Raw genomic sequence first — 67,535 nt, forward strand, 5'->3', positions numbered from 1 at the left:
TTAGTGCAACGATGGTGTGTTCCATGAACTAGCACTTTGGTACGGCACATGGTTTGCTCTTCGTGTTTAGTTGGATATTTGTTTGCGTAAAGTTTTAAACCTTGTTTAGGGTTTTGTCATTGAATGGCCAAAAGGAGCGATTGTTAGGTTGTTAGTTTGGCATAGTTCAATGATATTTCTTGTAATTCTGTTGTGTTTAAAACTTTGGGAAATAACACTTAGGTTTTCAGGGGTTTTGGAAGAGCTTTATGTTTTCCTCGTCAAGAGTTCCGTAATGACCGGACATGTAATGGGAAGTTACTATTTCCTCGCCAGGAGTTGCGTCAGGACAGGGATGTAACGAGATTGAAGCTAAAGCTACTGTTTCCTCGTCAGCAGTTGCGTCAGGACGGGGATGTAATGGGATTGAAGATGAAGCTATTGTTTCCTCCTCAGGAACCTCATCAGGACGGGACATATAACAGGACCAATGTTGGACTCCCTATTTTCTCTTTAGATGGAGCATTAGGACGGGACATGTGATGAGAAGGTGTCATTTGTTCTTCCTATTATGATAGAATTGCTTAAGACCTGGATTTTTTAGATCTATTACTTTGTTCATCCCGTATTAGGGAGAAATGAATCCCGTTAGGACGTGAGTAGTAAAATGTCTTTCCAATAAAAGGATTTTACTGTCACTATTCACTGCAAACTTTTTGAGAGGATTTTTCTCTGTGCATTCTCAATAGTCCTCTTCGAGCACTGTGTCTCAAGAGTATTTATTCAAGAGAGGACGTGATAAAGCTTCGGGCTGTCCTTTGCTCTTGTTTGGCGGTTTGCCTATTCATTTTTCTACACAAAGATCACTGAGTTGTTTACTTGAAGAAAGAAATCTACCAAAGGGTTGGTGAGGAAATGCACTTCGTTAAGATGGTCAGGATGGAGACAAGCTGGGAAGCTTGTTGTTCTTACTGAGTCTAGAGGTCCTCCAAGTAGTGAATATCGTCTAGTCTGTAACTCTGAATCTTCATTTAGTGATTTTTCAGGTTTGGCTGTCCTAGAGTGGTTTTTACCTTTGATTAATTCAAAGGGTTTTCCACTTCGTAAAAGAAACTTTGTATTGTGGTTGTGTTGTTGTTTTAATTCAGCTATGCATGATTTACTTTATTAAATGGCTTAATTTTATGTTTTGATTATTTGGTGATTAGAGGTAAAACAAGATCCTAGTACATTTTCAACTTTGTATGAGTGGCAAAATGACTAAATGGAACATGAATCCCATTAAATCCATCAAATTCAAATTGAAACTAAGAAATGTCCAGATTGTTGGGATCGTTTACGTAAATTTCCAAAAAATTTCTTTTTATGCAGCAAAATAAAACACGATCCCCAAGACCTTTTACCATTGAGGCAAACATGTTTAGATATAAGGCAAACACATAAGTTAGATTACTTACATTTAGTTTCGACCTCTCCTAGGCATTGGGGCGTAGGAGTGTACATCCGTTCTTCCCATGGTGTTGGACTGAGTAGTTAAAGTTCTAACAAACTTGAAAACTTCAAACATGTGTCCATACTCATCTCATCTTCATCGTGTTCATTGCATTCTTCGTGTTCTTCATGAACTTCAAGAACATCTTTATGTTCTTCATTGTATTCATAAAGAACCTCTTGAAAACTTGGGAGTTTATCAAGGTCTTCAAGATCTTCAAACAATTAGGGAGAAGATTGCTCCATTAGATATTCTCTTTGATGACTGAATATAGCTGCGTAATTTATATAATCATATGATCTCATTAAATTGAGTAATTCTAGAAGTCACTCTTGTGTCATTGTAAGAATGGGGTGGCTTTTCCCCTGAGATTGGGGGAGAATCTTGGAAATTAACTGGATTCTATGGGCATCCGCAGGCTAGTAAAAGAAAGGAGGCTTGGAATTTGCTATGTCACTTAAAATCCTTTTCACCAAAGCCATGGCTTTGTGTGGGAGATTTTAATGAAATAGTGGGGGATTCCCAAAAAGTTGGAGGATCAAGGCGAGCTCCAGGATTGATGGAGGACTTTAAAGAGTCCCTATTTTTCTGTGAGCTAGTAGACCTGGGAGCTAATGGCCCTTTCTTTACATGGAATAACGGTCAAGAAAGGCAGTTTTTCACTCAAGAACGGTTGGACAGGGCTGTCGCCTCCTCGGAATGGTGCATTTTATTTCCTGATGCAGAAGTGTCCATTGAAGCTTCTCTGTCGTCAGACCATGCCCCTGTTTTGGTGAGTTCTAAACGAAGTCTCAATAGAAGGAGCAAGAGAGTGAGTTTTAAATATGAAGCCAAATGGGCGCTGGAAGAGGAAAGCAAAAATATCATCAAACGGGTATGGAAACAAAAATCAGCTTCAGGAGATAAATGGGTGGGCCTAACCCATAAGCTGGAACGGTGCAAAGGTCATCTCTTGAGGTGGAATCGTGGCAAGCAGGGAAGAATAGAAGAGGAAATAAAAGGCAAAACAGAAAAAATTGCTGAGTTGCAGTCAGTAGAGGGCCTCCCAGAGGCAGCCTTGGTTCGTAATTTACAAGCTGAAATTCATTCACTTCTAGCCCAAGAGGAACTTCAATGGAGACAGAGATCGAAGGAGTTATGGCTTAAAAATGGCGACAGAAACACACGGTATTTCCACGAAAGTGCAAAACAGAAGAGGAAGAGAAACACTATAGAAAGAATTCAAGATGCTGATGGCGTGTTGAGAACCAGCCAAGTCGAAGTGGAAGAAGCTTTTGTTAATTACTTTGACTCTCTGTTCAGGTCAGAAAATGGGGATGCAAGTGCAATAAATCTACAAGGAATAGAAGGAAAGGTGACAGCAGAGATGAATTCAGAGTTAATTAAGGAATTCTCCAGAGAAGAAATAAACGTAGCAATAAATCAAATGTCACCCCTTAAAGCTCCCGGCCCGGATGGCTTGTCGGCGGGTTTTTTCCTAGACAATTGGGAGACGGTGGGAGAGGAGGTTTGTCAAGCTGTACTTTATTCTTTAAACTCTGGATTTATCAATGAGGATTTGAATTTTTCTTATATTGCTTTAATTCCGAAAATTGCCCAACCATCTAGTGTATCGGAATTTCGCCCAATTAGTCTATGCAACGTTATATATAAGATCATATCTAAGGTCCTTGCTAATAGACTAAAGATAATTCTGCCCCATATAATATCCCCTTATCAGAGTGCTTTCATTCCTGGGAGACTCATAACTGACAATGTTCTAGCCACTTATGAAACCCTTCACACCATGCATTCTCGGATGTACGGTAAGAAGGGTTATATGGCAGTGAAATTAGATATGAGCAAAGCCTATGACCGGGTGGAATGGAATTTTTTGGAGGATGTCATGAGGAGGATGGGGTTTGCGGATCAATGGGTGAATCTTATCATGATGTGTGTGCGTACGGTGAAGTATGCGGTGCTTGTGAATGGGAACCCGGTGGGTAGTATTTCCCCCTCAAGGGGGATCCGTCAAGGGGACCCCATCTCTCCTTATCTGTTCTTGATCTGTGCGGAGGTTCTCAGTTCTCTATTGATACAGGCAGATCGGGATGGCACTATGGAAGGAGTCCCCACTTCAAGAAGGGGACCTCGATTAAATCACTTATTTTTCGCAGATGACAGTTTACTTTTTTGCAGGGCCAGTCTAGAGCATTGGAAAAGGCTATCTGATATATTGCAAATCTATGAAACAGCCTCAGGCCAACGTCTCAACCGTTCCAAAACGGCCATATTTTTCAGCCGCAACACATCTAGAGAAATAAAGGAGCAAATTTTGGCGGTTTCGGGACTACCCTCATCACAGCGATATGACACCTATCTTGGATTGCCTGCTCTCATTGGAAAATCAAGGATCGGTTCTTTTCAAAATATAAAGGAGAGGGTATGGAGAAGGCTTCAAGACTGGAAATTAAAGTTTCTTTCCCAAGCAGGAAAAGAGATACTACTGAAGGCTGTCATCCAGGCAATACCGACCTATAGTATGGGAGTATTTCTTCTCCCCAAAGCACTTTGCTCAGAGATTAATTCTTTAATGCTCAAATTTTGGTGGGGCCAACATAACAAGGATTCCGGGATCCCTTGGATGAGCTGGAGTCGAATGGGTTTTCCAAAGGGAAAAGGAGGTATGGGCTTCCGTGATCTCCATTGCTTCAATTTGGCTCTTCTTGCCAAACAGGTATGGCGATTGTGGAAAATGGAAGATAACCTAACATCGAGAATCTTGAAGGCTAAATATTTCCCTGGTGTTTCAATTTTTGATGCAAAGGTGGGAAATAAACCATCCTACGCTTGGCGAAGCATATCCAAAGCAAGAGAGTTGGTGTTGGAGGGACTGTTGTGGAGAATTGGTAATGGAGAAAGTACTCCTATCTGGGGGGCTAAGTGGATTCCCTGTCCATCTACTTATTGTGTGCAATCTCCCCAAGGAGTTTTGGCGGAAAATGCTGTGGTTAGAGATCTCATTGACCAAGACTCTATGTGGTGGAATCAACCTCTTCTAGAGGAAATATTCACTAGGGATGAAATCCAGGCAATCAATTCAATACCAATTAGTGCAACCAATCAGCCGGATACTCAGATTTGGAGGGGAACCTCGCAAGGAATTTTTTCGGTTCGCAGCGCTTATCACTTGGCTAAAGAAATTGAGTCTCGCGGCCAAGCTGAAAGCTCTAAAAGGGAAGCAGAAAGCAACATTTGGGCAGGGATATGGAAGTCAGCTCTTCCTAATACAGTGAAGAATTTTCTGTGGAGGGCCTGTCAAAATATACTTCCCACAAAGGAAAATTTATGCAGGAGAAAGATTTCGAAGGATCCTTGGTGTCCTATATGCAACTTAGAAGTGGAGACCATAACCCATATTCTGTGGAGCTGTAATTCTGCCCAAGATGTTTGGGGAGTCAGTGACCGCATATTCCAGAAGAAATGTAGTATGGAAGGGGATTTTCGTGATCTGGCCGAATATTTCTTGCAAAGTAAAGTGGACAATGCTTTTGAAACTTTTGCGTTGATAGCCAGGAACATCTGGTTCAGGCGCAATGAGTGGGTTCACGAGGGCCTCTTCACCCACCCAACTGATCTGGTAAGCCGTGCATCACGTTTTCTGCAGGAGTTCAAAGATGCGAATGTTAGAGACGGCTGTGGTGAATTGCGTGGTCAAGAACAAGGTCTGCAATGGGAGAAACCGAATGAAGGCTTTTTGAAAGTCAATTGCGATGCTTCAGTGGACAGAATTAATGGGAGACTGGGGTTGGGTGTCATCATCAGAGATCACACGGGGTCTGTAATAGCTGCAAGGAGTATTACCAAGAGAGGATTTTTGGACCCCACATCAGCTGAAATTTTAGCCATGCTTCAAGGAGCAATGCTGTGCAAGGAGCTGGGTTTACAACAAGTTATAATGGAAGGAGATGCCTAAGTGGTTGTTACGGCTTTACAGAATGAAGATACGTCGAACTGCAGATGGGGTCACCTTATTGCAGATGTGCGTTCTACACTCCAATACGCCCAGAGTTGGAGCGTCCGGCATGTACGTAGGCAACGAAACGAAGCGGCACACGGTCTAGCTAAAACAGCTACCCACGATGTTATAGATAAAATTTGGATGAGAACCATTCCAGAATGTATTTGTAACATTGTTTTGACAGAGCTTAGCCTCTAGTCTTGTTATCATTCTATAAGATAATCTCAGATTTTTGCCAAAAAAAAAAAGAATGGGGTGGCTTTTAAATTCACTATTTAATTAAAAATCAATAATAATCAAGCACAAGATCAATTGTGATTTTAGAAGCCACATCATTCTTGAAGTGACACAAGAGGGACACAAAAGTGACTTGTAGCATTACTCCATTAATTTAGATAATATGATTAATGATTTAAATTATTATCATATTAACTTTTTCTTTTTTTTGAATTGAACTTATTATTTAGGGTAATGTTCTCTTAACCCCCTCAAACTACCAACCCAATGACAATATGCCCCCCAAACTATCAATTGTGACAATTTACCCCCTAAACTACCAAAACAATGACAATGTACTCCTCAATGTTAGTAAAATGACTAAATTGCCCATATAAAATTTTCAATAAGACAAAAATACCCCTAAAGTTTTGAAAAAAAAATATATATATATATTTAAAAATTAAAAAGGTTTGGGGGTGGCTTGACCACCCCCACTTGGGCCAAGCATGACTTCATCAGCAACTAAAAATGCCTACTTGGTAGGGGAAGAAGTCTGGCAAGAGCAAAGAACAAAACCCACTTTGTGCGCCCACCTCTATCCTTCCGAATCCTCAGTCAAGAATGACAGGGTTAAGGCCAAGGACAAGGAAAAGGCTAGCAGCTTTGACGAGGCATTCTCCCGGAATTTGCCATGTACCAGCAAGGATTTTAGCGACTCCTCTGGCTTTTCAAGTTTCGATTCCGATGGTGGCGACAATGCCAACAAGGTAGGCCATCCACTACCTCGGTCGTTGATTTTCTCCGGGAACGATCATATCCACGAAGTCGTGGCCGGCCACCCCTGGTGGGTGGCCAGACCATCCCCAGTTACCTAGGTGTGGTCCGGCACCCCTGTTTTAAATAAATTAAATTTTTATTATTATTTTTTTTATAAGTTTTAGTATTTTTGTTTTTATTTTAATAAGGGTTTGTCATTTTATTAACAAATGGGTTACATTGTCATTGTTTTGGTAGTTTGGGGGGTAAATTGTCACAATTGATAGTTTGGATGAGAGATTGTCATTAGAGTGGCAATTTGAGGGGTTAAGAGGACTTTACCCTATTATCTAATAGTATTTTTTTCTAATATTTTGGACAGCAATAAATTTATTGCCAATTGGATTGCATAAGCATGGGTTCTTCAACATTCAACCCTAATTATGTTACACATGTTCAAATGTAAAAAAAATCTAGAATTTATTCCAGCTTTCAAAATATAGGAATTATGTTACACTAAAGATTGTGTTCAACGTTTAAAATAATGCTAGAATTAAAAAATAAATGCTAGAAGATGGAAAGTTTTAAAAATATTTTATTCAATTACAAACTCATGTCTTTATAAATTTCCATTTTTCTCTCTATATCCCTATTCAAGCCTTATTCAAATTTGAATTCTTCTCCATAATTTCGTAACTTCGTTATATGCCAGCAACTCAGTATTTAAGTTATTAAAATCCTTCTATAGATTAGTAATTTAGTATCATTAGTTAATAACTGATAGGCGATAAAAAAGGTTAGTTACCAAAAACTCAACCAATCACTTTCATTATTAGTTTTTGTTTGACATTTTAAAAATATTTTATATCGAGCCAGCACTCCATGATTTATATAATCATATAATCTCATTAAATTAGATCATATGATTAATGATTTAAATTAATATCATATTAACTTATTAGCTTTTTTTTTTTTGAATTGAACTTATTATCTAATAGTATTAGGTTTTATCTAAAATTTTGGGCAGCAATAAATTTATTGCCAAATGAATGGTTTGCGTGAGCATGGGTTGCTTCAACATTCTACCCTAATTATCTTACACATGTCCAAATGTAGAAAAAAATTAGAATTTATTCTAACTTTTAAAATATAGGAATTTTGTTATACTAAAGATTGTGTTCAACATTTAAAATAAAATGGAAAAAATAAATAAACAAATGCTAGAAGATGGAAAGTTATTAAAATATTGTATTCAATTACAAACTCATGTATTTAAAAAATTCCATTTTTCTCTCTATATCATATTCAAGCCTTACTCAAATTTGAATTCTTCTCCATAATTTCGTAACTTCGTTATATGCCAGCAACTCAGTCTGTAAGTTATTAAAATCCTTCCATAGATTAGTAATTTAGTATCATTAGATGATAACTGATAAGCGATAGAAAAGGTTAGTTACCAAAAACTAAACCAATCACTTTCATTATTAGTTTTTATTTGACTTTTTGTCAATATTTTATATCGACCTGGCGCTCCGTGATTTATATAATCATATGATCTCATTAAATTAGATCGTATGATTAATGATTTAAATTATTATCATATTAACATATTATCTTCTTCTTCTTCTTCTTTTTGAATTGAACTTATTATCTAATAGTACTAGTTTTTATTTGATTTTTGAAAATATTTTATATCGAGCCGGCCGTATATAATCATATGATCTCATTAAATTATATTATATGATTAATGATTTAAATTTATTATCATATTAAATTATTATCTTTTTTTTTAATTGAACTTATTATCTGATGGTAATGCTCAAACTCCTAAGTTCTAAATTCTTAATGGTCTAATGGTCATACACTCATACTTCAATTATATGATCATATTAGCTCACAATTTATATTAACATTATCTTAGATCTAAGATCATGTGATATACGTTTTCTTAGTATAAAGTATCTAATAATGCTTTGATTAAATGGCACAATAACATATATAGTTATACCATATGATTATATCATATAATATAATGATTGGTGATTATATCAAATATTTCTTATTATTTACTATATATATATTTTATATTTCTTATATGTGTTTATATATATATACACACACACAAATGACAGATATATAAATAACAAAATAAAAATAAGTTATATAGTATATTAGTATATTTGTTATTATTGAGTAATATATTGACTATATATTGTTATTTGTTACTTAATAAAAATATACGAGTCGAGCCTAATCGACTCAAGCTGAGCTTATTTCATTTAATATTCGAGTCAGTATTTGTGTTCACGAAACCACTTATTTAATAATCAAGTCGAGCTTATACGAGCTTACCCGAGTTCACTTGCTTACACCCCTACCTGCTACATAAACTAAAATTTTTCGAATTTTACATAATCGATCCCAACACCCTAAACCTTCTCCTCAATTCTTAGGTTTTTCCACTTTATTTTTCTAATATATTTCTAACATTTATAAGAATATAGCAATGGTTTTTTGCTCAATAGGTTCAAGGACATGATATGGTATATTTGTTAATGTGTTTTGTTAGTGTTTTTTTTTTTTAAAGAAAAAAAAAATTGTGTTTTGATGTTACGTAAATGTGAAAATATGCTTTTGTTTTTACTTTAAATTAATGAGATCATTGTTTTATGATCAAGCTACAATATGGCATGAGAAAATTTTCAGGATGTAGACATGATAAGAAGAAATTTGTATTTATTTAATTGGAGAAACTTTTAGAGAAGAAATTTGTATTTATTTAATTGGAGAAACTTTTAGTCTCCTTGTCTGTTGACATAGGATATAGTTTGATCAACAAAGACAATGACAAAAATGATTTGGTGCTGGCCTGTTGAAAACCTTGCATTGACCTCCTTTGGAACAATCATTCTGCAGGCAAAGTTCGTCGCACCGTGAATCACCCTGCCCAGGTACGCAACTGCCAATGTGGTTGTCTTTGCAACATTTTATTGCCTCTTCACTCACCGCTTGCTTACATCCTAAGAATAATATTATGGCGACCACGATAAAGAAAAGTGGCTGAAATCTCACTTTCGCCATCATTCAACTTTAGGAATGTGCTTAGGGTAATATTTTGTTGGAACTATCCATTGATGCTATGCCATATAAATAATATCAATTTTAGATCATAATTAATTGCTTGATTTGTTATGATTTTATTATTTAATGTTATATATGGTTGCAACTATAATTGTGTGAATTGCTTGATTTGGTATTATTTATTATTCTTAGATAATAATTATATATATGGTTGAAACTGTAATTTCAAAAATTAAGCGGAGTGCCTCCACCCATTTTAAATGGTCTAGTTTTCTTTTGTTTCTATATGTTAGAGAGTTATCAACTGATAACTCTCTCCATGTTATCAAGAATTCAAACAACCATTCAATTGAAGATAAGGATAGAATTAGTTGAGATAAACCATTTGTAATTTGAATTTGTATTTGTAATCTCTATGTTATCTCTTGTAACAGTTCTATTTATATATACAAAGCCTTAACCACAATTGATGGTAAGGCAGTACAACCCAAACACTAGAGTTACCAAATTATCACATGGTATCAGAGCTTTCCTAGACTAACGTCGTTTTTAAGTTTTTTTTTCTGTTTCTATGGCTGCCTCATCCTCTTCCGCAAATCCCATCACCTACACTGTTCCCTCTTCTTTTCCTCACAAACTCATTGATACCAACTCTCTAGTTTGGAAACTTGCAATCTTGCCCATCATCAAAAGCCAAGATCTTCAAGGCCATATTCATGGTTCCATTAAAAGTCCTCCTTCAACCCTCAAGTCCAAAACAGATGACGTTGACATTGTGTCCACAAATCCAGATTGGCTTAAATGGCACATGCGTGATCAGCTGGTGCTTAGCATTTTGGTCTCATCTCTCACCGTCGACGTTGTAGTTCATGTCGTTAAATGTGTCACTGCACGAGACTTCTGGCTCACGTTGGAAACTATATTTGTTTCCAAAGCCCGTGCTCGCTCAATGCAACTTCGCCTTCAACTTACCATTCTCAAGACGGGAAGCATGTCAATTTCGGAATATTTTCAGAAATTCACCAAGTTGGTTGATACCTTGGCTGCCATTGATAAGCCATTGGATAAAGATGATATTCAGTCCTTTCTCCTTGGAGGACTCAACAGTGAATATGACTCATTTGTCACCTCAGTTACAACCCGAGTGGATCCAATCTCCATTGATGACCTTTATAGTCATCTCCTTGCTCATGAAGCTCGTCTTGAGCATAATCATGCCTCTAATGATCTCTCTGTTTCAGGTGTTCACTTTGCATCCAGAGGCTCTTCTATCCGTGGGGGACGTGGTGGACGTCACTCCTACTCTAGCCGTGGTTCTTACTCCACTGACAATGGCAACCAGATCACCAACAATGGTGGCTCTTTCTCACACAGCCCCAACTATCGTGGTCGTGGACGTGGCCGTGGCGCCTCTTCTTTCAATCGAGCCCCTCGCCCAATCTCTCAGATTTGCAACCGTATTGGGCACCTTGCAACCACCTGTTATCAACGTTTTGAGCACTCCCGCCCACAAGAGTCTTCCCCTACGATGCAAGCCTATCATGCGGCTTCTCAGACTCAATCTGATTCCACTTGGCATCCGGATTCTGGAGCCACACATCACCTAACGTCTGAGCTTGCCAATCTCAACGTCCATGCCAACAACTACACAGGCACAGATGAAATTAAAATTGGTAATGGGTCTGGGCTTTCCGTTAAGCACATTGGCACCTCACAACTTCATACTCCTTCCCTTGCTTTTAAATTGTTTAATGTCCTTCATGTGCCTAATATATGCAAAAATCTGATTTCTGTTTAGAAATTTACACAAGACACTAACACATTTTTTGAATTCCATCCCACTTACTTTCTTTTGAAGGACAGTGCTACGGGGAAGCTTCTACATCGAGGCCCGAGTAATCATGGTTTATATTCTTTTTTTTCTGTTTCCAATAATTCCCCCGCTCCCTCTGCACTTATGGGTGAACGTGCGTCCGTGTCTGCATGGCATTCTCGGCTTGGTCATCCTGCCTTGAAGGTCGTTCGTCAAGTCCTTAGTTCATTTCAGCTCCCTATCACCACAAATAAAAGTTATTCTCCATGCTCAGCTTGCTTAGGATCCAAGAGTACCCAATTGCCTTTTACAACTTCTACAACACGTGTAACAGCTCCTCTTCATTTGATATTTTCTAATGTTTGGGGACCTGCTCCGGTGTATTCTAGAAATGGTTTTAGGTATTATGTATCTTTTCTTGATGCCTTTAGTCGCTATACATGGGTTTATCCCATCTCTTGTAAAAGTGATGTATTTCCAGTTTTTAAAAAATTTCAGATCTACGTTGAGCGTTATTTTGAGTCCAAAATTAAAATTGTGCAATCTGATTGGGGTGGGGAGTATCGCTCTCTAAATAAATATTTAACTGAACAAGGCATCAATCACCGTCTTTCATGCCCCCATACTCATCAACAAAACGGTGCTATTGAATGTAAGCATCGCCATATTGTCGAAACAGGACTTGCACTTCTTTCTCATGCTCATCTTCCCAATTTATTTTGGGATGATGCTTTTATCACTGCTGCTTATTTAATCAATCGCTTGCCTACAAAAGTACTTAAAAGCAAAACTCCATTTGAAGTCCTTTTTCAGTCTCTCCCTGACTATTCCTCTTTACGTGTATTTGGATGTGCTTGTTGGCCAAATCTTCGTCCATACAATTCAAATAAACTCATGCCACGTTCTAAGGAGTGTATATTTCTTGGTTACAGTCCTTCTCATAAAGGATACAAATGCCTTCATGTCTCTTCCTCTCACATATATATTTCAAGAGACGTTATTTTCAATAAACGTCACTTTCCTTATGCTGTAGTGTCTCAGTCTTCCTTTCACCCTACACATCCTACATCTGATACAATCACGTGTCCTCCTATCATGATTGCCAAGTCTCTTTCTGAAGCTTCAACGTTGGCACCATCCACATCACAAGTAAGTACTCATTTATCTTCTACTACTTTATCTTCTCCTACTTTATCTTCTCCTACTTTATCTTCAACTACTTTGGCTTTTCCTACTTTATCACAAAACCATACATTTGAAAATCATGCACCCCCCACCTTCTCTCCTACTTTATCTCCAACACCCACGCCTAACCCAACCCTCTGTCCTACTTTATCTCCAACACCCACACCTAACCCCACCTTTTCTCCTACTTTATCTCAAATACCTACAAACCATACATCTGCCAACCTAGAAGCCCCATCCTCTTTTGAATCCGTAGAAGACCAAGAAACCCAACCTGCAGCAACCCATGTGGACCCCCCAGTAACATCTCATCACCCCATGATAACTAGATCCAAAAATAATATATCCACCCCCAAAATTTCAAATAATGGCACAGTCAAACACCCAATATCCCACGCCCTTCTTGCCACTGTGCTTCCGGAAATTTCAGAACCCACATGCTACACCATGGCTGTCAAGGATGAAAACTGGAGAAAAGCTATGAATCTTGAGTTTGATGCTTTGCTCAAAAACCAGACATGGCGTTTGGTACCTTCTACTTCAGCTCAGAATGTTATAGGTTGTAAATGGGTCTTTCGATTAAAAAGGAAAGCAGATGGTTCTATTGAAAGATACAAAGCTCGATTAGTTGCAAAGGGGTTTCACCAACAGCCCGGCATTGATTTTGGAGAGACTTATAGCCCTGTTATCAAGCCTACTACGGTACGCTTAGTTCTATCTATTGCTATATCTGCTAATTGGCCTGTACATCAGATTGATATCCATAATGCATTCCTCCATGGCCACTTATCTGAGGAGGTTTTCATGTCACAACCTCCTGGTTTTGCACATCCTCAACATCCAAATCATGTCTGCAAGCTCCTAAAGGCCTTATACGGATTAAAACAAGCCCCAAGAGCTTGGTTTTCAAGGCTAAGCACGAAACTTATCACTCTTGGTTTTCATGGCTCCTTATCAGATATGTCATTATTTATTCTCAAAACTGCTGCATTTACTATGTATATTTTGATATATGTTGATGACATTCTCATAACATGTTCAAGACCATCAGAGATACCCAAATTGATAAATGAGTTAAATGCCGAGTTTGCTGTGAAAGATCTCGGCCCTCTTAATTTTTTTCTCGGGATTCAAGTACTAAAATGCTCCACGGGTGTGTTTCTCTCTCAACAACGTTACATGATTGATATTCTTAAACGTGCTAATATGCTTGATGCCAAGCCAGTAGGCACTCCTATGGCCTCCTCAACTCAGTTATCAGCATATGAGGGTGAATTATTTTTAGATCCAACATTATTTCGTAGCACTTTGGGTGCCTTGCAGTATTTATGTATTACAAGACCTGATATCTCATTCTCAGTAAATAAGTTATCTCAATTTATGCATCAGCCACGTCTCTCACATTGGCAGGGGGTCAAACGCTTACTTCGGTATCTCAAATAGACACTTCACTATGGGTTACATATTCATAAATCTTTAAACCTTCATCTTCAAGCATTTTCTGATGCTGACTGGGCAGGTGACAGGGATGATCGTCGCTCCATTAGTGGTTATTGTATTTTTTTGGGTAATAATTTAATTTCTTGGAGTTGTCGCAAACAACCTACTGTAGCTCGTTCTAGTACAGAAGCCGAATACAAAGCACTTGCAAATGCAGCAGCTGAAATTATCTAGATTAAATCAGTGCTCACTGAACTTGGATTGCAACCCTCCAAACCTCCCATTCTTTGGTGTGACAACATTGGGGCCACTTATTTGTCTTCTAATCCTGTTTATCATGCTAGGACAAAACATGTTGAAATTGATTTCAATTTTGTTCGTGACATGGTACGCCACAAGACACTTGACATTCGCTTTATTTCAAGTAAAGATCAAGTTGCAGATATATTCACCAAACCCCTCTCATCTTCACGGTTTGCCTTTTTACGTGACAAGCTCACCATCGATCCTCTACCGTTGAGCTTGCGGGGGCGTGTTAGAGAGTTATCAACTGATAACTCTCTCCATGTTATCAAGAATTCAAACAACCATTCAATTGAAGATAAGGATAGAATTAGTTGAGATAAACCATTTGTAATTTGAATTTGTATTTGTAATCTCTATGTTATCTCTTGTAACAGTTCTATTTATATATACAAAGCCTTAACCATAATTGATGGTAAGGCAGTACAACCCAAACACTAGAGTTACCAAATTATCACACTATACATGAAAGAAAGTGTATTTGTGAGAATCCAAATGTACAATTTTTTACTACTCTTTATTAGTAAAGCAAAAAACCCTATTAATAACATTATATTGGTACAACCTTGAAAAGAAATACCAAAGTGATATATATGTCTCTGATGCCCTGCCAACTAGTTGATGAAATTGTTATAACAAACCTCCTCTCATAGAATAACATTGGATCTACCTCTTTATCTAGTTTGGCACCCAAGCTTGATTCACCAAGTCAACACAAAGGCAATACCAAAAAATGCTATAACAATCTATACGACCACTTTGGAGCCATAAAGATTGATAAAACATGAGGATCATATTCTACCCTCAACCACCAACTAAAACAAAAGATAATACAAACACAGAATAATCATGCATAACAGAAATTAAAACATCACAAGAAGAACACCAAAACTTATTGATGAAGTGGAAAACCCGTTGAACCAATCAAAGGAAAAAACCACTCTGGGGCAGCCATACCCGGGAAATCATTATACGAAGATTCAAATTACAGATAGTAGAAAATACTCACAAACCCTTGTGAATCTCTAGACTTTTTAAGAACAACAAGCTCACTTGCTTGTTTCCTACAATGAGTTTTGTTAGGACGTGAAGAGTAGACTGTCTTCTCTATAAAAGGTTTTACTGTAACTTTTCACTGTAGACTTTTTGGGAGGATTTTTGTCTGTGCAGTCTCAATAGTTCTCTTCGAGCACTATGTCTCGGGAGTGTTTATTCAAGAGAGGATGTGATAAAGCTTCAGGCTCTCCTTTGCTCTTGTTTTGGCATGTTGCTTGTTTGTTCACTTACACAAAGATTATTGCCTTGGTTGTTTGAAGAAAGAAGTCTACCGAAGGGTCGGTGAGGAAATGCACTCCGTGAAGATGGTTAGGATGGAGACAAGCTAGGAAGCTTGTTGTTCTTACTATGTCTAAAGGTCCTCCAGGTTGTGAGTATCGTCTTCTCTGTAACTCTGAATCTTCATTTAATGATTTCCCTGATTTGGTTGCCCCAGAGTGGTTTTTACCTTTGATTGGTTCAAAAGGTTTTCCACTTTGCAAACAAACTTGTGTTGTGTTTGTGATGTTGTTTTAATCTCACTGTGCATGTTTTATTTTGTTCTATGGCTTAGTTTCATACTTTGATTGTTTGGCGATTAGAAGTAGAACACGTTCCTAGTACGTTTTCAATAATACAAACACAGAATAATCAAGCACAGCAGAAATTAAAACATCACAACCACAACACCAAAACTTATTGATGAAGTGGAAAACCCTTTGAACCAATCAAAGGGAAAAACCACTCTATGGCAGCCAAACTCGGGAAATCACTATACGAAGATTCAAATTACAAATAGTAAAAAATACTCGCAAACGCTTGTGAATCTCTAGACTTTGTAAAAACAACAACCTCACTTGCTTGTTTCCTAACCGACCATCTTCGTGGATCGCAATTCCTTACCGACCCTTCGGTAGACTCCTACACAGTTGTAGAACAAGCACAGTTGCAGATTGTGAAATGATGATCAACAAATCAAGAGGGAGTAGAACTCGAAGTTTTCACCACGTCCTCTCTTAGAAACCAACTCACGAGAACTCATTGCTCGGAGGAAAACTTTTAAGACTATTGAGAGAACAAAAAAAAAAAACAATTACCATAGTCACACACAAAACAAAAACCAACACATGGCAAACTAAGGCCATATCTTATGAAAACCACACGATAACCAACATCAGTCACAAATGGTATACCAAAACCACATGGTGTTTAGTGTTGTGCAAATTTATATTAACTCGCAAGTGCACGAATCGTTTATAGTTTAATGGGTTGCAAGTGCAAGGTCGATCCCACAGAGAATTGTGTTTTTGAAAAGCAAATTTAAATCTAAACTAATTAAATCCTAACCTAGTTCCTAAAGAGATTTGAATTTAAGGTTTTTAAAATAAAAGACAAAACATAAAATAAAATAAACTAAACAATAGATAAAGGTACTAAGGATGTGGAATCCACACTCGCTAAATTATACAACATACTTCATGTTCATCAATATTAATCCGAAGTTCTCACAATTAAAATCATATGTATGTTTTACTATGTTTCAAAAAATTAATCAAAACCATCCCATGTATCCATTCATTGCACAAATCACAAAAGGAATCCAAATTTAATTGAAACACCAAATGTATCCGAAGAACAAATTACAAGGAATATCCAATTTTTAGGCATATAAAACTAAGCAATCAATTATGTGAAGTTATCTTAAATCATCAAGTGTATCTTTGAATCACAACAAGATATCCAAGAATTATCTCACACATTGAAAAGAAGTAAAACAATAGAAATCAAGCTCAATAAAATCGGAATAATAAAAACTTACATAAAAGCAACGTTGTTCTTCATCGGTGAGGCTTCATCCCCAACTTTAGTTGGGAATTTAGCTTCACATAAAATTAAAACCTAAACCTAAACCTAAACTAAACTAAAGAGAAAAACTGTGGAATTTTGTTCTCTGAGATTGTATATCTTTCTTGACTGGAAAAAGGTCTATTTATAGGCTTAAGAAAGTCCTAGAAGCCCATAGATAATTCGGAGGTCTGTCTTCCAGTCAAAATAGAAGTCTGAAATTGGAATAGGATTCATCCAGATTTGTGTTCTTTTATTGCGGAACAATTTTGGCATAGTAAACGTCCGAATTAGGAAAATCATATTTCACAATGAATTGTATTATTTTGAGCTAGCTTTCCAATGCGCTAGTTTTACCTCAATCTGATATTTGAGAAAAAAAAGTTATGGTCAAAATACTAAGACATATTCAAAATCTGAATTTGAATTTAATCCGATTTTGACTCCAATTAAAGAAATTTCACTTTAATCCTTTTCTTGATTGGGTTAAACTTAACCACATCATCTAGATCTTCTCAAAGTGTGCTTTCTTCCAAACTTTGCATTTTTTTCCTTTAAAGATGCAGTTTCTCTTTAAAAACCTACAAAACACTAAAAACACAAAACAAAAACAAAACATTAGATAACGACACAACTAAAGAATTAACTAATGTAAATTAAGAGGTCAAAATATGCAATATTTGGCACTTATCATTTAGACACGTCATAAACATTGTCCTGTTTCTGAAACACTCATACAAGAAACATTACTTCCATCACATCCAAAACTCAAAAAGTAATGTAAGAGATTGAATCAATTTATCAAAAATCAAGATAAATAGGATGTCAAAATACAATACAGAAATGCATAATAAATAGGATGTCACAATACATAATAAAGATTGATTGTTTTGGAATATCTCCTCCTTTTTTGTCACAATGGACAAAGAGGTAAAAAAAAAAAATCACTTGGATTCCAAGGAATTCTCATCATCATTGTTGTGCAAATTTATTTAACTAGCAAGTGCACGAATCATTTGTAATTTAATGAATTGCAAGTGCGAGGTCGAACTCACAAAGAATTGTATTTTTGAATGATCAACTTATATCTAAACTAATTTTACCCTAACCTAGTTCCAAAAGGGTTTTGATTTTGATTTTGAAAATTAAAAGACTAAACATAAACTAAATAAACTAAGTAAATCAATAGATAAAGGCACTAAGGATGCGGAATCTACACTCACCAAATCATAACAACATATTTTATATTCATCAATATTAAACCGAAGCTCTCACAATTTAAATCTTATGTATGTTTTACTATTTTCAAAGAATTAATCAAAAATCATCACATGTATCCATTCATTGACCAAATCACAAAAGGAATCCAAATTTAATTGAAACACCAGATGCATCCGTAGAACAAATCAAAAGGGATATCCAATTTTTATGAGTTAAAAACCAAGCAATCAATTATGTAAAATTATTCTAAATCATCAAGTGTATCCTTAAATCACAACAAGATATCCAAGAATCATGCCACATATTGAAAAGAAGTAAAACAATTGAAATAATAAACCAATAAAATCAGAATAATAAAAACTTACAATAAAGCGATGTTGTTCTTCATCGGTGAGGCTTTATCCCCAACCTTAGTTGAGAATTTAGCTCCACATGACTATGAAACTAAAATTTAAACCTAAACCTAAATCTAAAGAAAACCTAAACTAAAAAGAGAAAAACTGTAGAATTTTGCTCTCTGGAATTCTATATATTTTCTTGAAGGAAAGAAGTCTATTTATAGGCTAAGGGAAGTCCTAGAAGCCCTATTAAACCTAGATAATTCGGAGGTTTGTCTCCCAGTCAAAATAGAAGTGTGAAATCAGAATAGGATTCGTCCAGATTTGTGATATTTTATTGCGGGGCAATTTTGGCAAATTAGGAAAATTATATTTCACAACGAATTGTAGTATTTTGAGTTTGCTTTCCAATTCCGCTTGAATCATTTTAATATAATATTTGAGCAGAAAGTTATGGTCAAAATACTAAGATGTGTACATAATCTAAATTTGAATCCAATCCGAAATCTTATCCAATCTGGTCTTTAATCCGATTTAATCTTTTTCTTGGATTTGGTTAAACTTAACCACATCATCTAGGTCTTCTCAAAGTATGCCTTCTTCCAAACTTTGCATTTTTCCCTTTAAAACTATAGTTTTTCTTCAATGACCTACAAAACACTAAAAACACAAAATATTAAATAACGACACAACTAAAGGATTAACTAATGTAAATAAAATGGTCCAAATATGCAATATTTGGCACTTATCAATCATCATCATATCTGACAGGATCAATTGGGTCAGCCAAAGGAACTGGATCAATAGGACCAGTAGGAGCAGCTGCACTCACTAGTGGATTCTAAACATCTCTGAAAAGGTCAGTGAAAATGAGGTCGCTCTCAGGATCTAGGTACTCCATGTGGATCATCCCAAAAGTGCTGGTGTTCTCAAAAGGTACGTCATCCTCTAGCTCTACCTTATCACCATCATCATCCAGAGCTGCATCTCCTTCAACATTTGCCTCAACTTCATTTATCTCAATGCTCTTATCCTTTATTCTCTTGAGAAGAGTGGTCAAGGCCGCTTCTACTTTGGAAACAGAACCCTTTAGCTTAGCAACTTCCATCTTTAGGTCCCTGACTTGACTAAGGACAATTTCCCTGGTTTCCTCAAACAATTTCTCTAAACGATTTAAAACATCAAAGGGTAGGGGAATAGGAAGAGAAGAAACAGTGCAAGAGGAAGGAGTATTAAAAGAAGAATTGACCTCTTTCTTTTAAGAGACTCTAATTTAGCAATAGTGGTTTGATCACAGGGACCAAACTGCGAAGCTAAGTGATCAAAGGAAAGACTGAGAAGTGGGTCAACACTTTGCTAATAACACCACCAAACGTAAGGGCAAACTTTTTAGATTTAAAAAGCTTAATTGAGGCAATAAGATCAATAATGCAGGATTCTAGGTCAATGCGATGATTTCTAAGCATAGAGAAATTGAGCCATATTAAAACGCCCCAAGTTCTAACGGTAGAGCGATTGGGAGCAACATATTCTTATTAAAATTGTTATTATTCTACCACATGTTCACCACAGTAACATAAAATCACCAGAGCGCTATAAACTTCTTTGATTATGAAATCACAAGCTCCTAATGTGCTAGTATTCAATAACCTCATAGCAATAAAGTTACTAAAACAAACTTCAGAATCATACAACCTTAAAACGTTAAAACAATACATACTATAATTCTTTCCTTACAACTCAAGAACTACAAGATCTTAATCCTTAAGTTATAGTAAATGTCCTATTACCCTTGTTGAAAATATGAGCCACAAATCAAATGGGTGAAAGCTTTACACATAAGAGTCCAACCTCTCGAAATTATACAACTTTACTAAAATATAGAGTACAATGAATAATAACTCCAAAGATCAAAACTTGAAAACCTTTATCCTTCATTCCTTGTTGCATCATGTGAACCTCTTGGCATGGGTATTTCTTAAAGTTGTGCCATAGTCACTGCACTCTCTGTAAATGCAATTTGTAAATTAATACATATTGCATTTACAGGTAGAAGTGGTAAGTCTATGACTTAGTAAGCAAAGTAAGATTAAACATTGTGTGCATGTAAGCCTTTATTAAAATCTCTAACATAACCTCTTAAGGAATTCTTTTGAAGTTTCCTTAATAATGAAAGTAAAATTGGAAAAAATAAAAAAAATAAAAAAATAAAAGAATCTTCATTACTACCTATAACTTTAGCTGTAAATGGATATATACACTTCATGTCTCATACCATCAAATGTATACATACATGTACGTCTGAGGCAATGGTGATTTTGTTTTTTAAAAAAATAATTAACTTAAGGCTTCCTTCCCATTTATTCATTTTTTTTTTTACAAACTGTGTTTTACCCTTTGACATAACTCCGCAAATTTAAACCGTGAGCGGCGCACATTGGCTTGTCCAGAACGACCTATAGGCTCATCTTGTCATCACAGGAAAGAGCTACCGGGTTGGGAACTTCCCTAGGTGAAGGTCACCCGGCCGATAGCACACACCTTCTCGGAACCGTCCTTCAGTGTGTTTGCCATGCTACCTATCCAATCAAGTACCAGTCGTGACTATAGTAGTGCCTCGGAGTTAAACATTTATAAACATGAATGCACATGTAACATTTTATATAGCATTTAGAGCTCATTCCATTCATAATCATAACATGTTCCAATCATAGTATAAATCTTTCTATACTTTCCATAATCATAGCATGAGAATTTATCATGAATAAGACACAAAATATGGAAGGAAGCATAACTTTAAAAATAATAATAATAATAATAATAAAAGAGTCATAAAATCCCCGACCTTTTTAAGAGTTTAATAGATAATTTGTGTCGGGGTTTTTCTGGGGTATTTTCACTTGCTCTTATTTCATGAAAGATACATTTTCTTTATTTCATAAAACATAAGGCATCACTACACACAGTAAAATAAATGTCTCATCTAAGAAAATATCATTATACTTTAGTTTATAAAGAGAGATTAGTGTTTTTTTTCTCTTTTTTTTTGAAAAATGTTTTATTTTCCTTTTATCGATACTATTTAACCTTAACCCACTTACCTTGCATCGCATGCCCTTATTATGATTCTGCATCCAACTCACAATTCCTACAATAGAGGTAAAGAGTCCCTTCGTCATCAATTCTTTTACAAGTTTAAATCATGCATCACTTTAGTTGTTAAGGATCATATCTCTAATCTCTATCCCACCATCGTCTATCCTTAGTCAAAACATAAATCCATCATCAAATCATCATTTCTCTCCAGCCAAGCCATCCGTTGACTTAGAAATCAGTAAAATCAAAACATCAAGATAGAATTAATCGCACATAGGCATAATCACATTTTCTCATAGGTCAACCAACACCAATTTTCATGCTTATAACTTTAATTGATAATTTGAAATCTAACATGCAAGGTCTTGCATAGGTTACCTAATGTGTCTTAATCATCATCTATTTACCTAATTTCATAACCAAAACATGATCAATACATTAATTCAAACATATGGGGTCAATTTGCAAAAAGGTCAAAAACAAAATTTCAAACTAGATATGCATGAGACACTGGAAGAAAAAGTGTATCCTAGTCTTGAAACTTGTGTTTTATGGGAAATGCCTTAGAAAGGTTGACAACCAAAAGACTTACTCAAGAATCACTTCAAATGGAGGCATTTAGAACACTTGTGTTCACATTGTAACAAATTTAGCAAAAGAACATCTTACTTCATCACAGGGAAAATCAAAACAAAAGACAAGGAGAGAGAATGATATCTAAACAGTTGAACTAGTTCAAACAGAAACTAAATGCAAACAGAAAGAGAAAAACAAAAATGCAACACTCAAAACATGGGCTAGAACAAAAAATAGCACAATTAACAAGAAGAACTAGCCATGTACCTAATCCCAACCTAGAAATGATCCTAATTACCTTCAAGTTTGTCCAACCTAAAGGTAATATCTTTCAACTAAGATATGATTTGGATAAAGGAGTCATTTTTAGTCTCATTCTCATAATAATTGGAGTTTCAATAGGAGTTTTATGAGAGGGTTGGTTGCAGTGTGATCGGATATGACCTCTTTTACCATAGAAATGACAAGTGGGAATTTTCCTTTGAAAATGAGTTCTCCTTAAAGTAGGAGAAAATTGTCCACTGGACCTTCTCATCCTAAAATAAAAGGGGGTTTATCAAACAATCTACCCTTCCCTTTGTCATTTTTATCAAAGCTATTTGACACAACATGTGAGGCATGTAAAGCAGGAACAAAATTTGTCAATTTTTCCGAAGCTACCTCATTTTTTGTAGATGAGGCATTCTGATCATATCCAATTCCATTTTTGTCACCAAACGGCTTTTGCATGCTCAGTATGGTATTCAACTTGGATGAAGGGGATTTATCAGGGAAGCACTCTTTCTGAACCTCTTCAGAGTCCTTAATCCCATCCACTTTGTTCACCCCAAATTGATTTTCATCCTACAAACTCACACAAAGTTTGTTAGCATCAAACAATTTGGTCATTAATGAATTATTCTCTACCTTCAAAGATTACTCAGTTTTGTAGGCCGAGTCCAACAGATTTTGAAGAAATATGTTTTGCTCTTCAGCTGCAACCAGTTGCTTCATGAGATCTTTGCACTTCTTCCTAGCATCTGTGCAATTTCGGACAAGAGTGTCATGAGACACAATAGGACTACTGCTTTTCACTAAACCTTCATCCAAATTTTCATCATACGAGTTACCATCTACCTCAGCTGACCCAAAATCACTAGAACCTTGAATGGTAGCAGGGAATTCTATGCAAGCAACTTTTTTCCCGTTGTGGTCATCGGAGTCATTTGATTCTGATTCCTCACTCAAAGATACATTCATTGCATTTTCTTTTGCATTCTTTAGGTTTCCACAGTTAAATCTGATGTAACCATATCCCTGACACTCATAGCATTGAGGAAAACGAGATTTCTAGTCTCTGTAGGATCTATCTCTTGGATCCTTCTAAGATTCTTCTTTGACTGGCCACTCCGATGTTTTGCTTTCAGTCCGTTTAACATTCTTCAGATACATCTGGAAGTTCCTGGTCAGTATAGCTATTGGTTTAGAGTCAAAGGACTCATCATCACCCGATTCTTCATGGACCACTTCCTTCTCCTTCTTAGTAGTTTTAAATGTTATGCTCTTAGCCTTGGGAGATAATCTCTTGCTCTCATAGGTTATGAGAGAACCTACCAATTCATCAACATCTAGTAGCTCTACATCCTTGTTTTCTTCAACCGCAGTTATCTTGGGGTCAAAACATGTAGGAAGTGATCTCAAAATTTTTCCAATCACTCTTACTTTAAGGACTTTCTCACCAAGCCCTCGCATAAAGTTCACAATCTTACTTAATTTGGTGTAGAAATCATCAAACATTTCATCTTCCTTTATGTTCAGTCTCAAAGCGAGATGTCAACATTTGAAGTTTGCCCTTTCTCGCCCCCTTTGAACCTTCATGGGTCTTCTCAAGAATATCCCACGATTCCTTTCAAGTCTCACATAGAGTAATCCGTCGAAACTCATCCAACAATATACAGTTGAAGATGCAACTTAACCCTTGGTTATTCCAATTGTTCTTCACTGTATCTTCCATGCTCCATTTGTCAAAATCACCATCTGGTTTTTCAAAACCCTTCTCAACAATAACCCATATGTTATGATTAAGCCCTTTTAATTAAGCTTTCATACGTACTTTCCAATGGGTATAATCATTCCCATTAAAAATGGGAGGAGCATTAGAGAATGAAGACAAAGAAGTATTTCGCTCCATATATAAGAGGTCAACAAACACACTCAAGACGTTAATCAAAAACCGAGCGACTGTTATGACAAATACCCACCTAAATTAATAGGTGAATATTTGCTACGTTTTACTCGCAAATGCACAAGATCAAAACGATAGTATAGCAGGCAAATACAAAATCATTCCCCCGAGAATTGGTAAATTATGCTTAGAATTGAATTTCCTAATTAATTAATAGAATTAAACTAAATGTCACAGATTTAATTTAATTAAAAAGATAAAATAATAGATTAACTAAAAATATTAGACTAAAAAGGATTAGGGTTTTGAAATCCACCGCTAACTATACTCAAATAAGATAAACAATATACAATCATTTCAATTATATCAAGATACCCAATGTTTGCCAACCTAAGGGCATGGTATCTACTCCTTAAGCTATTGATTTCCCAAAGCAACGAACTAGGCATGGTATCGACTCTAATTCTTTTCTTTTTCAAAGAATTTAGCATCACACCAAGTTGTTATTTAAGAAAGCATAAATCTATGGAAATCGGCAACCACATGAAGCCTAAGGCATGGTATCTACTCTTGGTTCCCCATGTTGATTAATCCAAGAACCTGTGATGAGATTCTTTTGTCACTCTATTATGCCTAGGATTCGGTCATCCAAATTGACACAAATAACAAATCCAAACACATGCATATATTTGTCAAGCACATTCATATCAAGAATTCGATTAAATAGGAAATAATCAAGTTAAATATCAAAAATATAATTGTAGCAAAAGTGTCAATATTGCAATTCTACATAGACATGATTAGGGCTTCAAACTAGTCCTAATTAAAATATTAACTACATAATAAAATAAATTGGGGAAGAGAAGAAAAACTCAAAAACTCTTCTTGATCTCGCCTTCAGTTCTTTATCCCAACCTTGTGTCTGATTCTCCTCCTTCTCCCCCTTCACAAAAAAAAAAAAAAAAAATGCATATCTTGCCTTGGTTGTTTTATTTGATAGGGATTCCAACGAATTTTGAGGTATGTATCTTGTGAGTAAATTGAAGCCTCATGATTGTATGTTAATTTCACCTTGCACCTATCAGAACATATGATGTCTCAATTGTCCATTTATGAGTTCTTTGATATTGGATTCCCTAATGATTGTGATGATAGTGTTTGTCTTGTTAAGCATGCTTATGAATGAGATCCATGGTTTGTGTGAAACTTTATTCTTTTCAATAACATAGCATTGACAATGTTTGTGGGTATCATTCATGTTAAACCCTCACAAGACTTCACGCGTTCACTAAGGATACCTAGGGGTTTAAAAGGCTTGTTGCATATACTAAATGCAATCGTCTCTCCCACGACAACGAATTTATGTTTCTTGCTTTCAGTTTGTTTTTCGTTTTGTTTTGCTAAGGGACAACCAAAATGTAAGTTTGGGGGTATTTGATGAGTGCCAAATATTACATATTTGAGTCCCTTAATATACATCTATTAATCTTTTAGCAGTGTCTTAATCTAACGTTTCGTGTTAGTTTTGGTATTTTAGTGTTTTGCAGGTTGTTAAGGGAAAACTGCGGCTTTAAAATGAAAATTGCAGATTTTGGAAGAAGGTTGGAAAAACAGCCATTTGAGGAACTAGGATCGAGCGCACACTCCTAAGCTCAAGCGCATATGCGCTCGATCGCAGAAGTTTTATGCTCGAGCGCATACACGCCCACAAGCAATCCACCAGTGCGTGAGCGCTATGCCGCAGGAGAAGTCAAGCATGCTCGAGTGCGATTGAGCGCACCTAGTGTGCGATCGAGCACACTCGTCCGACCTGGAAGCGCTGAAACCCTAAATTAGGGTTATAAATACCATATTTTTCTAGGGAAAAGTACAGAGGCGTGCCAAGGGGGCGCTGTTCATTGTAATTTTTCGATTTTTTAATATTTTTGAGCTTTGAACTCGATTCCCTTTGTAAGTTTTTTACTTTTCATGAATTCAATCCATTGTTATGATGTTGTTTAAAGTCATGAGAGGCTAAAATCTTCAACTAAGGTTGTAGATGAAGCATCACCATTGATTAGCTTTATATTTCTCATGTATGTTCGTACAATTCCGACATTTATATATATATATATGATGTTCTATTTCAATTCAGTTATTAGATTAAACTCTTTTAATTGATTGCTTGATTATTGGTTTGATTAAACTTTGGATATTCGATGTGTTTCATCCGACGGATACATCGAATCTTTCGATTGAAATTGGATATCCATTGTTTTTTGTAATTCAAACGGATACATTGGATGTTTTGGTCTCAATTAGATATTCGTTGTGATTTGTAATTAGGATGGATTCATTGAGTGTTTCAATAGATTAATTTTATAAAAATAATAGAACTTGCATAGGATTTAATTCCTTGTCGGATATATGAACAAAAACATGAGAATGTGTGCTTTAATTTGGTAAGGTGAATTTTGAAACCTTAGTGCTTTTTATCATTTGATTTACTCAATTTTATTTAATTCATAATTTTGCAAGAAAATTCACATCAAATTTGGAACTAAGTTAATATAGAATTGATTTAGATAGAAATTAGCTTTCACGACACAATTCCCTGTGGATTCGACCTCGCACTTGCATAAACTATATTGCAAACGACTCGTGTATTTGCGAGTACTTTAAAACTCACAACAAAATACACCCCTAAGGACTTATTAACTCGAGTCAAAAATGTTACAAAGCTAAGCTAGCTATGCTATTAATCAAACTAAACTTCACTTTTTGACGCGAACACTCACTGCTTAATGAGGTTTATATACATATGGTGTGTGTGTGTGTGTTTGCTAATTTTTATTTTTATTTTTCTATCTTCAAATTGGCCCGATGAATAAGGGTAATGGCCGAGCATAAGGAGTAGTAGACTCAAAGTGCCACCGAACAACCCACCTGCGATGGTGAGAATCTATTGTGGTCACAATGGAAAATTGGGCAATTCAATTTGTCTATTGTGTTCATGAGTCTTCTTTGGTTTGAAAGTCTACAGTTCAGCAACTACTCATCATCAACTCAGAGCATAAAGAGAAGTAGATCCAAAGCATGACAGCCTGCAATGGAGAGGTTTTGTTGTGATCACAGTAGGAAGATTGTGAGACTCAATTTATCTATTGTGTTCGTGCGTCTTCTTTGGTTTGAAAGTCTTCAGCTCGTGTTTCACCTTCTAAACTCAAGGACGAGTTTTTTCAAAGAAGGTGAGAATGATGTAGAATGAAGAAAGAATATTAGTATTTAGACTTTAGGATTCGGCTTACCTGCAGTAGTTTTGTCTACCGGCCAGGATGTCTTCTAAGGGTTTTTTTAATGGACAAAGTTTTCATCCAAACTAGGTTGGAGAAATTTTCTTCAACCTAGTCTATATAAGAGACATGTGTCCCTTAATATGTGAAATGCACATGTTTTCTTTAATAGAAGTGACAAAGTTGGAATACATTTTAGGAGAAACTTCACTTTGGCCCCCTGAACTTCCACTTGATTTTACAAACCCCCCTGAACTTCCAAATCTCTCGTTTTGGACCCCTAAACTTTGACTTACTTTCAATGTAGACCCCTCTGTCGGATTTTAAACGTTACATGACATTTATACCCCTGACTTTTGTATAAAATTTCAACTTCCAAAACGTTTTTTTATTTTTTAAAAAAATGAAAATCAATGACATTTTGGTGTTTTTTTGTATTTTTAACGGCTAAAATTAACGGAATGATTCTAATTGAGAGTAATTAAAAGTTCAAGAGTCCAAAATAAGAGATTTGGAAGTTCAAAGGGAGTTTGTAAAATCGAGTGGAAGTTCAGAAGGTCAAAGTGAAGTTTCTCCTAAATTTTATTAAAAGTGACATGTATCCCTCAAAAGAAAACTACCGTGAATTAAAATAAAATAAAAAATAAAAAAACTATCGTGAATTAAAATAAACTACCGTTAAGTCTCTTTGTTTTTTTTCTTCTCTATTTTTGCTGTGAACTCACATTCTCTTCTTCTTTTTGGGACCAAAACGACTCCAAGCCGGCCGGTAGACAAATAATTCTCCTCTTCTTCTGAATCTGTTTCCTAAACGACTCCAAATAATTCTCTTTTAGCCGTTCTTCTTTTTCTGAATCTGTTTCTTTCTCTTGAAATTCTGAATCTATTTCTTTAATTTCCTCTTACCGAAATTCTTCTTTTTCTTGGCAAGTTTCAAGAGGAAAGTACAGAGACGTAGAGACCAAAGCTCTCTCTTTCTCAAAGGCTGAATTTTGTACTCCCAAAGCCACCCATGCCGTCTAGCTAGAAAAATAAAAAATAAAAACCAAAACAAAACAAAACACATGACTCTATCATAATATCAACATATCTAAAATGTTTTGGAGTTTGATAATATAAAAAATCTGCTTGGAGTCGTTTTGGTCCCAAAAAGAAGAAAGAGAATTATTTGTTTGAGAGAGAAGAAAAAAAAAAACAAGCAGACTAATTAACCGTAGTTTATTTTAATTCACGGTAGTTTTTTTTTTTTTTTTTTTAATTAATTCACGGTAATTTTCTTCTAAGGGTTAAAAAACCCTTAGAAGACATCCTGGCGGTCGACAAAACTACCGCATAAGCATGCAAGCCTGTCCCTAGACTTTAAAGTTATTATTATTTTATAATCGTTTTTAATATTTAAGAGCATGTATTTAATAATGGGCTTGACTCAAAAGTCAGTCATATTAGGGTTAGGGTTTACTGTTTTAGTCTATTTAAGCATAAGTTTCAATTGTATTTGAGAGACTATGATTGAGAAATAAACAGTTATTTTGCTCTTTGAGAATTGTGATTGCTCTTTTATGTGGTAATTAAAACTCTACGTTTCCTGGTGAGACGCCAAATTTATCCAATTTGTGAGACATCAATCTTTTAACTTTATTTTATTTTTCATCTATACTGCGTCAGGAGCTGAGGTGTCGTTGCTGAAGCCAAAAAGGTGCGTGCTGACCCCGCAAGTACGGCAAAATTTGTGCTTTCCATAGTAAGTAATTTTCTTTTGTTAACTTCACCATAAAATGATGTTGAAGATTAATGAGAGGTGGGTTCGGGTTGATTTGAAACTCAGTTGTGTTGGTTGAAGATGAAGAAGAGTGGGTCATGGTTGATGTGAGAGTTTGTTGTAAAGAGACGCACAACAAGTCTTCGTCAAAATGTTTGTGCCACACGAATCACGATTAGTAGATCTGTTTGGTTTTGAATTGGCATGCTCTCTGTCAAGACTAGCCTTATCCCTTGATTATTGATTTTCAGGTTCAACACCATCATCTGATCCAATAGGACCAATACACCAAAGCCACAAACACCAATCTAGTTATTATCCTAGAAAGAACTAAACTCTAACCTTGACCCAGAGCATATAACCACATTACAAACAATGGTAGCTCCTTTGATTTTGCTCTAAACAATTTGAGGATTCGTCTCCTGTCAAATGCCATACACCACAACCACAAACATAAATGAAAGGTACCTTCCCAGCTAAACATAATGGGAGGAGTTTTACTCTTTGCATTTAAAAAACAAATAACTAGAAAAATAAGAAGGCACATATCATCCAGGAAGCATTTAGAAAGTGACCATAAATACTTAACAATACCTTAATTAGTAAGAAGGCGACTCCAAAAAGCCAACCAAATAAGAAAGCAATGGTGGGGTGTATCAATTCTTTGTACTAATAATATGTTTTTCCCCGAAATAGAGGTTCTAATCAATTTTAGCTGCAATTTCTCTATTTGTAATAAAAATACAAATTGTCAGATAAACATGAATGCTGGAGATGAAGTATATCTCTGACTTCTAGAAATGAATCTTAAATTACCTTAAATCTTCTCCCTCACACGTTGTCTTAAATAATTAAATTATTTTTAATCTTTGTCTCACTCGACAAATATCATTTTTACCTTCTCTTGATTTACTTTTCTTTTTGAACAAAGATGCCTTTGAGACCGGATACCTCTCTTAATGATATTCTCTAATAATATGTTTGACTGTAGTGCCTTTCTCACTTGATATTCTTTTCATTGTATATATTATTTTCTTGATTAAACTCTAATTTAATTAAGATATGTTATGTTCTAACCTTATGAAGTAATTAATTAGATTTTACCTGTCATCATTAATTAAAAGTTACAATTTTTTTAGGGGTTTTTATTTCTTAAAAAGGGGTCTTTTAATGCATTTTTTAGGGCACTTAATTTCTTAAGACTTCGATGCTACTTGATAAGGGCCTTTATTTCTTGGGTTGGTTCTTCCACTTCGATCTTTGACTATTCAAGTTTCCTCTTATGCCTTTGACTCATACATACTAAGAACTGAACAAGTTAATTTTATGCTTAAAATGTTCTACCAGAATAACAAAAGCTAAAAATGACCAGATAAGAAAAAAATTTATGAAGTTGCAACAATCAAGGACTAAAAATTGTGAAAGAGACAAATTCTATCTGTCTTCTTGCCACATCGTTTAACAGTTTCAAGAAGTGTAGTAGAGAGTAGTAGTGTTCTTTAGTAGGTAATGTATCAATTTTAGAACATGCCATAGTTTTTCCTTTCACTCTTTTTTTGTTTTTAATGGACAATCCTTCAAAAACAAAGTCACTTTGTTTACCCATTTTTAAAAGGCAAATTCTGAAGGCACCCCCTCACACAAAATGAGGCGCCCCCCTCACACAAAATGAGTACAACTCGACTTTGCCCCAACGTAACCCTAAAAAATTGTTTAAATACAAAGAAACTTAAACCTTTTTTTTTTTTTTTTTTTGTGAGTAAAGAAACTCAAACCTTAAACATGATAGAGATACCACTTAGTCTAAAACTTTTATTTTTAATTTTTTTATATGACGGGAAACCTCGACAAGGTAAGACCCTTCAAACCAACCCTTGTAGAGTAAACTTCAGACCTGTGCACCATTGTGTGGCCCCAAGGGGGAGCTTGCTAGATACTCTCTAAGAGTACTAGCAGCAGATGCCCTATATGTCATTCCCTTCCTTATGTTTAGGAAAAATTTAAAAAAAAAAAAACACAAAAACCTACTCACATCAAATTCCTTACATTTAAAAAATCCTCAATGATTGGTACAGTGTTTTCCAATTTGTAGGAAACCAAAAGTAGTTTCCTATACACTATTTTAATATAAACATTTCTTTTTCATCTTTCATCTTTCATCTTTCCTCTTTTTGTCTTTCATCGAAAATTATGTTGAAATTTTGTAAAAAATGTGAAGGAAAATAAGAAACTTATATTTTGTAAAGAAATAATATTTTACTGTATAGGAAAAGGAAATAGAAGTTTTTGTGAATTACATTTTAACATGGAAGCAAAAAGTAATTTTGTTTCCAAAACTTAGAAAAAATCAAAGGAAAGCTGACCATAAGCATCAACCACTAGGCCAACCCTTTGAGGTTACTAAGTTTGCTGCATGCTTACTAAGAGCTTGTTTGAAATTACATTTGAAAAATAAAACTTTTAAGAAAAAAATGTTTTTAAACAAAAACTTTATTTTTAAGATTTTGCCTAAAGCACGTTTTAATAATTTTTAGGCTTTTTAAACCCTTAAAAGCACTTTTAATTTTTCAATGGGTTAAATACCTTATCCACCCCTAGGATTTTACAACTTTCTTTTGGTCCTTAAGATTTACTTTTGATTACAAGAGGTACTTTCTTTTGGTCCTTAAGATTTACTTTTGATTACAAGAGGTCCTTGTGGTTTGCTTAAAGACCAAAATAGTCCTTCCGTCCATCTGCCGTTAGTAGACTTCATAAAAATCCACGTCACTGACTTAAGGACCAATTACATTTTGATACAGGTCCTAATTGCCAAATCATCAAATATGACTAGATTTTCACACTAGATTCACACTGAAAGTTAGTTCCTAAGTCAGTAACGTGAATTTTCGTTAAATCTACTAACAGCATATAAATGAAAGGACCATATTGGTTTTTAGGCAAACCACATAAACCTCTTTGATCAAAAATAAACCCAAAAAGTTTAGAATAAAAAATTGTGAAACCCCAAAAGTAAAAAAAGTATTTAACCTTTCTTTTATCAAACAAATATTTTTTTCTTCAAAAAAAATTTAAAAGTACTTTTAAATCCTTCAAACGCAAAGCCACTCCTCAATTCTAAAACTTTTTACTGCTTAAGCCAACTCTTGTGGTTTATCGGACAAAATTCTAGCATTAACCTATGCCAGAATTAACCTATGCCATTACAGTACCAAGTACCGCTAGAATAATTTGTTGTGTAGGTGCAATGCAATGATTACAAGCATAACAAACAGGGCTGCCACTACCATTAAATCATAACAAAGAAAAGTGTTTGTTGCACACTACACACGGCAAAAAACGTCAAATACGTGGATAGGAAGGCAACAAAGTACATGAGGATTATTAACTACTACATTAAATGTTGTCAAATTTAGTTCTGACCATTTCCAACTGTGATTTTGTCCCATACGGACGTGTAGTGTATTCTTCGCACGAAAGAAACATTATCACTCACAACCCAAACATGAGATAAGTTATACCGAGCATGATTTCATTTTGAAGGGAGAAAACCAAGGATGAGAGGAAAAATTTAAAAAAAAGGCTTTAAAAAACAAAGCATTTGTCATTAAGCATGGAGTAAAGCTTTTCAATGGTCCCAAATATAGAAGGCTCACACATGACACAACCATATTACATTACATTACATTCATTTTTACTTTTGAAGCATCCCTTCTCAAGAATACTTTATTATTTCACGCATGCGCCTGATCATCATTTAAATAATACAAATAATAATAAAAACTGGTGGTGGTTTGCATAACCTCTACAGCAACATAAGCGAAATCCAAGCATTTCGTAAATCTGAAATAGTCTGGAAAAATGCCAAAAAGAAGGGTTCACCATTCTCCCAGATCTGTTGTCTTCCTTTTCTATGAGCACAACTTTTCAGTGTGAAAATGGAACTCGCTAATAACAAACACGTCGATTATAGAATAATCATGCTACTTTTATTTTGTGTACCATCGAATTATAATTCTTCTAAATCGAATTAAACAAGAGAATGGTATCCACTTTGGTATTTGGAAGAAAAAGAAAATGGTATGTAGCATTACACATATACATGCTATAGACGTAATATCCTCACTCTCCTGACTAAGTGGTAGGGTTCTGATATGACACTGACACAACACGATTTTAATCGGCAGGAAGAAAAGATGTCACAGAACATATATTATATAAAATGCATAATTAAAAATGGATACATCGATCTGATAGAAACATGCACACACGTGTATGTTGATTTTTCTAGTCTTTTCTGGTTCCAAAAATAGACATGTTAGGGTTATGATGAAGTCCAAGATACCATGTACACAGCAGCAGGATGTCTTATTCAGATCAGCAGCTAGCTAATGAGTTTGTAATATATACACAAATAAGTGATCAAGGAAAACTAGTGTTAAAAATTACGACCAAAATCCAGAAACAAGGAATATCCTTTTAAGGAGCTTCATGTCACCACATCTGTCCGTCCATCCATCCAAGGCCACCCCAATGGCGTTAGCAAAAGAGAAAGGCAAAAGGCAAGCAGTGCTGATGTTAAGCAGGTAACATATTACAGAAAAAACATAAAGGAGAAGAGAGAGAGAGAGAAATGGGGGGGGGGGAGAGGGACAAACAAATGAAAGAAAGTAAAGGTAGAAGAAAAGAAAAAGTAAGAAGGAACGCATGCCAGGAATAACAGAAACTAAGAGAAATATACTATACTTACAGTGATTTCTCATGCTTACCTTTTGCTTTTTCTCCATGAGATTTGAAGGGTGTTTCGAATCTCTATTGGGTCCCCAATTAGGAAGGAGTGAGGCTGTCAGAGCATGACCTAGTTAGGGTTAGTATATATATATATCCCTAACCAAAGCTAGATCATGCTGGCAGCTTCACTTTTTCCTTTGGGAACATCTCTTGCATGCTTCTACAAAAAGAATAGGTCAACTCCCTCTCCCACCAGAAGAATCACAAAAAAATGAGAAAGTAGATAATTCTAGAACCAAGGCCAAGACTCGACAGAAGGAAAAGGGCCTGATTTCCTCAACTTCTATAAAACAAAAAGAGAGAGAGAGCAAAAGAACCCACAAAGAGAAACATGCACATGCATGGATCATCAAAGAATTCTTTATCTTTTCCCCCCTTCTTTTAATTTATTTATTTGTTGTGCATCCCAGAAAGAATATTAACAATTTCAAAAGACGCACAACTTTAGAGGTTAAGTAGCTGCTATATATTATAAAGCAAAGCCAAGTTTAGAACAAATTCAGAGAAGAGAGGTAGTAATATCTCACAATCCATTACTCAAAAAGCATAGAAACAAATAGAGACACGAAGATAAGCATATGAGAGGAGGCCGCATGGTATATCACTACTCTTTTGCAAAAAGCCAGAGATGATAGTCATATTTATACAAGGGGATCTGAGACAGATGTTAAAGAGGCAGATAAAGAGAATAATAAAGACATATAACCCCCCCACCCCCCACCTTGTGAAACAGTGAAATAAAGAGGCAACATCATGTGGGCTGGCCAAGAAAGAGGGAAAGAGAGAAGGGAGAACAGCTAAGAAGCAGCTATAGGAAATAGACGTAATGAGGGGATATTAGGGTCACAGGTGGTAGAAATATAGAGCGGCCTGGCAGGCAAGAGTGGGGGGAGACTGCCCCCTCTGAAGTCTGAATAGAGAAAAAGTGTAGGGTCGTACCCTAAAAATCAAAATAAATAAATAAAGACAACTGTTCCTCCCGAGGGCCAGAAAAAGAGCACTGCCTGATCTGCCTTGCAATATGCAATTATTGGGTTAAACAAACTTTCTTTACAACTTCAATGCATTTTTGGATTCCAGTGAGTGTGATCAAATTCAGTTGTCAATTCATGTTGCGGGTTGATTTTAATGCTAGCTAGCTGCATGCTTCCCGTCCATCGAGAAACTGTAACAAATCTATCTATAATAAGCTGTATCAAAATTTGATCAGATCATCATATCCGTTGGATCAAGGCTTTTTGGACTCATTGCCAGTTTTCTCCTAATCTCACGCGCTTCCTTTTAAAGCCCAACTAGTTTACACGGTCTCTGTGACTCAAAACCTCGCCAGCCTAAATAGTAGACCTGCGAGATATGGACAAGAGTAGGCTGACACTGTAATGGGCCATAAATTAATCCTCAGGTTTCCTTCAAAATCCATTGTACTTCACCTTCAACCCTAATTTCCAAATGCCACTAGAAAAAATATATTAACAATTGTAAAGTACGTAATATTAATTACTAACCTGTGCTGAGTGAATATATCCCCACTAAATTATTGCAAGACACGAAAGCCGAAGACCACCCCAAAAAAAAAAAATGGAGAATGTTAATTTTTTTGTGTTTATTTAATTTTAGGTAGATATTATTTTTTAAAAATTGAGTTAGAGTAATAAGAAACCCAAAAGGTTAGTTTTTTTTTTTTTTTTTTCCTTAGAAAATAATATATATCTACTTATGGTCAAAAGAAAATACTAAGAGTACACTAACATTTTAAAAAAAAAAAAAATCATAGGACCTTATTTTAAGATTAGTTTTGTAGAGTCACAACTACATGTGTTTATAGGGGGGGAGAGAGAAAATGCAATACCCAGAAATAAAAATATTTAATCCGACTCGGTTCAAGTTTTAGAATAAAACTTGCAATTTTAAAATATCTCAAACATTTTTTTCAAAAAAAAAAAAAAAAATCCCGAAACAGTTTTAATATTTTTAATTCTAGTCCAACCTTGGAAGTTACCCTAGAACATTCGAAGATGTGGTGCCCAAGATTTAAAAACTCGAAAAGAAATACATCCATTGGAAAAAAATCGTTTTATTAAACATTTTCATATATGCAACTGTTACCTGCAATTGTTTTAAAACCCTTTTTATTTGAGAAACAAAAAAAAAAAAAAAAAAATTAACTTTTGGCTTTTAGTTGAACGTTTGATTGATGGGGACCACCGTACATTCGACTTTAGCCCCTAACACAAATGTTAGAGGCTAGAACACACCAAATATTCGACCTGCAACTCTAGAATCATTGGGTAATAGTACACCAAACGTTCGAGCATAGTACTGAACATTCGATGACAGTTTGGAAAGCAATTTTAACTCATTATCCATCTTCTCAGCTTTTTGTACGCCTGTAACGTCCTAGTTAAATCAATTAATTGGTAATTGACTTCATAGTTCGCCTCTTAACCTTATTCCTCTCGGAACAAGACTCAGAGATCTCATCCTTTCCGAAGAGAGACTGCAGTGGAAGACTTTGACTAAGGAACAGAGATAATAATAATTTAAAACCACAATCATAACAACTAGGGTGAAACTTAAGAGTATCATAACATAGATAGGTCTCTAAATGTATCAGTCAGAGATTAGTCATCAAAATATATTACACGTCACCATTAATTGTTCTGAATAAACTAAGGCCTACATTTAACTAAATAAAACATAGAGATGATCTCGATCATCTCTAGACAAATAGATCTGTTAGCGTCCTACATTGAATTGAGCCATACAAGGTCCAAGTTCTCAAAAATGATCCTGAGCAAATCCTTCATAATGACTAGGTGTCTCTTGAAAAATTCATCATCAGCTGTGCTAATTAAACATCGCAATTATATATAATGGAAGGGAAATGATACAAGGGTAAGTCCAACGAATTAGTGAGTAAAAATACAAACGATGTACATGTTATTTGAATGATGAACTCAATTGTTGATAAACCACATGTAGCATTATGAGATGACAGATTATCATGAATATAATATAGATATAGTATATGCTGTAATTATGAGAATCAAGTCATAGTTCAAACTGTATGGTCTACCTGAGACATTACCCTTTCTCAATAGGCTTGGCGCTGTCCCGATAGACCTGTAATACAATATCGGTGCCCAAGCTAATGTACTTTGCCGTCCATTACACTAGCAGCCCGATCGAGTCCAACCTCAGGTAATCCACGCTATTAATGATATACGTCTTGTAGTGACCTGCCAATCAAACATGGTTGCGCCAATCACAAAACATCCATTAGATCCAAGGTCCATATAACACGTACACATTTGACCATAGAGCTAACATTTATAATAAGTCCATGGCCATTATCCTTCACGTATCGGTGTACCATGTCATATGATGCAATTAATCTTATATGTCTTTTACATGCATGCTCTTACAAATCTCACCATGTTCATTATCTTGCTTAAGCAACACACATTTTCACAAAAAAATAGAGTTCATAGTAAATCAAAATGTGTTTCATGAAAGTTGTAAAGATACATGTTTGGTACATATAAAATAATCGTACAATGCTTTGGACCTTGGTACATATAAAATAGTTGTACAATGCAGGAAAAATAACAAGTATTCATGTGAGTTTGTACTCACTCCTAGTGTCCCACATGCCTTAAGTTTAATCTTAATCATGTGTATATAAGCTCTTAATGCAATTAATCTTATATGTCTTTTACATGCATGCTCTTACAAATCTCACCATGTTCATTGTCTTGCTTAAGCAACACACATTTTCACAAAAAAATAGAGTTCATAATAAATCAAAATATGTTTCATGAGAGTTGTAAAGATACATGTTTTGTACATATAAAATAGTCGTTCAATGCTTTGGACCTTGGTACATATAAAATAGTTGTACAATGCAGGAAAAATAACAAGTATTCATGTGAGTTTGTACTCACTCCTAGTGTCCCACATGCCTTAAGTTTAATCTTAATCATGTGTATATAAGCTCTTGAGCACCCTTCTCTTGTAAGCCGATTTTTAAAAGTGAGTTCTACCCAAAGTTTGTATCACCTTTGAAGCATTTACCGGAGATGCGTTATGTTATGGTGTTATGAACCCTTTCACTAACAACTTGCATTCTAGATACGTTATTTTACTGGATTAATGGGAAGGAAATCAAAACCAGATTATTAAGCGAGATTTGATAAATAACAATCAACAAATTGGAATTAATCAACTGGTCAAAGTTACATGATAGCACCCAATTGAAAGCCATTGACTTTTTGTCACTGCTTATGTGTTTGTAGTTACTGAAACGGTTTTCACTACCCCACACAAACCACTGCTGCCGGTCTAAAATTATAAACCATGAGCTCTTCAGCCGTTCATCCAAAAATTCAGATGCTAATTGGACTCGGGCATAAAAGGACCATTGACAACAAAAGTAGACATTATATGGATGTAAAATCAAACACCTATTTGGTAAAGTATTCTGAATCTACAGTCCTCAACAACTTATAACAGCTGTAAATTTACAGACCGATTATGTAATCTTCATTGTCCATCCTAGCCTACTTAATTCTAATATTATGTAAAGAAGAAACACCCGAGGAACTTTTGAATGAACAAAAACAGACATCCTAATAACACGAGCGTACACACGAACACACAGAGATCTTTGATACATTTTAGAAGAAGAAATGGGCACCTGGAGCTCTATTGCATTATGCAAAAAGAAATTTAAGCGAAAAGGATATCACTCAACCAACCAATTAACAGTCCCACACCCATATCACTCCACCAATTAACAGCTCTATCCCATTCTGGCACACCTTTCCACTATACAGTTTCATTATACACTATTTGGTCAGTCCATCTATTTACATCAAAAAACTAGTACACATGATATTTTGGTGCAATGTTGAAAGCATCCTCCCCTCCATTCACCAAAAATACGACAAGAGCAGAGAAATGCCCATCACCTTTTGCTCTCATCAGAAGCTTGCTTTAAAAGGCACATATACGTTCTGGAAGGCCTCATGCCTGTCATATTTTCAACATTTGTCAAAAGCTCGTGAGATTCATCCCCCTTGTCCATCCTCTTGTCTGCAGCTTCAATCCCAGGCCAGCCCTGTTGCCGTATTCTCATTTCCCATATACTATGCATATGGTCTATTCTTTTCTTGAGGATGGACTACCAGAACCCTTCTTGGATTCTGGGGACTCTAGATTCTCCAAGAACTGAAGTTAGCACACTCAACCATTAATTTTCCACCATCACTCCTGATTAGATGAAGCTCTCAAACTATCATCTGGCAGTGTCCATGACAGCAAATGGCCGTTGTAATCCCCACTAAGTAACTGCTTCAGGTCAGTTGTGAGATGAAGTGCAGTAACTGGATGCTTATGGAACTTCAGCACCTTGTGCAGGACCAGCCTGTATTCTGGTACCTTATCACCCAGATTTAACCCTCCTGTTCCATGGTTAGTTGACTTGCCTTGAGAAACCTCTTGGGTGGAGCAGTGAACCATTTGCCACACCTTAACAGCCCCACTCTGGTGACCAGTCACATACCAGTTTGTGTCTAGCCAATCAGAGAACGTACTACTAGTAACTGAGCGTATAGAATCTGAGGGCAATTGGGATGTGTTAACCACTGCAAGGCAGTCCCCATTGATGCTCCAAACTGCAAGCAGAATTCCAGCTGCTGTCACAATCTCCCCAGTCAAGTCATTTACGTATATTGCTGAGACTGGCGCAGGGAACTCAGAGAGCTGCCTAACAAAAACCAAGGAGCTGAGATCCCAAATGATAACAGTGCAGTCATCTGATCCACTCACAATGAGCATGTAAGGCTGGCTAACATGAAGGCATGTGATTGAGCCTGTGTGGGCACAAAGTGCCTTCTCCAACTGCAAGCGTCGTAAAACACGAGGCCCATACTTACTGATTCTCCATACAGAAACTAAACCATCATCAGCCCCAGTAACCAGAATCTGACCATCATGGCTAACACCAGCACACTGAATCTGGTTGCCCCCATGAAGATTTTCGTGCGTAGAAAGAAGTCTATCCTGATCATTGCTCATAAATCTCAAGCTACGGTCCGCAAAACCCCACGCAACATATTTTGTATACGTTCTTGGTTTAAGCAAATTATTCGTTCCAGCCACAAGAATTTTGTCATGGAAATTAACAATCTGAGTAATGGAAGATGAGCTCTTACGTATCTCATGTGCAACAAGATGTGCCGAATGCTTGAGTGGATGAGGAGGAAGCTTTCTGTCAACCCGCCTTTTGACATGAGGTTTAAGGAATAGTTGCTTTGGTGTCTGCCCAAAGTGATTGATTTGTGCTAAAATTGAGGCTTTCATGGCAGGATCTGTAACAGAGTCTATGTCCACACTCCCTTCATATGTGTAATGATAGAAAACATTCACAGCTTCTTCAGCTGCCTGTCAATCATACAAGGTAAATTTAGAATTGGAAACAGAACAAAAAGGAAAACTGAAATAGATGACACAACCATGGAACAGCAGACCTCCCCCATATACTCAAATGCATTTAAAACAAGTATAATTAGTAATTTAATAACTTGAAAATTTGCAGCGCAGTTCACAATGGGCTAAAACCCATAAAAAACAAATAAGCTCTGAATTGAACAGCAATATGAATGGTAATGAATCTGGACACCCACCTTCCCTCTCTGTTTACATCCAAAGATGAGGTCTATCCAATGATTCAGATTTTCTGAAACATAATCAGATTCCAGCGCTTCCCTGTGCTTCCTTATAAACTCTCTTACACTGCCTTTGGCCCATGGAGGCAAGACAACATCACCAACCTAAAAAACAAAAAACCAATAAGAACACCAGAATGATAATATCATTCGAAGAACTTTAAACAAGGGAAAAAATAGAATGGAAAAATATTCTTTGAATCAGCAACACTCAGTGGGCTACAGGGCCCACAACCCCACAAATCTGTGAATGATTAAGTTCCTATCAAAAGTTATATCTATCACTAGGGTGACTTTTCCAAACTTATATGATGGCCGATAGTCTTGACAAATTCCATATAAGTCATATGGAACAAATAAAATATGCAATTTTTTGGCCCTCAAAGAAAATTGTGGATCAACTATCAATCAGCAGAAAATAAAACAAATAATAATAATAGTCAATGATTTATTGAAAATTGCAACCTTCTCTCCAGATTGTTTCTCTCCCAAGTCAAGATTGAATTGATTTTCCAGGAACTCTGGCATGTAGAAAAATTCTGGAATCAGTTCCTTCACATCTGATGTATTGCCTTTCCCAGCTGCACTTAACCAAGTATCTCTAACACTATTGAAAAGACGATCAGCATGGTCAAACTGGCCACCCTGAAGTTTTTGATTCTCTGAACTGAAAGGTGGCAAGCGTAGAAGATAGAAGAGGACAATTCCAGCACTTGAATAATGAGAACCATAGTGAAATTTTGGGACCTCTGGATCATCCCAGCTCTCATATCTGGCATGGCAGAAGAAAATTTCTCAGAAAAAAAAATAACATAAAAATAAAATAAAATAACTAGATGGAACACAAACACACACAAAAGAGGGTGGAAAAAATGCTACTGGTATTCGCTGCAGAAAATAAAATTATCCATGAAGCAAAGAACTCGGCAAAAACAAATATTTTAAGAAGTATTAATTTAAAAAGAAAATCCAAAAAATGAATAAAATCATAATGTATATGATAGACGCTGACCTCTTCTTAAATTCCTCTTCCCCTTCAGGTGTCTGACACCCCATGGGTTTTTCAAGCCTACGAAATGTTTTTCGATCTGACAAGTCTAGATTTTCACTCTCATAATCTGCAAGAACCCATGGAAACACTGGATATTGGGTAAGATCACTGTATCCACGTCCTGCCAACGTGTTGAGATGCATAAGATACTGAAAATTGCTTATTTCTCCATTTTGCCACCTTTTTGAAAAGGATTTAGCCATTATTTTAAAAAGACGGCTACCCTCATTGCTTTCTTGTTTTGTTGATCCTGAAATGGTTGTGTCCAACCTGACAGTCAAGGGAGAGAGTGAGAAAGATCATTACCCTGGTCGAAGGATCCAGAAGATAGATGTAGAAGTAACGATGCATGATAAGCATCAAAGTACAAGTAACTCAAGAATCAATATAATAAAATTACCAAAGACATGTGTCAGATGTACAAAAAGAAACAAAAAGTATAACCGGCTGTTACAGCTTAGCAGAAACCCTAGAAATACTCAAACAGATCTGCTCTTATTGCAGTACATGGAAACTGCAATCCATAAACTCAAGCAGATTTACCTCTTCATTTGGATTGCATCACTCTATGTTTAAAAGCACAGTACTGTTACAAGAATGAGGGTTATTTTGTTATGAATAATAATTTATTAGAAAGAAAAGCTCACACACATGAAAAGTATACAAGCGAAACAACCACCCTATTGGGGTCGAAAATCTAGAAAGTTTATAAGATCTTCAAAATTAGAGGAAGAGAAATTAGGAACAAAAGTTATTGCACAATCTAAGAGAGCACTCAAGGAGGATTTTAGTTGAAACACATTAGATTCACATTCCTCAAAAAGACTGATTTCTTTCTCTCCAAATGCTCCACATTAGTAAAGAAGAGATGACTTTCCATATGGCCTCTTTGGATTGTCCCCGCCCTTGCGACTTCCAACATTGAAGTAGCTCAACGATATTGTTAGGCATGACCACAAGACTCAACGATAAGATGAGAACCAAATGCCGTATCTCGCTAGTAAACTCACAATGGATGAGAATGTGGCTTACGGTCTCTCCTTGATCTTTTTGCAAAGACAACACCAATTGACAAAGGTAAGACCCCCACCTCCTAAGGTTATCAATAGTCAGAATTGGACCCAATGCCACCATCCAAGTGAAGAAAGGAATACAAGGAGGAGCCTTCACCTTCCAAATGCTCTTCCAAGTAAAAATGGAAGACTCACCAAACTGTAAAGTATAATAATAGCTCCACTTTTTTTGTTTTTTTTTTTTTGATAAGTAGTAGCTCCACTTTTTTTTTTTTATTTGACACCGGGTATCTTGAGCTTCGCTCCGACTAATCCCGGGGATACACAGGCCTTCAGCAAGGAGTTTCCCGCAAGTGCACCTCGGTTAATTCAAGGGGCAAACCCCAAGTTTGATGACCCCAAGAAGCAATTTGCACTCGGTGGTTTTCGAACCTAAGACCTTGAGGAGCATACTCAAAGTCCCAAACTGTCCAACCACTGAGCCAACCCCTTGGGGACCACAATATTTTATTTCCCTTTAAACCTGTGATTACAGGCTGGAGACCACAACATTTTATTTGTCTCTTGGAAGGGTTTTCGATGAGTATAAAGGTCGAGGAATGCCACTAGAGACTCAAGCTCCCAATCCTGGACCGCCCTAATAAAACTCCGGCTCTAATGGACATATGTGCTAGAGTAGTCCACGTAATCTGACACTAAAGATCAGATATCACCAAGCATCCCATCAATACAGTAGGCAGATGTCAGGTGACATCATAAAGCACATTTGCATGTCCATCTTACGTTTGGTGAAGCATTTTTTGGCTGGACTGGGGCTGTGGGAAGATTTCCTATGGCTTAAAACTTGGTTGGAAGTGGCCAGTTTCTCACCAGAGGGTGCTTGGATGCTAGAAGGCTGGGAAAGTAGTTGATTATTGCTTTTAGATTGTGGATTCTGCTTCATGTGAAGGTCTGTGATAGTCATTAGTTGGAAACAGGTGGTTCTGGAACAGGAACGGTGATTTTGGATGGTCATATGTTGAGCATCTGGACAAAATCAACAGTAGGAACAGTTGCATCATGTGTGTATAATCAAGACGGTGCTCCTTAGATATTGTTCTGGTTGTGTTTCATCCCAACAGATCGATCCTTCCTACGTCCTTCCTGAACCATAGCTATTCTAAATTAGTGAAAATGAGTTGTTTCTACTTTATATTGGCTAGGGGCTTCTTTTGTACACATCAAGCACACATGGGACAATGCCTGAAACCTGTCATATTAGTTTGTATTGTACTAAATTATGTTTTCATCCAAAAAAAAAAATTGTTACCATCACATAATTAGGAACTCCTTTCCTTTAATCAAACAGTGTGTTTCAACAGATAACGGTAGCACTAAAATGTCATGTTGCAGTTTTTCTTGATAAGGGCTATAATAAAAATAAAAATAAAAATGATAAATTAAAAAGTAGTTAAGAAGCTATAATAAAAATATTTGACAAAGACAGTACATCCCCTGCCAATGATTTTTGGACAAAGTGGAATCCCTTACACACACACACACTCTTCCGCTCTCCCCCTCCCTCGATAAGTACAACATATTACTATCTCAGTCACCACATTTTTTAATGAAATCACATGTCAGGGCACTTTTATGTTTATAAAGTCTTTTCGCAAAATCTTTCAATTGTATCTTATCTCCATCCCTGCAATTATCCCATTTACTAACCTTCGTCACTCTTTTTTTAGCAGAGTATGTAGGAGATTTTATATGTTTTAAAACAAATCCATCTATTCAGATTTCTAAGTGGTCTGACTACCTCATAGAGTGATCTAAAGGTACCTGATGAATTCTTGTGTTGCTTTTTATTTTATATTTTGCACTGTAGTCTACTAAACCATATACATAAAGGCTGAGAGTAAATAATGTTCCACTATCATTACACTCACATCGATCTTTTCAAGTGACGTGTATTCTAACACCTACCACTATTAAGCTTTACACTGCCCAAATTCAACTTTCAAGATTCCTTGTTAATATGATGGTTTGACATAAGCGTGGAAGGCACTTAACTCAGTGTCACTCCAATGGTGCAAATAAAATGTAAACGTGAGAGCCTACAAGTACTATACGAAGAGCAGGACTCGAGGTAACCTCACCCGATTAACTCTTGGCAGGAAGACAATATAATACCCCATGTCATTAAATAACACTGTGACACCAATATAATGCATATGGTATTGAGTGTTGCATACAGAAATATATAACCAAAATATTATGTGTCACTAAGTTTGAATGCTATACATTTACAAAAGATGATAGCAGTTGAACAACAAGCATTTGCACAGAATAGGTTAAGCACAATATCTTTAGACATTAAATAAAAATATTATATTAGCAAAAGCATATCTAAATGCAAGTCAAAGGAGCCAATTTTCAATTATTTTACTGTATATAGGAATATTAATGGCTGGCAGAGCTAATGAGCTCTAACTCGAATGGCACTTCCTCTCCTAAGAACAAGGTGAAGGTGACTCATGGGTTCAAGATCCATTTGGTGCATGTGTAAATAAAATAATAATAACTGACATATTTTTGGCAAATATGCAAAAACACGAAGCTACCATATAACAAAAACAAGATGGACAAGATAAAAACAAAGAAGCCCATAGGGAGTATGATTCTTACATGCTGTTTCGAGGCAGATTCATGGCAACTAAATTTTTGAAAACTTCTTCTCGCTCTCTTTTGTGGAACACCAGCAGATCATTGCATCCATCCATGCTAAATATCTCAATAGCAACAGGGCGCAGCTGGTAATCACGCTTCAAAAGCTCATGAACACTATTAAGCTTCCACATACGCCAAGGGTGAGGTAGATTACTACTAGTACATACTTTCTCCTTTCCCCATGCACCACCATTATAGGCCCATGCTCTTCCTCCAACCAATGACTTAACTGTTGTGCCCCAAGATGATGATGATTTGGACTGGAACTCCATACTGCTATTAGCGTCCTTCTTTACACCCAGAGCTTGATCAATAACAGATAGTTCATCTTCACATTCCTTCTCGCAAATGCACCCAGAGTCATCAATATAAAAATTCTCAATTACATACAAACAGAGTTCTCCTATCAGAAATATACCATCATGTTTGTCAAGACCTACAACCCGTTCACAATTATATCTGAATCTTATCTTTTCAAGAGGTTCCAGATAAGGTCTGATCAAGTATTCTCCATTATCATTTAGTTCCTTATCTGGTTTATCCTCTGTAACTTTGATGTCATCTATTCTCCCAGAAGAAGATGGCCTTGGAGATCCTAGTTCAGATCTTTCATTTATGCTCTCTGCCATTGGGACAGACACTGAACTAGACTTCACACCAGACTCTAGGGCAGAATGAAGGCTTGTTTCATTTGTACTACTAGCTCTGTCATCATTCCATCCATTCCTAACAGAACCTTCATCTTTAACATCATCCAATTCTTTAAAAAATGATTGATCATAGAGCTCGCCATCAACACCATTTTGTTTTGCAGTATCAGTCAGAAGAGCAAAAAATGATTCAGAATCAGTATCGGAAGCATTAGGCCCATTCTCATTTTTTACTTTGGACAGCTCAGCTTCCCCTACTTCAAACTGTCCATCAAGAACATTTTGGATGGTATCAATTTTTAATTTGCAGCGCTCAAGCTTTTTGCGCATTCTATATGGACCCTCAATGGGACAAAGCTCCCATTCAGGCTCTTCAGTCATAGAGGATTTACGCATTGGGAATATTCCGCGTTCATGTACAAGTTGTTGGAGAAGGGTTTGCCACTCACTCTCGGCATGAAGAACCCACCCGTATTTATCTTGACGGACAACTCTCAGCTCAGTAGACATTGCATCACGAACCAATTCCAGTGCATACCTCCGTTCGTTTACCTGTTCCCAATGTTTTAGGTCTAATTTAGAAGTTTCCCGTAGTCTTCTTCCAATCTCCCTCTTACGACGACCTTCCATGCCCTTTATTCTCACTCCAGGAAATTTTGCTGATCCAGCAATATACTGCCTCCACATAATTACAGCACACTGCTCCAGTACTTTATTCACAATCTGTTCACTACTCTGAAGCCACTCAAAAAAGGCAGGTAAACTCCCAGTCAATAATTTGTCAAACCCATCATGTAGTACATCCAGGTGCTGTCCTTGGTTTGGTTTAGAGACAAGCAGGTCTTCTAGTGCAGCCCTTCGATGCACCAGTAGATACCTGATAACATCAACGGCCAAATTCTGAACATTTCGCCTTTGATCACAGAGAAGAGATATTAAATTCACACAAAGACAGCAATTTAGATCAGTATCGATATTACTGGGACAGAATATAATTCGTCGATGAGCAACTAGCAACTGTAAGACCGCACAGATATCAGTTCCTGAATCATCTTGTGATAAGTATGAGGACGATCTCTTCTTAGGTTCAATGAGAAAACCTAAGCTTGACAGAAGATCATCTTCTCCAATAGTGATCAAGAATGATGGAAGGAAACAATACAATATCATACGATTTGTATTTTTAAGAATTGAATGAATATAAGCATCAAGTTGTCTGCTTCCTCTTCCAATCGATAAAAGACCCTTTCCAGTTGGGGCAACTTCTTCAATTTGTCCATCTTTGTTTGCCAATTGCAACATAGATAACAAGAACTCAAGAGTTTTCAGTACACCAGCAGGGTGAGGAAAAGCACCCATATATACACGATCTACTATCATCCAGCACAATGCATCTAAGTTCAAGGACCAGCGACCCTTGTCCAGCTTTTTCTGATTTTCCTCGTCATCACGCAGGAGACGCCTTTCAAGGAAGTTCATCAGTCTACTAAGGCACAAACCCTGGAATGCTAGCACTGAATCTGCATCAATATATAGAGGAACACTTTCCAAGATGTTTTCTATAACCTGTGACACTTTCATTTGTTCCGTCACAATGTCAGAAAGAACTTCCGCCATGAAATCTAAAACCGCCGTTGCTCCAGCAGAACAAGGACCACCACCATAGCCAGAATCATCAATTTCAAGAAGAAGCTTTGGACTGACAGAAAAGAAGGTATTGGCAGCAGATGGTCCTTGAGAACTGGACTTAAAGTCTGAAGATGGATCAAATTCACTAGCAGACACAGAAGACTCCATGGAAGGAGTGGCAACTAAGGCAGCCCTGGATTCATTATGGCTTGCACTTCCCAGCCAAGATGTCAAGGCAATAACTGGAGATGAAGAGGGTGTGAGTGGTAGTCTAGAATTAGATTTCTCTGATAAAATGGGAGAATCAAGCATAGTAAGAGACGCAGAACTCTGAGAATCTGGTGGCTGAATGGGATCAAGAGTGACTTTAACATCACGGAAGCTAAATCCATTTGTGCTAGAGGTGGCAGAAACCTGCTCAACATTATCACCATCTAAGCTCTGAGCAGCTTGGGCATCATCTTGGACTGATTTGTTCAATTTCTGCTGGGTCACAGAAGCATTGATCTCTGCTTTATCACTGGCCATATAGTTTGGCGGTAGAGCCATATCTTCAGAACTTGTACTTACCTGCCCTTGAGGGAAGCTTCCAAGGCTAATGGAAGTTTTGACAGATTGCTCCTGTTCATGAGGCATGCTAGAATTCGGCGAGCTACTAGAATCATCACAATCATTCAAGTTTCTATCTTCTGTCCTTACAGAGAGTTCTTTAGCCATCTTTACTGCATATGCAGACCTATAAGACACAAAATAGTCAGTTCAAAAAAACAAAGAAACAGTTTATTTGAGTCAGGAAATAAAGATTAGACATCCCATAACAACTTGGAATTAAGTCAACAAATATTCGTAGGTTTAAAAAATATTAGCCAAAAGTAATGAAAAATAAAAATAAAAAACAAGAAATAACTTCATGTCTAACCTAACACATGAAAAATAAAGGTCAATGCAGCTTTCAAGAATTTCCACCCGTCTGCAAAGAGAACAAAAAGGAGGGCACATTTTTGCCAGATCAACCATGAATCTCAGGACTGAAGTTGCTGCTGCAGGGGCTGATGCTTCCCCGCCCATTAAGCGTGCTGCATATGTCTTATGCATCAGTGCTTCACCCTGCAGCTCTCCAGTCATGTCTGCATTTTCCTCCACAAGGCCAGCACCAACCTGGGAAAGATTACCAGTTTGGTGGGCAAGCATTGACTGCATGCTCAACCTATCAAACGTAGATTTTGCCATAGCAATCACAGATTCCAACAGTTCCACAAATTTCAAGTCCACATGACTTCCATCACTTGGCACAAGGGCATGAAAGTCTAGCATGCGGACTTCCGGTAATCTTGGATAAACTGGCTTTCCAAATATCAGACAAAACAAAATGTAATATATATCTGGGGAATCATAGAAACTTGGGAGCACTCGTGCCAAACCTTGATAACCGCCATTTGTCCGAAATTTTAGAGAAAAGGTAGGAGAAGAAGTAAGACACACACCAAGAAGAGTCATGATCCATCTCATACTAGTAGGGTGAACAGCTTCGTCAAGAAAATATGTAATTAGTTTGGATGAAACAATCTTATGCCACCGCTCAAGCAACTCTTCTGATTTAATGGTTACCAGTAGATCAATAAGCATTTCCAGCACTATATTTCTCACAATGACATGCTTCCCCATCAATTCTCGCATGATTGGACGCCGTGGTATCAGTTCAGGTGGATCAAATGTCATAATCACAAACCTAATTACATGTTCCAATTCAGAAGCGAGAAACCCATCTTCTAAAATGACCCCAAGCAATACAACCAACTTTTCCAAAACAGGAACTTCAACATCACCCCGCTGCAGAGTCACAAGTAAATGTTGAACAAGGTTTATTCGACGCAGAACTGTAAGATTATGGTTCCTGTACCAATGCATGGACACCAGATGCTCAAGAAATCCCAGCAGTGCAATTTGAATTGAAACTGAGGCTGTTACCCACAATGTCCAATCCAATAAGACATGCTCAACCATATCTGCATTTGATAAGACAATGCAATTTGAAGTTTCAGCAGGCATATCAGCATTTTCTAGCTCTGAAATATGACTAAATGAATCTTTCTGTGCAGAAAAATCATCCATATCTCCATGAGATCCAACTGAAGAAAATTCATCACGGAACTTTGACAAATTAAGATCCTCAAAACTACTCTCCTGAACAGTTGCAGCAGGTGACAATGTAGTCCGAGTATTCTCCAACTTCTTTGGTTCAGAAAATGAAGCTTCACATGCAGCAATCTGGAAAAAGATCTCAAGAGAATGCATGTCGAATAATGACATTCTGCGACGTAGAAAGAGAGAAAGCAAATGGTATCCCCTGTACGTCTGCATGTCTCTAACATTTTGAGGATTCTGATGAAGTGTACAGGCAAGTAACGTAAGGGCCATGTGCAGCATATCCCTAGTTTCAGCAGCTTCAATAAGGGCCAAGATAACAGTCATCCCACCAACTGGGCAGATGGTATCGCCAATCACACATTGTCTACAGACATAGATATCCCCATGAAAACGTCCAAACCGCGGTATACCTACATAATCAGAAATAAGATAACAAATGAAGAGAACAAAGAAGAGAAATTTCAAATACAAATCAGACTCCACTTGCATTCCATAACTTTGATGCCCACAATTTGATGTGAAGAGTGAATTGGATAGGTCACATACCCCCAATAGGAGAAGCAGCTGCTGACATAGGATCAACTAGATTCAGCATTGACATAGTTCCTGATGCTCGAACAGATTCAGTACATGTCCCATCAAATGCAAATATAAGTTTCTTCCCAGAGAGCTGTAAAGAGAGGTTTCCTATTCTCTCCAAATCCCAAACAATCCCACTGCCATCTGCTTTGGACTCTCCTTGCTTGCTAGCACTGTCAAGCCTCTGTATGTTTGAAGACAAAGTCAAGTCAGCCTCTAAAGAATCTAAGATTGCCATACTACCACCCCCACAAGCCTGGTTTGGGACAAACTGCAGAAGATCTGTGTCTTGGAAGAGCCCTCTATATCCTCTACCAAGAATGTACATGAAACAAATAGAACCTGGTGTGAGCACCTCCTCAAAAAGATAGCACGAGCGGAGTTTCCAGGTCAAGTCACTAACTCTTGCACAAGTAACCGGAGTCCCAATTGTTACTTGCAAAGGTTTTCCAACTGGTGATGGAGAGTATCCTAGTTTTCCTGTGTGCCTCATCTTTCCATTAAGATACACATAAGCAACACTAGCTTGGAATAGCCCAGCAAGAGCATTTGGTTTGTTATGAACAACTGCAAGGTGATGCCACCTGCCTTCCTCAAGTTCTAATCCAGAAAATGACAAGGAGCAAGAATTACTTGTTGCAAGGGTTAGAACACCATCCTCGTGAAGATAAAGCTCAGCATAGAATGTGCTTTCATTGTTTGCTGCACCAACAGAAAATATCCGGAGAATATGCCGCTCAAGTTGATGTGTTGTAGAGCCTGTCCTCCTCTTAGAAGGGCCAGTTCTGGAAGGTTCCGTGTCCTTTACTTGTGGTTTCAAGAAATTTTGAAACTGAAACCAACAAACAAATGAATAACCAGCAGCTGGCGGCCATGATCTTTCTCCAAGAGAAACCTGAACAGAAGCATGGCCATTCTTGCTCATGTCCATCTCCACAAACGGTGCCAGAGAAACATTTTCCGAGGTCATGTCTTCCATGAGAATCAATTTCTCCATCATGTCAACAAGTACATGACCAGAATTCTTCAGTCTCAGTTGTAGAACATATCTAATAAGCATTCGAAGTTCTGATACAGATAATCTATCACCAAAAGTACAAACCTTGTTATTCAAAAATGAGGACAAATAATGCAAATTGGGACAGGCAGATAAAATAATGTCTCAACATGACCACAATTCTTACCTATATGCCCCAAGAACTTCCACAATCTTCAAAGCATAAGAGAGCAATGGAGAGGAGCCCAAAAGAAAGGGGTAAATTGTCTCCAGTAAAAGTTCAACACAACCTAAATACATCAGACAAAGCAAACGATAAGACCACTGTTCACTGTTCAAGGTAAACAAAACAGCAAAAAAAATCACAAAATGATCTATTTCGCACCTACGGAGGTAAGGGTTTCCTGATTGAAGGAGCCAGCATGAGCAAGCCTCTCAATGAGGCTTAGCACTTCTAGCTGCACCTTGGGAGTAAAGAGCAACAATGAACGGATAAGAACTCTAACAGCACCGGCGTTATAGACTCTTTCTTTATCAGGATGAAATGAACCAGATGGAGTCATTAAAAGAAAGCTAGATGACTCGTTTTCAAGAATATCAGATGATGTAGCATTCTCTGATGCCAGGAATGGTGGAAGCACAATTTCAAGAGCAAGTTCCAGTAACAACTGTATGACTTGCTTTTCACACTCCACACAAAGTAAGCCAGACTCAGATAGAAGATCAAAGAAAGTTTGGGATGATATAATTGTATGCAACTTTGTTCTATTAACAGCATTATCACAAACTCCAGCCGTCATAACCCGCAGTAAGTATGTAAAAACCCTGACGTAAACCTCTAAAGCAGATTGATCTGTGTGCTCTCCATCACTTTGGAAACTGTGGAGTGTGGTAAGCAGAAGAGAAAACCCAGTCGCTTCACCAAAGACCCTCTGAGAAGAATTATTTACTCCCAGAATGCGCCACAAGGCTCCCATAGTGTCACATTTTGCATCATTATGAAGCCTGTATTGAGATCCCGAAACATTGGTGACCATTCCACTTTTTAGAACTTCAACAATTGCACCTAATTCTTCAGGATGAGCCTGGTAAAAATGAGAACTTCGTAAAATTTTGATGATATTGAACACAAAATAACAGCACAACCATTTGACTTATAATTTACACACGAGCATGAGAGATTGCTACAACAGTCAACATTGTATTATTTGAACCTTCTCTTGAGACTACCACATTCATTGGAAAAAAAAACTAACAATATATATGAATAAACAAATAATTTCATAGGTAAATACCTTTTTTTTGATAAGTAATTAAAATTTAAATAGAATTTCATGGGTAAATACCTATAACTCTTACAAGTAAATCTATCCAAATTTGAACCTGTCAGACTGTAAAATCAAGATGGTCACGAACCTGTGTTACATCTTCAATGATCATGCATGACAATATCCGCAGAACTCCTGGGCGATGTGTATTAGACACCAGAAAAGGGAGAACAGTTGTTACACCATTAGCTGAACGGAATGATGCTTGATTGGCTTCAGCTTTCTTTAATAAAGAGACCATACAATCCCATGCAACAGAAACTGTACCCTCAGCTTCAAAAATAGGATACTTCCCAGAACCCAAATCCATTAGCTTGGGTGAAGTAATTATGACATCCTTACTATCCATATGTTTCTTGAAGCTGCTTGAGCTGGATTTTCTCTCCAATTGATCAAGGTTACCATTATGTTGGTCTGGACCCAAGAGATACTTGTGCTGCTTCAAATCATCTAACAGAACTTCCAGTACACCAACTTCTCGCAAGACTTTTTTGTACTGTTGGTCAAAGGACAAGAGCTTTACAAAAAAGGCAAGTATGGTGTGCTTCAATTCTGAAGTTATTGGTTGCTGTAATAAGCAGCAAAGTGAAAGTAGTTCTTGCTCAGGAACGCAATTCACAACAGTCACAGCATATTCAAGAATTTTCAAGATTATCTCTTGGAAAGATGGAGGAAAACCCGCCATATTTAGGATAAAAAGTGGAACAGTACGTAACTGCTGACAGAGCTTGTAGTTTTCAAGATCACTTGAGAATATTTTAAACATTCTATTTAACACTTCTTCCTGCAATTCCCTGCAGTCTGCTTTGAGGAAAATGTCTTGCAACATCTGGACAGCTTCAAGGTCTTTAACTTTATTATTGTCCTTGTCCCAAACTTCATCAGCTATGCGGTCAGAAGATAATGTACGACTTCTGCTATGGCCACCAGTCTTAGAATGAGAAGACTTCAAACCTTTGCCGCCAGAACATCCTGTACGTTCCATTGGGCCAGTTTGAGCTAAATTAACAAGAACATCAAGCAACCTAGACAGCGTGAGTGAAAGATGTTGGGGCAAGGGGTCCTCTTTTCCAGTGGAATCCAGTCTTTCTACTTGATACAATGCAATGGAACCATCTGAAGCACGATTTTGATCAGAAGAATGGGAATAAATGGACTGAAAGCCCAGACTTTCAGGCATTCGGGAAAGAGTCAAGGCAAACTGAACAAGGAACTGATAACCATGGGCATTATGTATATCCTCTCTGAGCCTGACACCACCAGCCTCTATAAATCAAATTGAATCAAATCAGCACCAACACAGAACACCACACAAAGTTATAGCTATAAAAGTTATATTATGCCAAACAACCCAAAAGACAATAGGTCAGATTCTAAGGCCAAAGTACTGTCGAGATATTATCAGAATCCTTATGAATTGCTCTTATGCAAGCCATAAAGGATACACAATGTGTCAATTACCAGGTTTATATGACAATTCCACACATTCAAGTAACAAGTCCACAATGCCCATAGTATAGGCAGAATCGCCACTGTCAGGATTGAAATCTTTTACAGCCATTAAAAGAACTTTTATCTGCACATGGGAACAGCATATGAGCAGCTGACATAGTTCATAAAGATGAAAAGATTCCTATCAAAAAATCAGAAATATAAATCAGGCAAATAACGAAATTCCTGGTTGAAAGAAGCTAAGAAAACTTTAAGGGAAAAGTGTCAGAATTCCATTGTGTGGCTAGTGTATGAGGCACACATTGCATTCAGAAAAAGTCACAAACAACAAAATTTAGAAAAACACTAATAGAGGATACACTATAATAACTATAGAAAAGTTTCTTTATCTTCGAAAATTTGCTATTAGTGTAATGAGAGTGCATTCAAAAATGTAACTCATTGCCTTCCCAAAAACATTTATGAGCTTCAAAACAATCTGCTAAATACAAATTAACATCAACTAAAGAAACAAGTTCACTTGCGTCCCACAAAACTTTTCACTCCAATAAATGCCATCAAGAATATTAACAATAATGGCATACCAGATGATGCTTGCGAATATATTTGGCCGTGCTTCCATTGTCATTGACCAGAAGAAGACCAAGTATCTGTCAAATAAGCACAAAGCAACAATAATATATTTCAACTATCAGGTCATTAGATTATTCGAAATTCTAGGTGTCAATAATCCTTCTATGAAGCTGATACTAAACATATAGCAGGACAAATACTGTTCATTTACCTGCATGGCATGTCTATGAAGCTGTATGCTGTGCAGAGGAACAAGACCTTCCTTGTATCGAGCAAAGACTATCAAAGACCCATTGGCAACCACCTGAAAGAGCAACTGAAGTGAATCATCTTCAATCAAACTCTGTGCTGCTGAAGGATGGCTTGCCAATGCTTTCATAATATGCACAACACTTCCCTCTACCTGCATGAATAAGGATTAGTAAAATTGTGTACCAAATTTACAATTACAAGTTTTGCATGGATAAACATCATGACTAATACAGCAAGACTTAAACCCAAATTAAGTATAAAAGAATCAAGGTGCATGATCGCTACCTTTGGCATTATTCAGCATTTAGCAAAGTTCATGCTTAATAGGTTTGGACTAAAGTTGTAAGTTATAAAAAGTAATAACTTGAACTCCTTAGTTATAATTTTCAAATGCAATATCTCACCAATTGAAGTTTCCCATTTTTTTTCACTGGATCTAGTAATTGGCAAAAATTTAAGGAAGTGATTTGATTCTACCCATGCAGGGTGAGGGACTTGTTCGATAGTTGGTGGTCGGGAGGACAATCCCGAAGCGCGGTGGTGTGGAAGATGATCCCTCTGTGTCTTATGTGGTGTATATGGAATGAAAGAAATGCTACATGTTTTGAAAATTCCACTAGGACTATAGAGGAATTGACCCATTTTTTCTTCTTTACTCTTTACTCTTAGATGGCCGCTTGGCTAGCTCCATTAGTGATTAGTTTTTCTGATTTTCTTTTTCATTTCTCTCCCTCTTAGGCGCTCTCTATTTATACCTCCCGTGTATGTGGGTTGCGCCCCTTTGCGCTTTTGATATATATTACATTTACTTATCAAAAAAAAATTCTACCCATGCTAAAAGACTTAAGGAAACAAATCACTGCACACTAAGTGCACATAGAAACAAAATAGTGAAATAAATTGGTGGAACAAAGCATTGTGTGTACCCAGATTAATTAAAGGCGCATTTTTCTGCTACTTAATTTTTGAGAAAGAAACAGATATTAGCATAGGTACCTAATCATCTATTGAAGATAAAGAGGGGATATAGCCCATGCAAGTACTTTACTTAGGAAAGACCAAGTCCTGGATTGCTAATGAGTTTACCCATGCACCTGCTCACTTTAGAAACACCTAGGGCTAAGCAGAATGACATAATATGCCCAAGCAATCAAAGATACTGATTGCTCAAAAGTAGGTATTAAATGCAATTTATTTTAACATTTTTTCTCACATATCAATGCACAAACATGAATGCCATCAAACAAGTGAGGTGCCAATCATGCCTGATTCACAGAATGGTGATTCTAATATAATTAGTTAAAGTGTATAAAACTTGATCAATGGTCCAAACCTTAACAGACATAGTCATAAAATTGGAAGTTTAGATGAAAAGTTTAAACTTGTCATCATGATCTGATTTTTTTCTAAACTTCATTAATTTAAAGAGGTGCATGGGATGTTCAGTCATGATCTTCAATGTACCAATAACATGGTAGTTTCTTTAAGGAAAATTTACATGTACATACATATATGTGCCTGTGTACGTGTGCATTATACATGGAGTGTATGGAGAGAGGGAGAGAGAGAGAGAGAGACCTCAAGCCGGCGGACTTGCCCAACATCACCGTCATAATCTTTTCCTGCTAGCAATACTTCTTCATGATCATTAGCCTTTTGCCTTTGACTGGTCTGATAAGGATCCAGAAGGGCATTCAGAATATGAATGAGACAGCATAATATGCCCGAATCGAGGAGAGACTGCTTATCAACAGGCTGCAATGATGAAAATTGCACTAAAAGTTAATGCATAGACATGATGTAGGAATGCATAGTCACATGCACATCTCTGCATTTCACAAACCAATTTTAAGCCACCTCATGGACTGTACAATGTAGCATTTACATTCGCAGTACAGTAATCATAGTTACAGAAAACTAATCCCACTAGGTTCAGCTAATCATTGCATGCTGATCAATTTTAAGGACTACGAGAAAATCATTACAGACTACAATATCTAACAAGACAGGACATGAAGAGTGTTTTAAACTCTATATATAAATATTGATAAGTAATTCAATTCATTAAAAAGCACAAAGGGGAGCAACCCTAGTACACAGAATATATACAAAAATAATCCCAGATACATAAGACACCAAACAAACAAAAAGTAAAAACCTTGGAAATAATAATTCACTTGATCTACTAAAGATTAAGGAAATATACCCCAGATACAAGGATCTCAATCGCAAATAACAAATTTGAACCAGGACTGATTCCATCCTGTACAGAAATATGCAAAATATGAGTTCCAACAACCAATAATTGAGAAAAATAATCTACATTCAAACACAGACATATGGGATGCAAACCTTTGTGATTTCTGAAAAAAACTTTAACACTTTAACTACATCCAATGACCTTGTTTTGCTGCTGATTTTCAACTTCTCAATATCTGTTACAAATGCTCTTCCCACAACAAAAGAGAAAATGTGTGTTTCAACTAACCTGTGATTCATCCAAACTTTTGAAGTCAGTCAACATGCTCAAAATCAAAAACTCACCAAACAATCACTACAGGAAGCCCCACGGCTGTTCAATTACTTGAAAACAAGCAATAAGAGGCACTTTTCACATGAACTATCAAAAGTAAAGACTATATTCCCCATCAACAATCAAATCTTTCTTTTTTATGAAAAAAAAAAAAATCTGTAATTAACCTGTAACTCTAGTACAATGTGAACCTAGCGTACAGCAGTGACCATCTTATGGAACAATGAGATTGCATAAAAGAATGCTGAGTTACGGGAAATTGGATAAGGAAAAACTTTGTGCATACATGGTAAGTAACTGAGCTACATTAGTATGCTGCTTCACTAATCTACAAAAAACATCTACAGTCAAATTCAAGGCCGCTTCTTTCTCCTGCATGGATGAAGAAAAAGCCATTAATGAATGATTTCAGTTCAAGTAAGGCTAGAAAGATGGTACATAGAAGAGTAGCAAAAGTATAAGTAAACAAAATATATTGACAAGCAAGAACCTTTTCCAAGCTGGATGACCGGAACTCTTCCCAGTATCTCTTGAAGTCCAACTCCAATTCATGTTTGTCTCTGTTTTCACAGGAAAAAAGGTCATCATCACTTAATAGCACACGTGAATATGGTAAGTGACCAAAAGGAGTATCAAGGATATTATATTTGCCTCTGCTTTCATAGGTAAATAAAAATAAAAAATAAAAAGGTCATCCTTGAGTTTGAAAGCAGATTTAAAAACAATAAGCCATCAAAAAATGTACAAGGTAACAGCTACACTTGTGACCACCTTTTGCTTCCTTCAATCCATACTTTAACGGGATTGAAGTGACAAGCAGACACACATATGTTTTAATATATATTAGGCCACCCTAAACACTTAAAATAATCTTAAAGCCAGACGCATCTGAAGCATGGATTATACCAAAGTAAATTTGATAGTGGTTAATGAAATGATTTTTCTTGGATGGCATGCATTTTCCCTTTTTCGCCAAATGACCCCAATGAGTCCATTACCCCGAAACTCAAGCAACACCATTTTAGTGGATGAGTTTCAAACTTATCAATTATTGACAAATGATCCCAAGCAATGGTTATAAATTGTTAACATCTAGCCTAGACACACCATATCAAAAAGAAATTTCATTGAAGAAAGATGTCACTGATTGATCCCTAACCAAGAGATAACTGAAAAATATTGGCTTTAGATGGTGTGAACACACTCCCAGGATAAATTTTTTCTTTGATAAGTAAAAATCAATCTTATAGAAGATGCAACTCTAGTGTACAAGCCAGGATAAAGTTGAAAATGAGTTCCCGTTTAACCTACCAACAATGCATAATTAGCCTATGTAATCAGAAAACTCGGAGCAGAAGTTTCTTAAGCTGGAAATTGAAAGAATGAAATCATCGAGTGTAGTCATGACCTACCAGTACAGCATGAAATGTCAGTGTTATCAACTATAAAAAGAGACAGGATATGAACCAACCAGCTACCTTTCATCCTAAAGAATACTACTGCTCCCTACAAAGAACATTTGGGCGCCATCAAAGTGAGTGCATCATAAATTGAACACTGTACCATTAACGGACCTATATCAATCTCCAAAAAACTACGGAAAACAAATCTACGTATCTATTCAGCGGGGTTCATCAAGCACCAAAAAACTCCTATGCTCTATTCAACAAGCACTCAAAAAGAGCTTCCCTACTCGGAAACAATCACAACGACCAACATTGACTACGCCAACATCATTCCACAAGCTAAAGTTAGGAAAAACAAATTGCTCCCATCATTAATTATCAATCTTAAAACTTGCCCAAATCTCCATTTGAGCCCAAAACCCAGTACCAGACTAAACCCACATCGAATTCAACACAATTAAGCCAATGCAGCACTACCCACACACCATTTCAACAAAAGCAAATCTTTCTTTTTTTCGTCTCCTTAAACTAACAAAAAACACAGTATCAGTATCGAACCTCGTGGGAGACGAAGAGGAGTCCTGCCAGCGAGTTGAAGAAGGAGCATTGCGATCACGAGCCGACGAGGGAGCCGAAGAAGGAGAAGAAGAAGCAGAGGCAGTGGCGGCAGCAGACGAAGACTGAGTTAGACCGACCTTCTCTTTGATGTCCTTAAGCAATGTACCCCATTTCATCGTTTTCCGCTTCGATCGCTCAAACATAGGCTCCCAACCCCACCCCTTTCCCGGTCCCCAGATCCGAAAGATCTCCCCCACAAGCTCCACACACGCCCCCAAAATTCAAAACATAATCCACCCAAAACAATCACAAAAAATTTAGCTGCTAATGTATTCTACGCAGCGATCGAAAATCAGCTGGCTATCACAAGCATCGCGATCTTCGAATTCAGAATTTCGTGTTCATGATCTGTCTATTTTTTCTTTACCAAGAAAAATGTTTTTTTTTTCGATTTTTCTCTTTCTTTTTCTCTTCCCTAGTCCGAGAAACGAGGAGAAGAACTAAATGGAACGCCGAATCGTGGGCTTCGCCGAAGCAAAGAAAGGGCGAGATAGAGAGAGAAAGAGATTGGTAGAAAGATGGGTCGTCGTAGTTATAAAAGAAAGAAAAGAAAAGCTAAGGAAAAAAAAAAAATTTGCCTCTCTCTCGGAGTCTGTCTGTACGTCTCTCTCTCTCTCTCTCTCTCTCTCTCGCTCTGTGCCTGGTTTTGGACGGCCTCACCGCGCCTTGTTTCTCGCTCTATATCCTCTCTCTTTCTCTCTCTTCTACCACGTCACCGTGGGATCCACGCTTTGGAGTCCTCCACGTGGCGCTTCGAGATTTACGCACTAGACGTGAGAGCCTCTCCGGTGTGTTTAACTAGGAGTTAATGCTTTTTAAACGGCAAGTATTGCCATAATTTTATTTTATAATTATCTTATTATTAATTCTGAAATTGTTCCTTTTTTTATCATAACTGGTATAAGGGGTTTTTTTTTTTTTTTTAATTTGAAGTGACTGGTATAAGGGTTGTTCGGTTGCAGTAATAATTGGTTCAAATTATCACGTTAGTATTATAAGATAAAAATACAATTTCTAACATTATTTGTAAGAAATATATGTTTTTTAATAATTTTATTAAAAAACAGTTATGTATTTTTTACCTACTAATTAAAAAATCTATATTATTATCACACTTTGCTGACATAACCTCGAAAATTTCATAGTCCTCAGAGCGCGCGACGCCAAACTTCGACAGTCCATTGTACATGTCATTGAACATAGCTTGCCTTCGAAGCCACCATCGTTGATGTAAGCCTTCTCGCCACCTTACCGGCAATGTTGGCCCTATTTAGCTGGCGAGGATGCGAGAGATATTTCATGAAAATTGAGCTTCTTAGGGTTTTGCTTTTTCTTATTTTGTGCATATTTTTTTTCTCTTCAAACTTATTTATGAGTTTTATTTTGCCCTCTATTACTGTGTTTTTAAAAAGTCACGTTTTCATTAACTACGTTTCAAAATTACTATTCTTTTAAACTACTAAATCAAACAATCACCGAGACAATCAGCTTATCAAAAAGGAAAATCCATTACACTCGATTATATTTATTCAACATTATATTTTAAGATTACATGTGGACTATGAATTAAATTATAACTATTACTTAAAATATAATGTATAGGAAATTACACTAATTTCTCTTAAAGAAAAAAAAAAAAAAAAAAAAAAAAGAAGATAAAGTGAGAGATGAGAGAAAATAAGATCAAGTGAGGAATTAAGCTAGTCATGAAGATTGAGAGTTGAATGGTTGGATGTCGTTTATCATCATGTGAAGCCTCTTTCTTTTATTTGCCCTATTTTTCTCGTTGTGTCGTGCCACACACATCCTATTTTTATTATTACATAATAATAACAAAAATAATATTAATGTATTATTATTATAAAATGAATGAATGATTGAATGTGCGTGACTCCCATTTTCCTACCATTATCCAGCAGAGTTAGCGATGGCTAACACTACTTCTCAAAACTTGATAAATACTTTTGGTGTATTGTCAAACCAGCACATGGCTTTCAGTTGTCTATTTAATTAGCTATGAAACCCATTCTGTATTCTTACTCTTAAAGCAAAAGATCTTATTTCTTGTTACCATTTCACATTTTTTACGACGTTTTATCTCTTTTCTTTTTTTTCTTTTTTCCAACCCGCACCATCTTTACCTTGTATATATTCTAGTGTACTTTTATACTCCGTGTATTTAAGGGTGACAATTTGTGCTCACGTATAAACTTCGAGTTGCGTTAGTGCATACGTATAAGACTATATAAGTCAACCTTAATCTACAGGTAGTGTCAAAAATTGAGAGCCTAAACGTCGGATGTTGGGTCGTCTCGAGTCGTTAATATAAAATTACATAAGTTAACATTAACTCAACCCATTTAATTAAACGGGTTATATCTCAATCCTAATTCGAATTACAAACCTTGAGATATTATTTATGCTTACACCCTAAGAAATAAAAATTTCCTACTTACTAGTTACTGGTAAGGAAAAAGCCTTCGATCAAGGAATCTCCCATTATCACGCGTATGATGATAAAGAAACTATACAAACACTTATGGAGCTTGATGACATGAGCAAAAAGATACAAAGAGTGAACACCAAGCTGATCCTTGTCATGTATATCATCAACTTTTATTTTATTTTTCTGATCAAATGGGGGAAAAACGTTACAATAAAGAAAATAAGAGCAATAAATAGGAAAAGTATTAAGCTAATTGGAAGGAAAGGGGGGAAACAAAAGCAATTAGAATTATCATCATCAGTGTAATGAAGCCTGAAAGTAGCTTAGAAAAACAATAAAATGAAGCTGAAACTGAGAGTATTAGGTGGAGCCGAGACTGACACAATACCTAAATCTAAAGCAATGCACAAGAAGAAGAAAATTACCCTTCAAATGGTAAAAATAGTTTAGTAACTTTTATTACTATTATTTATTTTCGATGAAGTGAATTACAAAATTAGGTAAGAATGAGTCTCTATTTATTTTTTTATTTTTATCGGACACTTTCAAAATAATACAACTCCTAATGGGAACAAACCTACCCCAAATTGCCAACTATTTTCTCCGGTCCAAACATCAAACAAAAGTACTTTAATCAAAAGTCTTTTTCATCCATTTTTTTTTCCAATATGGAGTGTATAAGAAGCACAGCCATGCGTACACGTACCCAAAATGATCTCCCCCACTTGAATTGTCATTATGGTGTGGGTGTAATTACCCATTAGCATGTGCTCAGGAAAAAAATAAATAAATAAATACCCATTAGCATGTGAATTGTGACTAGCTTCATCCCGACTAGCGCAGCAACTTTTACACGACTTGTGAATTTGACATAAATTTAATACAAAATTTAGATATTAGAGTTAATGAGTTTGATTTGTTTAATTAAATTGGTCAACCGACACGTGACAAAATGGCTGTCAATTTTTGACATGAATTTCGAACTGATACAAACCAAATACAAAATTAGAGGGTTAGAATTAAGAGATTTGATGCATTTAATTAAAGATGTCATATTAAGGTTAAATTATATAATTTTATACATACGAATTGAACTTGATAAAAATAAATAAAATTTACCGTATTTATTTTATAATTAAAATTTAAAATTAACACGTCTTTTAGGGTCCGTTTGGGATTACGGTTTCAATAAGTGCGATTTTAAAAATTGCGTTTTTAAAAATTGTATTTTTTAAATCGCTACTTTTTAAAATCGCAAATATGTTTAGTAAAACACGCTAAAAAGTATTTTTTTATTAAATATTTGTTATGCGAAATCGTGATTTTGGTTTAAATTTGAGTTTTTTCAAATAAGCAACCCTTAACTTACTTATTGAAATCGCAGATTTAAAAAAAAAAAAAAAAAAATTATATTTTACATTAAGTACTTTTTAAATCGCAATACCAAACGCTTTATGTTTTTATATATCTTTTAAAAACGTAAATTATTCTTACGAAATCGCAATCATAAAACGCACCCTTAACGCTGAAGCATGGCACTAGGCTCCAAATTGAGGTTTTTTACTTAATTGTTTTTAAATTTTTGTTAAACCCTGTTTGACTTTATGGAAGTGGGCAATTACGTCTATTACTAATTAGTTTATTCTCAAATAAAAATAGTGGAGAGTTAATATAATAGTAGATTATGTCCTTTATTTGACCGGATATAGTTTGTTTGGAAGCAGTAAAGGCTCTGGGGGCGTGAGTTTAAGTTCTCTAATCCATCGTCAATCGCGTGATCGGGTCGGGTCCAATCCTATGGTTGACTCTGCATATACAACTCGCCCTTTTCGAGAGTGAGGTTTACGCCCACTGAAATAACGTGATTTTTAATTTTGGAAAATGCTTTTTTTAGTGGTCTTTTTTATTACTCACTAAATGCAAAATTGGTCCATGTAGTTAGCCTAATCTACAAATCATTCTATATGGTTTAAAAAATGATTTATTGGCCCCTAGGGTAGGCCAAATTGCCAAAATAACATTTTACTTCTTAAACTCATTTTTTATTAAATGACTTAATGGAAACCGTTACTTTGCTACATTACACCCAATAAAAATTAGACATGTGTTCTTTTTTATTTATGTTTTTAAAAAATAATAAATAAGCATTTTCATGTCATTTTGAGTCTTCAACACAAACTCCACGTCAAATTAAATAAACATAATCTCTTTATATTCCATGTGCCGTCGTCTTCTTCATCTTCCTCTACGATTATTGCCGTCGTTTTCATTTTCTCCAACGATACTTGTTGTCGTATTCATCTTCCCCACAGATTCTTGCCGTCTTCGTCTTCATCTTCCAAAAAAAAAAAAACAACATAAAGAGAGAGGAATAGATTGTTTCCAATGCCCGAAAATAATTTTTGAAGATGCTTCAATGCCAAAAAACAAATCCAAATTTTCATAGAAAGACTGTTAAAAAATGCACTAATCAAAAAATGCACATGCCCAAAAATTTCAGAGTAACTCACAGATCGAATATCACACCTATCGAAAGATGAAGACGACAGTGGCACAAGGGATATAGAGGGATTAAGTTTATTTAATTTGACATAGAGTGTGTGTTGAAGCCTCACAATGACGTGAAAAAATTTATTTGTCATTTTTTAAAAACATAAATAAAAATCAATATGTGTCTTATTTTTTTTTGGGAATTCCTAAATCTCTATGACTTAGGAATTATGATGATTTTGTAGACATTTGTAGTCCTTCCATCCCTGTTTTTTTTTTTCGACAAAATTCTTATTGATTTAGGATATAAGGCGCGTGGGCTTGTGCATTGTGAAGAGGCGCGTATAAAGTGGAAACTATTAAAGCATGCGAAAGGGAAAAAAAAACACAGAAAGACATTTGATGGGCTCCACCAGCACTTAGCGAAAGCGCGTTAAAGTGGCCCCCACTTTAAGGTTGTTCAAATGTGAAAGACCGAGAGTGGCGGACTATAAGGGGAAACTGGGTCCTAGCTTTATCACATATTCACATCTTGACTTTTGAATTTTCGCTTTTATTTTTTATTTTTTAATCACCCTCTCTCCTCACCTGTTCTATTTTTGGTGGCTTGAATTGAACACTTCAAGAAAATTTGAAAAGTCGATCATTTTGTTTGCTAGAACATTTCAAATTTGAAAGTTTATTGTCTCGACTATTTAATTGTTAAAATTTGAGAAAATTTTACAAAATATTTTTGTTTGTTTGTTTATTTTTTAAATAAATGTTTTGATTTGATATAAAAGTGAAATTAATTTTTATAGGTAAAAAGTGATCTTTAGTGGAGTTTGCATTTGAGATAATGTTTCATGTAGGGTTGACAATTTTGACATGACCTGCAAATCTGATATGAGCACAACACGAAAAAATAGGTATTGTGTTTGGCCTTATCGGGTTTTGGTCTTAATCGGGTCTATTCAATTAAGACCCAATTAATTTTGTGTTTAGCGGGTCGACCCGCCATACCCAATTACTGTTTGGGTTTGACAGGTCAAACCGTGTCTGGCCGGTCGACCCACCAGACCCGTATAAATTTTTTTTTTTTTTTTAAAAAAAAAAAAAAATCTCCTAGCTATATTATAAATTGACTATCTAATATGTATAAAGTTGAAAATTGCTAAATTTTGTGTAATGTGCTTATCTAGCTAGGGCTCCTATTTTTGATAATGAATGTGACGATTTGGATTGAAAGGGTGCAAAATAGGCATATATTAAGCTTGTATTACATTGCAATAATCCTAAGCCACATGATATATACCGAATTGGCTATGTAACCATTTATTATAAGATGAGTACGCATTAGACACATCTAAGTGATACTCAAAAAGAATAGTCAAAATTAGGCTATGCATATTTGCTTAACATAGCCCATATCATACTACAACAAACTTGAGGTCATCAAGAACTTGAATGGTTGAACACTCTGTTGTATATTGAATGCGCACACTGAGACTAAATAAGTGACTAAAAATTAACAATTTGTTAACAATTAACAATGTTATTGGTATTATTATTATTACATTTTTTTAAAAAAAAAAATTTAGAGTTTAAGGCTTTTTGAATGTATTGGGTTGTATCGGGTTACCTACTAAGAACACGGGTCGTGTCAACCCGATATGACTCAGTTATTTTAAACGGGTTAAATGGGTTACCTGACTATTTTTTGTGTTATAATCGTGTTAGACCCGCCATCTCATTTAGCTAAACAGGTTGTGTTCATGTATATGTTAATCAGGTCGCGGGTCTTTACGAATCGTGTCAAGTACTTATTTTGCCAACCCTGATTTTCATATGAAGTGTACCTGTTTATAACAAAATAATATATTTTGTTTTAAAAAAATGTGAGTGGACGTGTAGGTACAATCAATGAAAGAGAGAGGTAGCTACACGATTATTCATGATCTGGTTAAGGTAGCATGTGGCACCCCAAACCTACTATGGTTGCCGTGTGACCACCTCTGAACATGGCAAAGGCGGTTGCGTTATACCCCTATTTGGTTGGAGTTGCTGTCCGGCTGCCTTTCTCCTCCATTAAGGACGTGCGCATGATCACTATTTTTTTTAGTTTTTATTTTTATTAAATAGTAAGTTAACATTTACTTTAGTGAAAGCTAAGCATATGTTTTGACAGTTTTGTCAAAATATTCTTATGAGAAAGTGTAAAAAGTTTTCTGAAATGTATTTTGAAAAGTATTTTATATTTTGAGTTATTTGTTAATCATTTTGAACAAAAAAAATCTGAAAACATAAAATATTTTGAGCATATGGTACCAAATAAAGCCAATTTTCTTTTGATAGGGCATCCATGATACATCCAATTAATCCACCAAAACGGTTTAAAAATAGTGTTATGAAGAGTGACATAAATGTGAAAATTATTTTGCATTTTCAAGAGCATTTTATGCCTCAATATATATATATTTTTTTTGAATTAAGAAAACAAAAGAAGAAGAAAAATTAACAAAATAAGCCATCTGACTTTGAACCAGTTTTACAACAAAGCCTTGAATTTTAAAATGAAACCCAAACGAA

General features: G+C 36.2%; 1 protein-coding gene and 1 long non-coding RNA gene across 2 annotated transcripts; both read right to left on the minus strand.

The window, feature by feature from the left end:
• Nucleotides 1-33,604: 33,604 nt before the first annotated feature.
• LOC132171915 (uncharacterized) lies at nt 33,605-35,225 on the minus strand. The gene is made up of 2 exons (XR_009439095.1): nt 35,087-35,225; nt 33,605-34,525 (listed from the first exon to the last, which is right to left on the minus strand). It is a non-coding gene; the product is annotated as an uncharacterized LOC132171915 (long non-coding RNA).
• Nucleotides 35,226-38,968: 3,743 nt separating this feature from the next.
• On the minus strand, nt 38,969-60,654 carry LOC132171943 (protein SPIRRIG-like). Its single transcript, XM_059583360.1, has 19 exons — nt 59,972-60,654; nt 58,498-58,567; nt 58,294-58,379; nt 57,827-57,962; nt 57,681-57,737; nt 57,053-57,229; nt 55,434-55,625; nt 55,234-55,299; nt 54,659-54,773; nt 53,286-54,463; nt 52,255-52,954; nt 52,057-52,159; nt 50,840-51,954; nt 49,065-50,703; nt 45,825-48,881; nt 42,106-42,414; nt 41,559-41,865; nt 41,052-41,198; nt 38,969-40,809 (listed from the first exon to the last, which is right to left on the minus strand). Exons 1-19 carry the CDS (start codon nt 60,172-60,174, stop codon nt 39,631-39,633), a joined length of 10,836 nt encoding a protein of 3,611 aa, XP_059439343.1. The 5' UTR covers nt 60,175-60,654; the 3' UTR covers nt 38,969-39,630.
• Nucleotides 60,655-67,535: the final 6,881 nt, after the last annotated feature.

Source organism: Corylus avellana, chromosome ca2, assembly GCF_901000735.1.
Source record: "Corylus avellana chromosome ca2, CavTom2PMs-1.0".
NCBI lineage: Eukaryota > Viridiplantae > Streptophyta > Magnoliopsida > Fagales > Betulaceae > Corylus > Corylus avellana.

Excerpts from the sequence above, each read along its gene's own strand:
- LOC132171943 (XM_059583360.1), bottom strand. The coding sequence starts at position 60,174 with ATGTTTGAGCGATCGAAGCGGAAAACGATGAAATGGGGTACATTGCTT. Across the intron at positions 52,160-52,254 it reads GGAAACCCTTACCTCCGTAG|GTTGTGTTGAACTTTTACTG; the intron begins GTGCGAAATAGA and ends TGATGTATTTAG. Across the intron at positions 42,415-45,824 it reads AATCTGCCTCGAAACAGCAT|GTTGGACACAACCATTTCAG; the intron begins GTAAGAATCATA and ends CTTGACTGTCAG.